Source organism: Homarus americanus, unplaced genomic scaffold, assembly GCF_018991925.1.
Source record: "Homarus americanus isolate GMGI-L3 unplaced genomic scaffold, GMGI_Hamer_2.0 scaffold367, whole genome shotgun sequence".
NCBI classification, from domain to species: Eukaryota; Metazoa; Arthropoda; class Malacostraca; order Decapoda; family Nephropidae; genus Homarus; species Homarus americanus.
The window spans coordinates 2,605,163-2,677,251 of NW_024743709.1; the positions used below are offsets into that span (position 1 = coordinate 2,605,163).

At 43.6% G+C, this 72,089-nt stretch overlaps 1 protein-coding gene and 1 non-coding gene across 2 annotated transcripts; one reads left to right on the forward strand and one right to left on the reverse strand.

Annotated features, from left to right (window-relative positions):
* Positions 1–8,336: 8,336 nt before the first annotated feature.
* LOC121877372 lies at positions 8,337–43,167 on the reverse strand. The gene is made up of 4 exons (XM_042383108.1): positions 42,995–43,167; positions 39,445–39,508; positions 32,946–33,171; positions 8,337–9,211 (listed from the first exon to the last, which is right to left on the reverse strand). The coding sequence occupies exons 1-4, from the start codon at positions 43,009–43,011 to the stop codon at positions 8,973–8,975; spliced, it is 546 nt and encodes a 181-aa protein (XP_042239042.1). The 5' UTR covers positions 43,012–43,167; the 3' UTR covers positions 8,337–8,972.
* On the forward strand, positions 38,271–38,345 carry Trnaa-cgc. Its single transcript has one exon. It is a non-coding gene; the product is annotated as a tRNA-Ala (tRNA).
* Positions 43,168–72,089: the final 28,922 nt, after the last annotated feature.

Sequence of the window (72,089 nt, forward strand, 5' to 3'; positions counted from 1 at the left end):
GGGGACTATATCACTTGACGGGACTGTATCACTTGACGGGGACTATATCACTTGACGGGGACTATATCACTTGACGGGGACTATATCACTTGACGGGGACTATATCACTTGACGGGGACTATATCACTTGACGGGGACTATATCACTTGACGGGGACTGTATCACTTGACGGGGTTATTTTCTAATATGTTTTATCACTTTCTTCGCCACAAAATACTGACCACTTTTCACACACATACACGCACACAAACACACACAAAAGCTCAGACATTAATTGCACTCACCACACTCGCACTCACCACACTCGCACTCACCACACTCGCACTCACCACACTCGCACTCACCACACTCTTCTGCTCAACACTGATCGTTTTCCACACCCAACACAGGAAGCTAGATAACATCTTATTTGTCACGCGGCGATGTGTGTGTGTATGTGTGTGTGTGTGTGTGTGTGTGTGTTATAGGTCTTATCAAGTGTCGTTATGTTTAGTATACAGATAAAGCGTGTTCACTACTGACACACACCACCACCACCAGAGTTGTTTGCTGTGGTTGTTGTAGTTGTAGTTATTTTTGTTGTTGTTGTTGTTGTCCACGTGTTCAAAATGGCGCGCACACGCACACACACACACACACGCACACACACACACACACACACGCACACACACACACACGCACACACACACACACACACACACACACACACAGCATTGTACACATTTGGTTCAGGTTGGTCATGAACAAAATTGAATAAGGCGTAGAGAGGGAAGAGAAGGAGGAGGAGAAGGGCAGGAGGAGGAGAAGGGCAGGAGGAGGAGAAGGGCAGGAGGAGGAGAAGGGCAGGAGGAGGAGAAGGAGGAGTTGGTCCGCCTAGCCTCCAGGAGCCTTCACCCAATATGGCGGTGTACAGCAAGCCTTCAGTGTTTGGTGAAGCCGACTCTCTTGAAGATATTCTACCTTCAATAGTCGAGGCCTCGAGGCTTCCAATCGAAAACCCGAATCCCCGAATCCTGAACCCTCGATCTCTGTTCTCATGAGGAATTACTTAGAAATGCACATACTCACACACACACATACACCTACTGTACAGTATATACACACAAACGTACACCCGTCCACACACACACACACACACACACACACACACACACACACACACACACACTCGATGTATACAACGCCAATTATGTGTTTGATAAAGAGCAGAACGGTGTGTGTTACTTGTCCTGTGTGTATGTGTGTGATCATGCACGCTCTCTCTCTCTCTCTCTCTCTCTCTCTCTCTCTCGCTAACTGTGTATCATCTGAAAGGTGAGAATGTGGATAGGTGAGTGGGTGGGTTGTTGGGTGGGTGGGTGGGTGGGTGGGTAAGTGGGTAGGTGGGTAGGTGGGTGGAGGGGTAGTGTCCCCAGGGGAGAGGGAAGGCGGGGCGGTATGTGGAATTATGTGTTAATGAAGCTGGTGACGGGTGTTAGTGGAGGATACTGCCCACCGAACACTCTGCGCCGGTCACCCCACGGGCTGCCCACCTCACGCCGGCCATCGCTGCTGCCCACGACCCACTTACCCAGCCTGGGACTATTGTTAAGGTACACTCAGAAGCTGACAATTTCCACTGGCCATGGAGGGGGTGAGGGGGGTGAGGGGAGAAGAGGAAGGGTGAGGGGCAAGGAGAAGGGGAAGGTGGGGGGTTAAGGGGAAGGGTGGGGGGAAGAAGGATAAAGAGTGAGGGGTGAAGGGGAAGGGGTGGGGGGTGAAGGGGAAGGGGGAGAAGGAGGAAGAGTGAGGGGTGAAGGGGGAAGGTGGGGGTTACAAGGGGAAGGTGAAGGGGGAAGGGTGAGGGGGTTGAAGGGGGAAGGGTGTCTAATCTTCAGGTGATCTATTGTTTTTGTAGAGTCAGAAAGAGACCGGGTGGTGAACGTCAGTAGTGTGTGTGTGTGTGTGTGTGGGCCCGCATGACGCAAGACACATGAATCCGGGTCCAGAGCTTCGTAAGGTCAGCCAAGGTTTAAGAGTCTCACAACTGTTCGTATGATCAATAATCCTCGTAAGTCAGATGATAAATGAGAATAAACCTTAATTAGTTGACTTAAGACGTAGAGCGAGGGGCGGCCTGATAGAGGTGTATAAGTGGAAGGCAGGGCTAAACAACGGGGACATTACAAAGGTACTCAAACTATCCAACCAGGAGCGAACTCGTAACAATGGTTTTAAATTAGACAAATTTAGATTTAGGCGTGAAATAGGCAAACACTGGTTTGGAAACAGAGTAGTGGATGAATGGAACAAGTTACCAAATATCATCATTAACTCGAATACGCTGAATAGCTTCAAACATACTGTAGGTTGGATGCTTATATGAGCAATAGGGGTTGAGTGTAAATGGGACTGCCCAGTATGGGCCAATAGGCCCGCTGCAGTTTCCTCCATTCTTAAGTTCTTATGTTCTTAAGATGAAAAAAAAATACCGTCTACTATTAACTTCTATATAACACTGACACTCTCTACCTAAAGAAGATAAAGGTTAGGTTAGGTTACGTTAAAAATGGCGAGATAAGTTAGATTAGGTTAGGTTTCAATTACCTTAGTCTGGGTTAAGTTAAGTTAGTTTAGATTTGGTTAGGTTAGCATTTGGGTGTTGAATCATCAGGTGAAAAAAGCTGGGGTTCCTAACCTTCACGAGACAACGACCGTCAACTAATACCACATAAACTTAATACCTAAATATTTCTTCATGATAAGTTACAGGAAATCATTTATCTAACACTGACACACACACACACACACACACACACACACACACACACACACACACACACACACACACACACACACACAGCTGGAGTGGGAAATGGTAACTGATTTCTTGTACAAGCAAGCTTAACTGTACCTAACGTGTGTGGTTTTTTCCAATCACCACACTGATGGGATGGGGGAGGGGTGGAGGGGGGGGGGAGAATGGGGAGGGGGTGGAGGAGGTGAGGGGGATTGTGGGAGAGGCAGAGGGGGGGGAAGAGGGATTGTGGAAGAGAAAATGTGAGGGGTAAAGGGGGGCAGGGGGGGATTTGGGGGTAAATGGGGAGGGGCAGAGGAGGGGGGGACAGGCAAGGCAGAGTAAGGGGAAGGGGAAGAGATATTGGGGAGGGGCAGAGGAGGGAAGGAGGAGAAGGAAAGGCAGAATAGGGGAGAAGGAAAGGTGGGAAGGAGGGAAGAGAATGTGGAGGGGAAAGGAGGGAGGGGGTAGAGGGAGGAGGAAAGGAGGGAGGGAGGAGGGAGGGACGGAGGAGGGGTGAGGAGCATATAGTGATTATAACGTAAGACTCCTTAAGCCTTATAATAGGTGGGGACGGCGGCTACTGTATCATACAACAATAGGGAGTGTTGTAGCTACTGGCGACCCTCAATACAACACCCTCTTCTTTGAGACGTGATTGGAGGGAAGACTATTGGAGGTGGATACTCCAAAGGACTTTCCCCTCAATGGCGACTTCTAGCCAACTCAGGTAGACTGCTGTACAAAGATGGATTATCAAAGGCCTTCCTATCAATTGCAACACACACACACACACACACACACACACACACACACACACACACACACACACACACACACACACACACAGGATAATGTAAAATGAGAATACTAAGTTATTACTGAATATAAATATAATCTATTTTTAATGTGGTGATAATGCCTTGATAAAAGTCTAATGGAAATACTCTCTCTCTCTCTCTCTCTCTCTCTATATATATATATATATATATATATATATATATATATATATATATATATATATATATATATATATATATATATATATATATATATATATATATATATATATATTACTCCAAAGTACACATCATTCATCACAACAGTGCACCTGGGTTGTGCACACACCATCTTAGTACTTGTTACCACGAAAGCACATTGCCACTGTACTTGTTTGCTTTAGGATCATCATACTAGTACATATCCAATCTCTCCCACATTTGTACATTTCCAAGTAACAGAGGAATAAGCGTACAGTACATCAGTGTACATCCCTTGAATTTACCTATTTTGTACTTTTTTCTTTAGTACATATGAGAAGTATAAGTACACCATCTTGAAATATCACTCTGTACATATATGTATATATTGGTATTGTACATATGTCCTTTTTTGTAGCAGGAAGAGCACTTTGTTACATCATCTCAAAACCTTAGTACACTTTGATATATCACTTCTGCAGATTATCTTAGTACAGCACTTATCTCACTATACTACATTATTTAAATATTTCACCTTATTACATTACATAATAACACTGTACATCACTTTAGCACATGAGTACATCACTATAAAACATTTAGTACAACAGTTTAAGTACATCTCCGCCACAATACACAATACGTAAGTACACTTTACATCACTTAAGTACAGCACTATTGTACATCACTAGTACATCAGCTTAAGTACATCACCAGTGTACATATTAGTATAGCGGATTATCCCAGAGCACTACAGTGTATCGCGGATTCGTAGAGCACTGTACGTGGTTTTGCGATGTACTATTGTCGATCGTAGAGCATGGAGGAGTATCGTAGAGTATGGAGGAGTATCGTGGAGTATGGAGGAGTATCGTGGAGTATGGAGGAGTATCGTGGAGTATGGAGGAGTATCGTGGAGTATGACAGACTGTTCTAGAGCTCTGCAGTGTATAGCAAGCTGCTGTATCGCACACAGTAATGAGGGTAAAGAGTGTCTCCTAGGAGTTGAGGCAGAGTGTGTGTGTGTGTGTGTGTGTGTGTGTGGCTCTGTTCTCTGTCTGTGCTTACGTCCATCCGCCCTCCTCCACCCACTGTTCCTACCCTCCTCCACCCACTGTTTCTGACCACCTCCAACCTCCTCTTCTATCCTCCACCCTCCATCCACTGTCCATGCCCACGTCCACTTCCTCCTTTACCCTCCACCCACTGCTCCTGGCCACTTCCACCTCCCACACCCTCCACCCACTTCTCTCACCCATCTTTCCATCCTCCACCCATTACTTCTGTCCACCCAACCTCCTCCTCCACGCACTGCTCCCATTCATCTCTTTCATCTCCTCCTCCTCCACCCAACCGTTCCTTCCCACCTCCACCCACTGTTCCTATCCTCCTCCACCCAACCGTTCCTTCCCACCTCCACCCACTGTTCCTATCCTCCTCCACCCAACTGTTCCTTCCCACCTCCACCCACTGTTCCTACCCTCCTCCACCCACTGTTCCTCCACTCCTCCACCCACTGTTCCTACCCTCCTCCACCCACTGTTCCTACCCTCCTCCACCCACTGTTCCTACCTCCACCCACTGTTCCTCCCTCCTCCACCCACTGTTCCTCCCCACCTCCACCCACTGTTCCTACCCTCCTCCACCCACTGTTCCTACCTCCTCCACCCACTGTTCCTACCTCCTCCACCCACTGTTCCTCCTCCACCTCCACCCACTGTTCCTACCTCCTCCACCCACTGTTCCTACCCTCCTCCACCCACTGTTCCTCCACTCCTCCACCCACTGTTCCTACCCTCCTCCACCCACTGTTCCTACCCTCCTCCACCCACTGTTCCTACCCTCCTCCACCCACTGTTCCTACCCTCCTCCACCAACTGTTCCTACCCTCCTCCACCCACTGTTCCTAATGATAAGTCAGAACTATGGGAACTACTATCACTATTTCGGATCACCTGAAGATTAGCCCCACAGTTAATTACACCTGGTGATTAAACACCCAAGTGCTACCTGGGAGAGGGTTAGGTTAGGTTAGGTTAGGGTAAGAGAGGTTACGTCACACACTTGTTTGATTGAGAGAGAATTTTAATCAAGGTTGTTGTCCAGGTAAGGCAGCCATTACGTCACCCAGGTACTCCATGATAACCTTAGTCAAGTGAAAATAATACAACCTACAAAAAGGTGGTGAAGGACTTACTTTCTCTGATAAAGTGATGTGGTCTCCTTTAGGTTTCAATTTACAGGGAGTTTTTGTGTAGATTTACAGGGAGTTTTTGTGTAGATTTACAGGGAGTTTCTTTTAGTTTTCCACAACTACCACCATCACACCTACCAATCATCACTCATAAAAACACCATTACTACCTTCACCATACTACCCCCACCAACACCACCACCACTGTAACCCCAACCACCAACACAACAACAAAACTCAGCATTAATGCCAACAAAAAGCCAACAACTACAACAACAACAACAATCCGGTCATAGTCATAGCATTATAAGTAGCAAGTGAAAATTGTATTGTCTTCAAAATATATTATAATTACCCCTTGAATCACAGAAAATGGAATGTATGAATAAATGATAGAAAACGGTAACATTTTTGGGAGTAACTCAAATATTATATTCGACCTTATTGTTTACTTTTACGTTTTACTTTTATCCTCTTCTCCATTGATCGGCTCGTTAGCCGCTTGGGTGGTCGGTCACGTCTCTGTTACGTATTGTTGGCAAATACTGGGCATGAATTGGCTCCTGAATGTGTCTATACCTGCCCCAGTGCTTGTCAAGTCTGGTCTTGAAAGAGCTCACACACGGTACCGTCACAAAACTCTCTGGTACATTGCTTCAGGAGTTCACAATTCTCACTCCGTAAAGGTTACCCCTCACAGTTTTCGGGCTTGCGGCTTCTTCAACCTTGAACTGTGACCCCTTGTGGGGCGGGCTCCCGCCAGCTCCAGGTAAGAACACTCGACTCAATAGTGCCCTTAGAGATGTTTATACACTTCGATTAGATCACCCCTTGCCCGTCTGTAGCATAAGCAAGGCAGTTGCAGGCGTTCTAATCTCCTTGGATAACTGAAGTGCCGAGGTGCAAGCTCTGGTGGCCCTCGGAGGGCCATTGTCAATCAACTGACAGTCTCTAGCATATCTCGGGGACCAGCCTGGGTGACGGGGAAAGCACCTCACTCTTGAAGAGCGCTACGAGGGACGGACCGTCGTAACCATCATTATTTCTTGGCATCATCATAATCATTACTACCAAGAGTACAGCCTCCTTCATCATCATCATCATCAGTTGCTACCATCAACGTCAATCACCAACTACACCATAACACTTAATACCATCATCATCATCACACAACATTAATAACGACAATAATACCAACAACAACAATGATAAGAACAATTACAACACCATCCTCAGAACTATATTTATCTGTAGGAAAACAAATTATAATTCTTTCTAATATTTGAAGCGGATAATACAACTACCCGCTGAGGCTGCCTTCACTCCATCCACACCCCTCGTACCCTCCACCCCCCCTCCATGAACCCTCTACCCTCCCTCCACCCACACCCCTCGTACCGTCCACCCCCCCTCCATGTACCCTCTACCCTCCCTCCACCCACACCCCACGTACCGTCCACCCCCCTCCATGAACCCTCTACCTCCCTCCACCACGGCCCCATAACGACTCTCTCCATGTACCCCATTCCCCTCCACCCACACCCCTCGTACCGTCCACCCTCCATGAACCCCACTCCCTCCACCCACACCCTGTCCACTCCCCCTCCATGAACCCTACCCTCCCCCTCCACCCACACCTCCCACGTACCGTCCACCTCCAGTAATTCTAGTCTCCCTTCCACTACGCCCTATGTAGCCCTCACCCCCTCCATGTACCTTCTACCCTCCCTCCACCCACACCCCACGTACCGTCCACCTCCATGTACCCCCACCTCCCTCCACCCACAATTCCCCACGTACCGTCCACCCCCTCCATGTACCCTCTACCTCCCTCCACTCACGCCTCCCACGTACCTCCACCCTCTATGCAATTTGCACCTCCACCCACGCTTCACATGTACCCACCTCCTCCACCCACACCCCATGTACCTCCACCCCCTTCATAAAAATTCTACCTCCTTCCACCTAATAATTCTAAGTGTAATTCCAATTCTCCATGTTCCCTCTATCCTCCACCCACGCCTTATATACCTCCACCCACGCTTCATGTGTACCTTCCTTCCACCGAAGCCTTCCAAATTTAACCCCTAATTTAATCCAGAACTTGGACCTAATTTCTTAGGTCTGAATTGCTCAACTAACTCAACACAAAGCCAGATAGCTTACTTTGTATTAGGATATTTAATTTTAAGGCAATAAAATGGCGGCGAAGGTGTGGCTATTGGGGGAGGCTGGAGGCCACTTTTCCAAAAAAAAAAAAAAAGCAGCAGCAGCTTCATCCTCATCATCATCATCATCCTCATCCTCATCATCATCATCATCATCATCATCATCATCATCATCATCATTACACAACAATCATCATAATATCAAATAATACAAAGGTATAATAAAATAGTATCTTTATTTCAACTTAGAGTAATAATTAAGTCCAACACAACACATAAGATACAACATAAACACATATTACTCACATTATAACGCGTGGGTGTCATATGATGGGTGTCAGATACATAGGTGTCAGTTTAGTTGCGTGTCAGTTATAATCGGTGTCATATTCAACAATACATCAGGTATGGCGGCAGATTACAAGGGTTTCAGATCAGATAGGTGTCACATCACATGGGTGTCAGCTAACAGGGGTATGTCAGATCAGACGGGTGTCATATTGCAAGGGTGTCAGGTTAAGCCAACAGTGTACACCCTGGCATGATCTGAGCATTGCACCGCCTCTTTGGGGTGAACACAGACACAGACAGACACAGATAAACGATAGAAAGATACATAGACACACAAACAATTAGACACACAGACATATAGACGGACAGACAGACACACGAATACAGACAGACAGACTAGTAAACAAAACAGTGTTGTACGTCGGGCGGCGAGACACAATAACCCCGACTGACAGACACCGAAATCCAATAATTAATCTCTTTCATTTCTCCATTTTAACGGCTAATTCTTGAGTACTTTCTACCCTTTCTCTTGCTACTTTCTACCCTTTCTCTTGCTACTTTCTACTTCTCTTCTTCCTTTCTAATACAGATTATTCCCTTCCTTTGATGCGTCTTCTCAGGGAAAGGCAGGAGAGTAATGTTGTCTGTTTGTCTGTCGTAATGAGCGCTCATCCAATCATATTCTACGTTGCCATATGACGCCACGGTGGAGTTAGCCAATGGACGGTTGATTTTCTTGTAGTGAGCGCTGCGACGGGCTGGTACCCACACGCTGCTGATTTTACCTGTCTTGATGCAGTCTGAAGAAAAATGAGTTAATTAATAATAATAATAATAATAATAATAATAATAATAATAATAATGTTCCCTCTGTTAATTTATTTACTTATCCAGCAAATGCTGCTGAAAACATAAATATCCTCAACCCATTTCATCTGACGGCGTCGAGCAGGAAGGTAATTTGTCTCCTACACTGTCTAAATAAGTACCTGAACAAGCTGACACATATCTCCATGATTGTAACATTTAACACAACATTTTCGAGTTAAAATATTGATTAACATTAACTCTGAATCGCCTAATGAATATATTTTATATTAAAAGAATTTGAAATTTCCAGAGGTTAATGTTACCATACCGGAACATTAACCCTTTTGGTGTTATTGTTAGAACCTTTTGATACGTTAACCACTTCATATGGTAAAGGATAATGTTGCAATACTTGAAAATTATTCTCTTGAAGAATACCTAACGTAACGTAAAGTGACCAAGGAGTCGAAAATTCTCGTGTCGTAACAATAATCACTACATAGCTTTGATAACTGACCCAAGAAACAGTTTATTTAACCAGAAAAATATAGATACAAAGTGAACTACAACAACAACAACAAAAACACTGACAACAACATTACTGACATGACCGAGACAAGTGAGAGCTTGAGCCTTCTTAGTGGCACCTGTTATATACTGTACACTTATCTCGGGGAATTATCATAAGCACTTAGTGCCCTGTGGATTACGACATATTACATGGTGCAGATAAATACATGTTAGCGCGTTTATCTCAATTGTCTTATTATTTTATATTTTGTTTTTTTCAGTATAGAGCTATTGATATACAGTAATGTGGGAAGCAATATAACTTGGGGTTGTGTTAAAGTGAAACAGCAACAATCAGGGTCACGTTGTGGTGATAATCGGACTATAACCATTCATTTTACCTGATTAACCTAACTTAACCAATCATAAACCAACAGTAGGATAACTTTCTGTGTCGTAACATTGACCACTACAGTTAAAACAGACAGGTGTGGTCATTTTGCCTGACTCATGCACTGTACCTACGTCAGGTAAGTCCAGGTAAGTCCCAGTTAGGTTCACCTTCGGGAGAGACAACAACACGAGTTGATTATACTGCTGGCTCCTGGTCTATCATTATACACGTAGCAAAATGCCAGTTGCAGCTACTGCATGTTGCACGTCAAGAGTGTAGTGTAGTGTAGTGTAGTGTAGTGTAGTGTAGTGTTGTGTTGTGTAGTGTAGTGTTGTGTAGTGTAGTGTAGTGTACTGTAGTGTTGTGTGGTGTGTGTAGTGTAGTATAGTGTTGTGTAGTGTAGTGTAGTGTAGTGTAGTGTAGTGTAGTGTTGTGTAGTGTAGTGTTGTGTTGTGTAGTGTTGTGTAGTGTAGTATAGCGTAGTGTAGTGTACTGTAGTGTTGTAGTGTGTAGTAGTGTAGTGTGTTGTAGTGTAGTGTTGTGTGTGTAGTGTTGTAGTGTAGTGTTGTGTGTGTAGTGTTGTTGTGTGTTGTGTAGTGTAGTATAGCGTGTGAGTGTATGTGTACTGTAGTGTAGTGTAGTAGTGTGTGTAGTGTAGTGTAGTGTAGTGTAGTGTAGTGTAGTGTAGTGTAGTGTAGTGTAGTGTAGTGTTGTGTAGTGTAATAATGTTGATTACTGTTCAAAGGTTGACTGGTTGAGTGCAGGTGTTCTGGAGGAGAGAGATGAGGGGTATGGAGGGACAGAGGGGCTGGATAATCAGAGAGAGAGAGAGAGAGAGAGAGAGACGGTTAAAATAGTAAACTCGTGACTATATGAGACGAAAAATAAAGTAAAAAGTAACAAACATATATCATAGTAATAAAAGACATAAAACAGGATTTAATTAACTATCCTTTCTTTCTTTCTCTTCTTCTCTCGTAATATTTAATTTAATATTGTGTATTTAAAATTTGTCTCATAATCAAGTCCACATTTCAGTTCACAGTTAATTAATCTTCATGTATGTTTGTGTGTGTGTGTGTGTGTGTGTGTGTGTGTGTGTAATGTTGTCTCTCCTAACTGGTGTCAAGCGAAGGTATCTAGTTAAGGTAGAGTCTCAGTGTAATGTTGACTCCTAACTGGTGTCAAGCGAAGGTATCTAGTTAAGGTAGAGTCTCAGTGTAATTATGATGTCATATTTAGATATTAACGTGGTGCTTTAAGACAACCAGTCAGCCAAGCTCTTACATCATCAGCGATAAAGAATACTTAATCGAGCGAATCTTTCTGAACATTGACAGTGTATCATTAACAACCAGCTTCTGTTATATTATTAACAATGAAGGAACACTCACCACCACTACCACCACCATCCCTCCACCACTACCCCACCACCATCCCTCCACCACTACCCCACCCACCATCCCTCCACCACTCCCCACCAACCCTCCCACCACTACCCCACCACCATCCCTCCACCACTACCCCACCACCAACCCTCCACCACTACCCACCACCATCCCCTCACCACTACCACCACCACCATCCCTCCACCACTACCACCACCATCCCTCCACCACTACCCCACCACCAACCCTCCACCACTACCACCACCACCATCCCCTCCACCACTACCCCACCACCAACCCTCCACCACACTCCCCACCACCATCCCTCCACCACTACCACCACCACCATCCCTCCACCACTACCCCACCACCATCCTCCACCACTACCCCACCACCATCCCTCCACCACTACCACCACCACCCCTCCCACCACTACCACCACCACCATCCCTCCACCACTACCCCACCACCATCCCTCCACCACTCCACCACCACCCCACCTCCAACCCTCCACCACTACCCCACCACCACCATCCCTCCACCACTACCCCACCACCATCCCTCCACCACTACCCCACCACCATCCCGCCACCACTACCCCACCAACCACCACCCCCTCCACCCCCCACCACCACCACCTCCACCCTACCACCACCACCACCACCCCTCCACCACTACCCCACCACCATCCCTCCACCACTACCCCACCACCATCCCACCACCACTCACCACCACCCTCCACCACTACCACCACCACCATCCCTCCACCACTACCACCACCACCATCCCTCCACCATCCCTCACCACCATCCCTACTACCACCACCACCATCCCCTCCACCACTACCACCACCACCATCCCTCCACCACTACCCCACCACCATCCTCCACCACTACCACCACCATCCTCCACCACTACCACCACCAACCCTCCACCACTACCCCACCACCAACCCTCCACCACTACCACCACCACCATCCCTCCACCACTACCACCACCACCATCCCTCCACCACTACCCCACCACCAACCCTCCACCACTACCCCACCACCAACCCTCCACCACTACCCCACCACCATCCCTCCACCACTAACCCTCCACCATTAAGAGGAACATTCATACTCCGACTAACGAAGCGACGACCATTAATATCTGACCAAAAACAGAAGCCAGTCACTAGATCAACACACAAACTGGTTCACACATACACGGATAACTAGTCAACATTCCTGACTTCAATTTCATTTTTTTTTTTTTTTGACTGGGAACAAAAAAAAATCGCATTTACTTGTGATAAAGTAGAGAGTCTTAATGTGTTTTCGACGCCATCTTAGTCCTTTGTGTTGTGTTGTAGTTTAATTGAGGATGGTAGTTAAAATACGTTCTTATATCACCAGTTAGGGGGGATAATTAACTTATGAACCAGGTTGATTGAGTCAGATAATACATTCACCCACCCCAACTTTGTGAGGTAACTTAAATGAGTCAGTTAAGACAGGTTCTCCCCCACTATCTGATCGCTGGAGGTGGGGGAATTATTTTTTTTAAACGTAAGAATCCTCGAGCTCCGAACGTGTTGTGTATCACCTGGTCCTGAAAAAGCCTCGTCAGGGAGATAATGGTGTTGTATAATGACGCCTTTAATTAAATGTTTAGGCAGCCTGTGAAGCCCTCATCACTGGACCACAGAAAAGGGAAAAAATGGGTGTTGTTGGTGAATTTCGTGTTGATGTTCAGTAAGACGTGTCGTAGTTAGTTATGGCGTGACGTAAATAACTCCGACGTCGTGGTGTTGTGTACAATGTTACTGTGTTATAATGGAGACATACTTCAGGTGTATCTATAATCGACGTAATTATCCTAAGTTACTACCCAACTGGATCTAAATGACTAACCAAATGATCTAAACTCTACAAATAGCCAAAACTAGTCTCCAAGCGGCATTATTAAACATCCAAATAGCCAAAATTACTCATCATATAGCCAAACCTTTTTATCCAAAGAGCCAATCCTACTACCCATAGAGCCAAAGAACGATTATCCAAATGGCTAGCCAGGACTTACCCTTCAGAGCGCCCACTAGATTATAATCTATATTATCCAACTCATCTGTCAGTCACAAGTTAATTACCCATGATAAAAAAAAATCCCCGTCATAAAAAATGACACACAGGTGTTTAATTAATACAGGTATGTGTGTATAGAGAAATCACTTGTATAAAAAAATTGATGACAAACAAGAGATTTTAATTTGGGATTCCGTTCACAGTTAGATTCTACTTCTTGTTGCCCGGGCTGAAGTTTAATGTTTTCTTTACTGTAAGATACTGTGGTGGAGAGAGAGAGAGAGAGAGAGAGAGAGAGAGAGAGAGAGAGAGAGAGAGAGAGAGAGAGAGAGAGAGAGAGGTAACGTCAATGGGTCATTTAGAGAAAGTTCATGGATGCGAGTTAACAAATACATAACAAGCAGGGAGGTACTACCGCCTGGGAAGATATTGGAAGCATAATGTGTTGCCTAATGGTAGACCCTGCTGCCATGTGACCAAGTCCCAGGTTGGTGATCTGACAGACTTTCTGCCTTATTTACACACAGTTGCAGGGTCTCAATTGTTGCTCTTACTTTGACAGCACAACATACATAATGTATAGCGTTTCTCACTCTGATGTGGGTCAGTGACTTGTGCCCGGGTGGGCTAATCCTCGTAAAAAAAAAATAATAATCATAAAAATAAATAATAATAATAAAATACATACATACACAGAAGTACTTAGTAGTCAACAAAGCGGCGCGCCTGAGAGTTGAGGCGTGAAATAACCAAAGAGGGAGAGACGAGACTTTCATTCTTTTGGCCTATCCTGACCCACCCTAGCCCACCCTGACCCACCCATCCAACCCTGCCCCACCCTCGCCCACCGTAGGTATATCTAATTATAACCCAAAGGTGCCGTAGGCTGCCATTATTACAGGGCGTCTCTTCCGGGGCAGTTCCGCCTATGCCTACCTACCACCTCCACCTTGCTGCCACCTACCACCTCCACCTTGCTGCCACCTACCGCCTCCACCTTGCCGCCACCTACCACCTCCACCTTGCCGCCACCTACCACCTCCACCTTGCCGCCACCTGTATAACCTAGAACCTGATACTGTATTCTGAGAGCAGTGGTACAGCAAGGTCTCCTAGGAAAACACTTTTAATTCTGTCAGCATCTGTCCCTCTCAAGGCGGTAGCCATGGTAACGAGGGTGACGCTGAGGAAGAGATCTATCTCTCATCCTCGGTGAGAGAGTGAGACAGTGAAAGGGAGAAAGAGACACGCATAGATAGATAAAGAGACAGACAGACAGACAGACAGATAGGTAGATAGTCAACCAAGGGACACACACACACAGGACCTGAGATAGTAACCTTAGCCTCGTGGTCTAGCCTGAAGCACCTGGTCTTCCTCCATCTCACTCAGGTAAACCTTGAACCTGGCACCTTGGCTCAGGGTCATCACCAGCAAGGTCTCGGTCACGTGAGAGGGTGGGGGTGGGGGAGAGGAGGTAGGAGGGAGGGGAAAGCTAACACCTGAGGGCACCTGGTCTCGGGAGGGTTAAGGTGGTGGTGGCGGTCATCAGGTGAAAGTTGCGGCCCTGGAATTAAGGTGACGTGTTTAAACGGTTCATTACCAACTTCAACCAACATCTACCAGCATCAACCAGCATCTACCAACATCAACCAACATCTACCAGCATCAACCAACATCTACCAGCATCAACCAACATCTACCAGCATCAACCAGCATCTACCAGCATCAACCAACATCTACCAGCATCAACCAACATCTACCAGCATCAACCAACATCTACCAGCATCAACCAACATCTACCAGCATCAACCAACATCTACCAGCATCAACCAGACTTGAGCCACACCTGAGTTATTCTGAGTAAACCTGTTTTTGTTTATGTGTTTCGAGTCAGTGAAGCTTACATGCTTCCCTTACCACAAGGCTTCTCCTGTTCATCCTCCCTTCCTTTTCCTCTTCCTCTTCCGCTTTCTCCTCCTCCTCCACACGGAAGAGTTTTTTGTAAATTTTTCAACTCAGGTACTACTGATGAGCCAAACAGGTGTGTGTGTGTGTGTGTGTGTGTGTGTCCAGTTCAGGTGTGCGAATGTCCTGTGACGTCACAACATGGCGTCTCTTTGTTTGCATAATAATGGTACATGATTGGCTGAGTTTAATATCTACATTTGACTATTAAAGCACAAGTTATGTTCTCGAATGCTCGTAAGCTAAGTTTTTCCCGTAACTGCCGATACAATCACACTTTAATGGTCTACTCTTAAGATCAACTACTGCAATAACGTCCAAAAATGGCATCAAAACAGCTACCCTCACACCTGTACACCAGCTACACCCAACAAAACCAACATTTACACCCACACCACCTACACCCAGCCATCTACACCCACACCACCTACACCCAGCCATCTAGTGTACCTCCTGACCTGCCCAGCAAGCATGACCCACCATAAGGAAGAAGAACTGAAGGCGTCAAGTTCCTGCAATAACTTGTCGGCCTTCACGCTCTCCTCTCTCTTTCTCTCTCTCTCTCTCTCTCTTCTCCTCCTCTTTCATTTCCTCCTTCCCATTCTCTTCCTTCGCCCCTCTTCTTCCCTCCTCTCTCTTTTCCTCCTTCCCTTTTCTTCCTTCGACACCTCTTCCCTCTCTCCTCTCTTATTTCCTCCTTCTCTTTCTCTCCCTTTCCCTTCTTCACTCCTCTCTCTTCCCTCTCCTCTCTATTTCCTCCTTACCTTTCTCTACCTTCGCCCCTCTTCTCTTATCTTCTCCCCTACCCTCCTCTCACTCCCCTCCTCTCATCCCTCTCCCTTCCTCATTCGTCTTCCTTCTTTTCCTCCCCTTTCCCTCCCATTCATTCGTCCCTCCCCCTTATCCTTATCTCCCCATACAACTCACATCCTCCCTCCAACACCCCAACTCCTCCAGCACCCCACCCCTCCTAAACCCCCACCTTCCCCACTCCTCCTACCCCCGCTCTAATAAGATACTACACATCCGACTCAAACAGGAACCACAAAATGATTAACTGACAAACTCAACTGATAACTATATTTAGACGAACGTGAGTGTGGGAGACGAAAAGTGCCATATTTATTATTATTATTATGAACTTCTTGCACATGTAGGTATATAAATAAGTTTGTTTGTCTCTGCTTCAAAGAAAACTGATAATAAAACACAAAAACACCAAGTCTGAGATGCCATTCAAGCAACACCTATTTTTGTCAGCCGCTGACAGTTGCAGCTTCTTAGGTCAGGGCCGTCAGGACATATTTATCCTGGTTGACGTGTGCTGACGATAACTACTAGGATATACTAAGAAAATGTTAAGATAAACAGTGAAATAATAATTTTGTGCTCTCTTAGCAAACATTTCCATCACAACAACAGTCAAAGGAGAATTATTTATTCAGATTATTTATAGAAAAGTTCCAGTGTATACCGTTGAATGTTTCTTTTGAACGACATAAAGAAAAGAAAATGTCTTGTTGTTGTCTTTCTGAGACCAATAAACCCCCACTATTTTATGGAGTTGAGCTATTTAAAGAACTCACCTAACCATTGATAAAAAAAATCGAATCACAGTTATATAAATAACTCAGCTAACTATATTAAATATCTCCTTCCAAAACAATTAACAAAAAAACCACAACTATTGATCAAGAGTTAAAATGCCAAGACGATAACCGGTGCCCATTCTAAATACCTCCACAGTAACTACACATTATAGAAAATATCAAAACACTTCCTTGAGGGCCTTCTTTAAATGTCCACCTTGAGTGCATCTGAGTAAAGTGTCAAGAAGGTTAATTGTGTGAGGGCGGGAGAAGTCACTTGAGATATGCCGCTGCTGGTGACGGACTGAGGAACAACTTATGATACAGACCACTTGAAGAGTTTAAACACGGAGCTATTAACAGTCTGGTGTGTTTGTCTCTTTCTTTAGTTACCTGTGTATTCTTTCATAGGGTGAGGGAGGCAGTGTGAGGATAGACCAGTGTAAGGGTGGACCAGTATGAGGTGGAACTATTGTAGGAATGGACCAATGTGTGGAGGTGAACCAGTGGGAGGTGGACCAATGTAGGAATGGACCAATGTGTGGAGGTGAACCAGTGGGAGGTGGACCAATGTGTGGAGGTGAACCAGTGTGGGTGGTGGACCAAGTACCCGGGGAGACCGTGGCAGAAGCGGTAAAAACACGACCCAACAACACTCCAACGAGAGATTCCACCGCCATAGTTTTCCAGCTGACTGACTTGGAATAGATCTCTCTGGTAAATGAACATCGTCAGCCAATACGACACAGAGACAAGACACAACGACCTCCAACAATGACCTCCTCTCCCTAACAATTACCCTCTCTCCAACAATTACACCCCCCTCTCTCCAACAATGACCCGCCTCACCAATAATGATCTCCTTTCTCCAACAATGACCCCTCTCTCTAACAATGACCCCCCTCTCCAATAATGATCGCCTCTCTCCAACAATGACACCCTCTCCAACAATGACCCCCCTCTCTCCAACAATGACCTCCCTCTCCAATAATGATCTCCTCTCTCCAACAATGACACCCTTTCTCCAAAAACAACGCCCAAACTACCCCTCCTAAGGAAACAGTCCATCTCAAACAACGACCTTCCAGTAACTACCTCTCAAGGCGCCAACGACCTCCTCCCACTTAATGGTCGTTGGGTGCAAATCACTGTTGATGTGGAAGTTGTGTCATGTTCATTACCTTACACTCGTCCCTCTCATTCCAGTCATGTCTTATAGCCTCTGGACGACTGATGAGCTGGACCTGATAGATAGTCTGGAACACTGGAAGCTACTGACCATCTAGACAATCTGGAAGGGTGGGTCTTCTTGCAACACAGACGATATGTATAAACCCCTGCAACATCAACAACAACCCCTGCAACATCAACAAACAACCCCTGCAACATCAACAAACAACCCCTGCAACATCAACAAACAACCCCTGCAACATCAACAAACAACCCCTGCAACATCAACAAACAACCCCTGCAACATCAACAAACAACCCCTGCAACATCAACAAACAACCCCTGCAACATCAACAAACAACCCCTGCAACATCAACAAACAACCCCTGCAACATCAACAAACAACCCCTGCAACATCAACAAACCCCTGCAAAATAATCCGGTAAGGGAGGAGACACGCCACTACCCTTGGATGTTGCATAAGTTTGCATAAGTTGCAAGGAGGAACGTGCATAGCATATCAGTCTCACCAGGAAGTAAAGTGAAGTTAAACGTTGTGTAAAACTCGACTTAAACCTTGAATTAAACCTCTGTATATAGCTCTCCAGTACTTCTTAAATAACTTCTTTTTGTCGCCTTCAAGACCATACCGTTGGATAGTACTGTACCTGTCCTTGGGGAGGGAGAAGGGGAGGGGAATGATGGGGGATGGAGGAGGGAGGATGGAGGGGATGGGGGAGGGAGGATGGGGGATATGGAGGTAATGGGTGGGAAGGGTGGAGGGGGATGAGGAGGAAGGAAGGATGGAGGGAAGGGAAGGATGGAGGGAATGGGGGGGAAGGATGGAGGGAATGTGGAGGGAATGTGGGGGGAAGGAGGGAACAATGGAGGGGCCATAATTTTGAGAACAACAACAACAACACCAAGAAAAAATTAAGAAACAGCAGTAAAAAAGAAGAATAAAGATGGAAGAAGGGAGAAACAAAGAAAAGAATAATAGTAACAGCAAGAGACACGAGAGGATAATACGCCATCAGGGTGTCGGGTCCGTGTGAGGGGACTTAACACTTGATCGGATTCACACCTGAGGAACACTTGTGTAGTGACGTCATAATACCTGGTAAGCTAACGTCATGGTCCAGCTCCCTTGTGTGACCTTTAGTGTGACCCGTAGTGTGACCCCTTGTGTGACCTTTAGTGTGACCTGTTGTGTGACCTTTACTGTGACCCCTTGTGTGGCCCCTTGTGTGACCTTGAGTGACCCGTAGTGTGATCTTTAGTGTGACCCTTAGTGTTACCCTTGTGACCCTTGTGTGACCCCATCTTAGGTCATAAAAGGTCAAAAATGGATTACGATGTTAACAAGTCATTAATTAACTTCAACCTCTCTCTCTCTCTCTCTCGTACTACTGAACCTTGCTAGAGTGGTGACAGGTACAGGTGAACATTCCTGACCAGTGTTTGGTAAGGCTGAAAGGAGATGAACACACACACACACACACACACACACACACACACACACACACACACACACACACACACACACACACACACACTTCACTGGTCACTGACACTTGTGGTCACCTTGAAAGATTAAATTCTGATGAAATAAGTGATCTCTCTAACTAAAAAACATTGTCATCGACAGACAGACAGCGACATACACCATCAAGATCACCATCATCACTATCACCTCTAGCAACAGACACCACCACATCACCATCACCACCACCACATCACCATCACCACCACATCAACACCTTCACCACCACCACCACATCAACACCATCACCACCTGCGCCAAACATCTCCCCCAAGGTGTGTCGCAAGAGTGAAGATGAAAGCAGCCCCAGCGGCCCCTGGTGTGTTTACAAACTAACTTGAGGACGGTGAGTGGAGCCATCACACGGCCGTAGAGACCTAACCTAACCTAACCTAACCTAACCTAACAACAACAACAACAGTCCATCACGGCCGTAGAGACCTAACCTAACCTAACCTAACCTAACCTAACCTAACCTAACAACAACAGCAACAGTCCATCACGGCCTTAGACCTTAAGGTTCACCGTACCCACAACAACAACAACAAGTAAACAAGCTTAAAACCAGCTTGTACGCTTTTGACGTCTTTTAAGGCCCCAGGCTTCTTTTCTAAGTGTATTTACGGGTTACGTTATCTTTTTAAGTGTTTTATGGGTCTAAAGTTATTTTTAAGTGTATTTAAAGGGTTGAGTTGCCTCTAAAGTATATTTCAGGTATAATATTAACTTTTAGATGTTTTAATACTCTAAGTTACGATTCTAGTTCCTGGAAGGTTTAATATTACTTTCTTAAAGCTTCTAATCTACATTCCCAGTGTGCCAAGGACCCAGGTGATGTGTGAGAGAGCGTCAGTATTGTCATCAGGCAGTCCAGGGGTTTTTGAGTGCCATTTCCATTAGTGAGATGACCCCGTTAAATGATTGGCTTCTTGGAACGAACAACGGAGTCTTGATCAATCGGCGGCAACAGAATCTCCATCAACAACGACAACAATCAACAACAGAATATCAAACGACAACAATAATTAACAACAGAATCACCAACAACGACAATATTCCATTCGTTAACTCAGAGGTAAAACGAGAAACACGGAATATAATTTAAACATTTTAAGGCCTGCTAGTTTTTCGGTTCCCCAGTGGCTCCTTCAGTGTAACGTGTCTACCAATGTCTTGATATCACCTGAAGATTAACCCACCCTAGTTTAGTACACCTGAAGATTAACCCAGACTAGTTTAGTGAATCTGATGATGATGATGATGATGATGATGATGTATGTGTACGTGTGTGTCTGTGTGTGCGTGTGTGTGTGTCTGTGTGTACGGCCAACAGCAGGTAATACTTCTTAACATTCCAAGGACGTCGACAATTTACATAGCGGCGAGTAGTTTTTACACTCAGCTGGGCACCCCGAGGAACGTGATCTGGTGGTTCTACGTTGATACTGACAGGTTAGGTTAGGTCTGGTGAGGTCTGGTGAGATTAGGTTCGGTGAAGCCTGGTGAGCTTAGGTTAGGTTAGGTTAGGTTAGGTCTGTTATGGTCTATCTACCAACCTGATTTGGTCCGTCATATAATTGTATTCTTGGGTTGGTCAGTGTTGGGGAGAGGTGTCTGGTCTTTCTAAGGTACTAGATTTCGTCAATGTTTGTCTGGTTTTAGTAAGTCTTGAAACTCTTACTTTATCTCTCCTTGGAGCTCAATTTGGTCTTTCTGAGAGTACGAATTGTTCTAGGTTTTTTTTTTATGTGTTCTTAGTTTGGTCATTCTAAAACGCTCTCTGCGTGTCTAATTCGGGTAATTTTTTAGAGAAACTTATTTTGGTAAATACTGGAAAGCGGTTTGGTCTTAGTTGGAACTCAATTTGGCATTTCTTAGAACCCGAATCGGTCATTTTGGAGCGCAGTATCGTTAGTGAAGAATGCATCCTAATATGACATCTAAAATTAATTTACTTCAGTCTGAAACAAAAACAAATCTTCCCGTTAGAGCTCCCGAGATTACTTGTGAACGCCACGGTTGATTCAGGAGTACCGTAAGGTGACGTCATTTCTCCTGAGGTTTTTACAAGACCTCTGACCTCCTTTTGATAGCTCCTGAAGGTGCCCAGTTACGTAATGACTGACTGTTTTACTCAACACCTCTTACCAAATCTGTACACGTCAGTCATCACACAACACCACAACCCACGTTAGTCATCACACAACACCACAACCCACGTTAGTCATCACACAACCCACGTCAGTCATCACACAACCCACGTCAGTCATCACACAACCCACGTCAGTCATCACACAACACCACAACCCACGTCAGTCATCACACAACACCACGTCAGTCATCACACAACACCACAACCCACGTCAGTCATCACACAACACCACAACCCACGTCAGTCATCACACAACCCACGTCAGTCATCACACCCACGTCAGTCATCACACAACCCACGTCAGTCATCACACAACGCACGTCAGTCATCACACAACCCACGTCAGTCATCACACAACCCACGTCAGTCATCACACAACCCACGTCAGTCATCACACAACCAACGTCAGTCATCACACAACCCACGTCAGTCATCACACAACCCACGTCAGTCATCACACAACGCACGTCAGTCATCACACAACCCACGCCATTCATCACACAACCCACGTCAGTCATCACACAACCCACGTCAGTCATCACACAACCCACGTCAGTCATCACACAACCAACGTCAGTCATCACACAACCCACGACAAAAACTTGCTTGAGGTAGGTATGCGCTTGGAGGTTTTGTCTGAGAGATGTTCCTCCGTCGGCACTTCTCAGCCTCTTATGGTGTGTCTGTTACGCAGCCACCCGTCACCTCTTCTTACTTCACCTCACTTCATCTCATCTCACCTCTCCTCATCTCACCACCTCTCACCCCAAAAGAACCCTTCACCCCCCACCTCACCACTCCTCACCTCAACTCATCACCTCTCACCACACCTCACCTCACCTCCCATCACCACACCACACCTCCCATCACCACACCTCACCTTACCTCACTGAAGAAGAAAACACAAACGCTGTTCCCTCACTGATCCTCATCAACAACTGCCTCAGTATGGAAAGTTTACTGACCTAGTAAGATTTCATCACCAAACACAAGATCCTCGATTACAAACAACTCTCTAATATAACTCTATCTCTTACACACAACTCTCTACTATAACTCTATCTCTTACACACAACTCTCTAATATAACTCTATCTCTTACACACAACTCTCTAATATAACTCTATATCTTACACACAACTCTCTAATATAACTCTATCTCTTACACACAACTCTCTACTATAACTCTATCTCTTACACACAACTCTCTAATATAACTCTATCTCTTACACACAACTCTCTAATATAACTCTATCTCTTACACACAACTCTCTAATATAATCCCTATTCCTTACACAACTCTCTAATATAACTCTATTCTACACACACAACTCTAATATAATCCTCATTCCTTACACACAACTCTCTAATTGCACCCTATCTCTTACACAACCTCTAATATAACTCTATTCTTACACACAACTCTCTAATATATAATCCCCTATCTCTTACACACAACTCTCTAATATAACTCTAGCTCTTACACACAACTCTTTAATATAACTTCTATCTCTTACACACAACCTTCTACTATAACTCTATTCTTACACACAACTCTAATATAACTCTATTCTACACACAACTTCTAATATAACTCTATCTCTGCTATCAATAACTCTAATATAACTCTATTCTTACACACAACTTCTAATATAATTCATTCTTACACACAACTTCTAATATAACCTTATCTCTACACACAACTTTCTAATATAACTCTATCTCTTACACACAACTCTAATATAATCCTGCCCTTACACACAACTCTCTAATATAACTCTATCTCTTACACACAACTCTCTAATATAACTCTATATCTTACACACAACTCTCTAATATAACTCTATCTCTTACACACAACTCTCTACTATAACTCTATCTCTTACACACAACTCTCTAATATAACTCTATCTCTTACACACAACTCTCTAATATAACTCTATCTCTTACACACAACTCTCTAATATAACTCTATCTCTTACACACAACTCTCTAATATAACTCTATCTCTTACACACAACTCTCTAATATAACTCTATATCTTACACACAACTCTCTAATATAACTCTATCTCTTACACACAACTCTCTACTATAACTCTATCTCTTACACACAACTCTCTAATATAACTCTATCTCTTACACACAACTCTCTAATATAACTCTATCTCTTACACACAACTCTCTAATATAACTCTATCTCTTACACACAACTCTCTAATATAACTCTATCTTCTACACACAACTCTAATATAATCCTCTATTCTTACACACAACTCTAATATCCCTATTCTACACACAACTCTAATATAACTCTATCTCTTACACACAACTCTCTACTATAACTCTATTCTTACACACACAACTCTCTAATATAACTCTCTATATCTTCAATAATACAACTCTAATATAACTCTATTCCTACACACAACTTTCTAATATAACTCTATTCTACACACAACTTCTACTATAACTCTATTCCTTACACACAACTTCCCTCTAATATAACTTCATATCTACACACAACTCTCTAATATAACTCTATCTCTTACACACAACTCTCTAATATAACTCTATCTCTTACACACAACTCTCTAATATAACTCTATCTCTTACACACAACTCTCTAATATAACTCTATCTCTTACACACAACTCTCTAATATAACTCTATCTCGTCAATGATGTTCAATTAAACATATATCTTTAAGGTAGTCTCAGTGTACTTTTGACGTCATCTTAGATATTTACTTTAATCATACAGTTAAATACAGTCTTTTATCTTCAGTATTTTTCGGAACAACAAAAGTGAGTCAGGAAACATTTAGGCGGGACGCAATATTACTTTTTTGTTTACCTGATCTGGCAACACCATAATAATGAGAGTTGCCAAGTGGTGTTTAAACGTTTATTGCGTCTTTAGTGTTATAGGTGAGAGAGACTAGCTAGTTCTCTCACTCTTGTTGACGTGTTCATCTATTTGTTCATTCGTTTCGTTATTCGCTCTTACCTCTGTTTTTTATGTATACACTTAATCAGGATTTTAGTGACCTGTTTATTCATCTTTGTGTGTGTGTGTGTGTGTGTGTGTGTGTGTGTGTGTGTGTGTGTGTGTGTGTGTGTGTGTGTGTGTGTGTGTGTGTAAAAAGATATTTCCATATTCATGTCTTTAGCATAAAACAACACAGAGTGGCTTCAAAGTTTGGGAGTTCTTCATAACATGTTTATTATTACTGTATATGCAAATACCGTGGCAGATGGTCTCCACGGTCCTGTATCTAACTGGTGATGTGAGGACGTATCTAACTGGTGATGTGAGAACGATTATAACTGGTGATGTAAGAACGTATTTAACTGGTGATGTAAGAACGTATTTAACTGGTGATGTGAGAACGTATTTAACTGACACATTATTGTACTTACACTTCACCCTTAACTAGATTATGTCGTTTTAGCTTGACTGTTCCTTGCAATGTTAATTACTCTCCCTTCCTGTACCTCTCAGGTCCCCTCCTCTCATTTTCTTTCTCTCCCTCTCTTCCTTCTCCTCTGTTCATATCCCTTCTAGGTCTCCTCCTTTTTCACTCTCTCCTCCCCTCCTTTTCATACTCTCCCTTTCCCCTCCTCCTTTCCCTCCCTCTTCCTCCCCTCCCCCCTCCTCTCCTGGGTCTAGTGTTCACCAATTGAATGTAAATAAACTATGCAAAGGGTTTGGTCCATCTGATTTGTTGACGTCTGACCTCTTGACCTTTGACCTCTTGTTCTCGTGACCTTTGACCTCTTGTCCTTGTGACCTCTGTGCTCTTGACCTCGGATATGTAATCCATGTATTCTATATCTCTGGTAATCCGTCTTTCTGTAAATCAATCTCGTGAACCTCATTGCTGTGGTCTCCCAGTGATCGTTCTCAATGTCTCTCAAAAAATACCTCCAAGTCAAGAGATGTTATTCCCTAGACTGTCTGTAAATGGCTTCAAACATAGGTTGGATGGATATATGAGCGGTAGGGGTTGGGTGTAAATGGGACTGCCCAGTATGGGCCAATAGGCCAGCCGCAGTTCCTCCATTCTTATGTTCCATTTTAGTCTCTTTCATCCTTAAGAAAAAAGCTCAAATCACATAAAACAAAATCTCAAAACACTCAACAAATCATAAAGTTACTGTACACTCTCTTAGGGCATTCAGTCATCCCGTCAGACAATAATATATCAACAACCTCGAGAAGAGACGATGGACGAATATGGATTTTGGATCACCTGAACATTCGCCTCCCCTGCTGTTTTCACCGGAAGATTAGCCACCCTAATGCTAACCTAACCCACCCTACCCTAGCAGCTGCTTCAGACCGTCCAGGTAGCATTAGGGTGGTTAATTTTCAGGTGAAATGAACTGAAGAAGGAGAAACTGTATATAACCCGGCAAGTTTTTTCTTTTTTTCCCGGGTGAGCCTCGGGCGACAACAATCACTCACTTGACTCGGACAAAATACTGTATCACTGAACTATCAGACTCACCAACCCCAGGTGTCTTATGTTCAATGTAATTCTTTCACCGTTTACAACAGTGACGGGATATATTAACACTGGGACTGGAGAAAAGTATATTTTCAATATTATTTTATTCCCAGGTGCGCTTCAGGCATCAAGCCTCAATTACTCTGCACAGTACAAAATACATTACTATATATCATACACCCGTCAGTCCCAAGTGATATATATCCAAAGATATTCGTTTATATTTCCAGATAATAATGATAATATGTATCAACCCTAAAGCGACATAAGGAATTTATTTTTTCTTAGGTACGCCTCGAGCATGACTGTACCTTGAGTTCGCCAAGAGACTTCACACACACATGGGTCAGACAAGATGCATCAGCAACAACCCAGGAAGTGACTAAGAACAAAGCGTTAATAAAGCTTTTATTACGTTACGCCTTAGACATCACTTAGCAGTTACGTCACGGATGACAGAGGCAGAATCCCATATTTGGCCGTAAATTGAACGAAACGCTGCCTGGTCCAAGGCGATGGGCAAGGACTGAGGCCCTTGGAGGTGAAATACGAGCGTTAGTTGGTAGAGGTTCTCGGTCACTCCAGACGACAACAAAAACTATTAGTATATGGGAGTATTGGGACGATCATGAGGCTAGGGCGCTGCCACAGCCTTAAGTGACGGTGATACAATCTGTCCTTATACTGGGGACGAGGTGAACACAACTGGCTACTCCGTCTGATGTAACTATTATGAGGACAACATTATTATAGCGAGTCTTCTCTTCTTCTTTCCTCTTCCACTCCCCTCTCCTCCCACTCTTTCCCTCCCACCTCCTCCTCCTCTTTCCCTTCTTCCACTTCTCTTCTCATCCTCCCTTCTCCTATCTCTCCATCCCTTCTCCCATCTCTCCCTCCCACACTCCTTCCCTCCATTCCACAATCCTTCCCTCCTCCACACTCCTTCCCTCCCTCTCCCATCCCTCCCTCCCACACTCCTTCCCTCCCTCTCCCATCCCTCCCTCCCACACTCCTTCCCTCCCTCTCCCATCCCTCCCTCCCACACTCCTTCCCTCCCTCTCTTCCACTCCCACAGTCACCAATAACACCTCCATCACACCTCACAGTCGCCACAGCTCCTCGCATAATTGGTCTCCTATTTCAGTCTTGGTGAGTATCATTGTTCTCGGGGAAAAGCGGTACCGGGGACTCACAGGGTGGGTCATAGCGGTACCGGGGACTCACAGGGTGCTTCTGGCCAAGTAGCGGGTACCGGGACTCACAGGGTCGGTCATAGCGGGTACCGGGGATTCACAGGGTCGGTCATAGCGGTACCGGGGACTCACAGGGTCGGTCATAGCGGTACCGGGGATTCACAGGGTCGGTCATAGCGGTACGGGGACTCACAGGGTCGGTCATAGCGGTACCGGGGACTCACAGGGTCGGTCATAGCGGTACCGGGGACTCACAGGGTCATATGCACCGGGACTCCACAGGGTCGGTCATATGGTGCCTGACCTCACAGGGTCGGTCATACAGTACCGGGGACACACGAGGTATTCTCGCCAAGGACAAGCACGTACATACACAGCTCAGCCTCCACCATAATTACGAGACTTAACTTACAAGCCGTCCAGATCTCTACAAGCCGTCCAGGGCACCTCTCTCTCTCTCTCTCTACAAGCCGTCCAGGGCACCTCTCTCTCTCTCTCTCTACAAGCCGTCCAGGGCACATAGCGAGGGGTAGCGCGTGTCGCCGAGCTAAATATGTCATTTTTTATTCATTATTATCGCACCTTGACGCTTAAAATGCAAAGTTTATTTCTGAAGTCATAATTAACAGTTTGTACAAGGTTACTGATAAAGAGGATGATAGTGAAATTGAAAGTTGTAGTAATAATAATAATACCAATAACAATGATAACAGCAATAATAATAATAATAATAATAATGATAATAATAATAATAATAATAATAATAATAATAATAATAAACGACAATCATAAATAATTAAAAAACAAAACACTACAAAAAATGCGTCTCATCGACAGTCACTTGTTCTGGACCGAGGTTATCAGGTAAAGTATCTCTCTCTCGCCTCCAGATGGCACTCCTCGACTGTCACTTGTTTTACCCACCTTGACCCTCAACACTGGTAGAGCTGAATACATTCTGAAGCCAAATGTAAACACGTAAACGCTATTATTCCACTGATAATATCCCACTTAAGAGCTCTTGATAAGTTTATCCTGTTGTTTCTGATGAATGAGTTGAAAGTTGACTGATTTTTAAAAATGATCGCTTGTGTTATTTCTCTGCCTCTAATTGGGTGAGTTGAGGATAGACAGGAGAGTGGCAATCAGTGAGGTGCATTCTTACATGTTCAGTTAAGAGGAAAATTAATCGTAGGAGTCTTTTTAAGTCTCTGGGTGGTGGAGGTAAAGGTTATGAGTAGCCTACCTAGCCTTACCTGTTCTCTCACACCCACACACACACACCTAGAGGCTCAGTGTTACCTAAGGCTGGGGCGTCTGATCACAACATTGTACATTGAGGAAGACGAGGATGATGATAGTGACGATGATGATGAGGATAGTGACGAGGACGATGATGACGAGTGACAGTGACAAACAACAACGACAATGATAACGATAATGACAGTGACAATAACGATAATGACACAACGATAAAAATATCGACAATAACAACAACAAAACGAAGAAAATAGGAAAAAGAAATCAAAGAAGAAAAATAGAAGCCAATAAACAGTAGAAGCACAAAGAAAAACCAAAGATGGGCAGAGTTTTTTTTTTTTTAATCTGAGTCATGAGTGTATGGTGGAGCGTTACCTTATACCACCACACCACGAGCCGTCTTGAAGTAATGACCAAGTGTGTAGGGTCCATGTGCTCAGGGCTCGGGTTAGGTTAAATTGGGTTGGATTGGGTTGGGTTGGGTTGGGTTGGGTTGGGTTAAGTTATGCTAGTCTGGCTCTCTCTCTCCTCTCTCTCTCTCAATGACAAGGAAATCTAAGACTTGCAGAGACAAAAAATAAGACCTAAAATACCGTTGTTCGTCCTGGGTGGAAGAAAATAAGACCCCGAGATGCTGTTGTTCGTCCTGGGATAACCAGTAGGTCCCAGGAGTGCGGAACACGGTAGCCGCGACATAAATACTGGTAATACCCACCAACATGACGTCGTGCTAAGAGAGAACTGCCCCCCACACACGCACAAACTGGTCCCTAACGACTGTAATTACGATAATAACTATGATTGTTTATGATCCATGACGCAACCTTCTTCTTCTCCTTCCCCTCTCTCTACCTCCCTGACCCCCCCTCCTCTCTCTACCTCCCTGACCCCCTTCCCCTCTCTCTACCTCCCTGACCCCCCTCATGGACGGCTCTCCCTCCTATACCCGGTCTCTACCTTCTCCTCCTACCACAGGTCCAAGCAAAACTGGTTATGCCATGTTAAGACCCCCCCCTCTCTCTCTCTCTCTCTCTCTCTCTCTCTCTCTCTCTCTGTGTCATCATCTCTTATTGGATCAACATTTCCATAAATAGAAAATCATTTTTCATTTCAAATTCGTTTTCAGATAAGCAGAAAGAGGAAGTTTCCATGTGTGTGTGCATGATGGTACGTGAGTATGTGTGTGTGTGTGTGTGCGCGCATGTGAGTATGTGCGTGTGTCCATGTGTGTTTGCTTGTATTAATATTATTATCACCATCACAAACACTACTTGCACCACCCTCTTAGACCAACAAGATTTACCAAAGAACATTAATCATTAGTGAACTTTTAATCTGGCATCAAAAGCCACACATAATGATAACCTCTCAAGGTACACCTGCTTTTTACCCCCATAAATCATGAGGTTTTTTCTTCCACCTGTAATAATATCTTTGGCAGAATTAAAACTGATTTTTAAATTGTGTCTTTCAGTAGAGGGAAGGTTTTTAATGGTTACATTCCTCTTACCTTCAAGTAAAGGCGGTTTGATTACCGATGGTCACTATAGTTATGGTATTGATAACAACAACAACAACAACAACAATAATAATAATAATAAACGGTCCCAAAAATACCAGCAAAATTACATCAAGACTCTACCTTAACTAGACACATTCACTTAACACCAGTTATGGGACAAAACCTAACTGAGACTACCTTAATGGAGACTCTACCTTAACTAGACACATTCACTTAACACCAGTTATGAGACAAAACCTAACTGAGACTACCTTAATGGAGACTCTACCTTAACTAGACACATTCACTTAACACCAGTTATGAGACAAAACCTAACTGAGACTACCTTAATGGAGACTCTACCTTAACTAGACACATTCACGTAACACCAGTTATGAGACAAAAACCTAACTGAGACTACCTTAATGGAGACTCTACCTTAACTAGACACATTCACTTAACACCAGTTATGAGACAAAACCTAACTGAGACTACCTTAATGGAGACTCTACTTAACTAGACACATTCATAACACCAGTTATGAGACAAAACTAACTGAGACTACCTTAATGGAGACTCTACCTTAACTAGACACATTCACGTAACACCAGTTAGGGGCAAAACCTAACTGAGACTACCTTAATGGAGACTCTTTAACTAGACACATTCACGTAACACCAGTTATGAGACAAAACCTAACTGAGACTACCTTATGGAGACTCTACCTTAACTGACTCTACCTTATATGGAGACTCTACCTTAACTAGACACATTCACGTAACACAGTTATGAGACAAAACCTAACTGAGACTACCTTAATGGAGACTCTACCTTAACTAGACACATTCACGTAACACCAGTTATGAGACAAAACCTAACTGAGACTACCTTAATGGAGACTCTACTTAACTGACTCTACCTTAATGGAGACTCTACCTTAACTAGACACATTCACGTAACACCAGTTATGAGACAAAACCTAACTGAGACTACCTATGGAGACTCTACCTTAACTAGACACATTCACGTAACACCAGTTATGAGACAAAACCTAACTGAGACTACCTTAATGGAGACTCTCCTTAACTAGACACATTCACGTAACACCAGTTATGAGACAAAACCTAACTGAGACTACCTTAATGGAGACTCTACCTTAACTGACTCTACCTTAATGGAGACTCTACCTTAACTAGACACATTCACGTAACACCAGTTATGAGACAAAACCTAACTGAGACTACCTTAATGGAGACTCTACCTTAACTAGACACATTCACGTAACACCAGTTATGAGACAAAACCTAACTGAGACTACCTTATGGAGACTCTACCTTAACTGACTCTACATCAATGGAGACTCTACCTTAACTAGACACATTCACTTAACACCAGTTATGAGACAAAAACCTAACTGAGACTACCTTAATGGAGACTCTACCTTAACTAGACACATTCACGTAACACCAGTTATGAGACAAAACCTAACTGAGACTACCTTAGACTCTACCTAACTGACTCTACCAATGGAGACTCTACCTTAACTAGACACATTCACTTAACACCAGTTATGAGACAAAACCTAACTGAGACTACCTTAATGGAGACTCTACCTTAACTAGACACATTCACTTAACACCAGTTATGGGACAAAACCTAACTGAGACTACCTTAGACTCTACCTTAACTGACTCTACCTTAATGGAGACTCTACCTTAACTAGACACATTCACTTAACACCAGTTATGAGACAAAACCTAACTGAGACTACCTTAATGGAGACTCTACCTTAACTGACTCTACCTTATCTAGCGACTGTATCTGCCTCCACTGCGACCAGGTCATTGAAGAGTGCGAGGGAGGACACAATGTGCTACTTATGCATTATGAAATGAAGCTGAATTACAGAGAAAATCCCGAAAGTAATTAGGAAATAAATTTTAACACAAAAGTCTACAGTGGTTCCCACATGAGAGAGGGATCGACCTGGCCTGGCCTGGCCTGGCGTGGGGGGGGGGGGTATATATCGTCGACTTCATGTTTGAGAAGTCGATGAAGGACAGATGATGATGACGTATTTTTAATTGTGTAAAATGTCATGAAATCCTCGACTTTCCTTAGGGAGTCCACGAAGGATAGGTATTAATTTGGTCGTCTTAGCTATGTAGGATATCAAATGAAATCCTCAACTCTCCTTTAAGGATTCGATGAAGGATATATTACTATTATCTCCGAAGGATGTTAACTACGACTCTCAACCTATCTCTAGGAATTCTATGAAGGATACTATATTAACTACGATGACTGTCAGTCAAAAAAAACTTCCTCCTGTAAGGATTCTATAAAGGATAAAAAAAATTACCTGTGTAGGATGTCAGACAAAACGTTCGACTTTTATCTGAGTAATTTATAAAGGAAGTCAATTGAAATGTGACCCACGTACTGTGTAGGAGGTGAACCCAAGCGCCGTAGACTCTACCTTTAAGGAGTTTGTATAGGATGTCGGCGTCCTGCTGGGTGTTGAGGAAGAGGGGCTTGGCTTGGTGAGTGTGGCAGGAGGTCCTAGCAGCTGCCGCCCCTAAACCGCCCACCACCGGCGCCACCACCACCCGCCGCCCACTGCCGCCCTCCAGCATCTCCACCTCCTCTCCCAGTGGGCACTGTTCCTGCCTCAGCCCACCACTGCTGCTTCCGTCACCTTCCTCCTGAAGAAGAAAATAAGATAATGTGTTTAATGAGAGGTCTCGGTGTGTGATGGTCCAGACGCTTAGTGGAAGAGCAATAACAGAGATGGATGAGAACAACAGGAAACGGAAGAGAAGAACAATAGGAAATGGAGAGGAAGAAGAAACGAAATACAACAGAAAAAAGAAGATAACAATTTACACACACACACACACACCCACACACACACCACACCCACACACACACACACACACACACACACACACACACACACACACACACACACACACACACACACACACACACACACACACACACACACACACACACACACACACACACACACACACACACACACACACACACACACACACACACACACACACACACACACACGAACAAATCATCACACCTAACAATGATTTCCACGTGTGAAAATTATACGATAGGTGCCACTGGGTGTGTGAGAGAGACCCTAAATGACCCTGAATGACCTCGACCCCTAGATGACCTTGACCCAGGGGCAGCCAATAAACTTTTATGGAGTTTATAAATGAATTAGGGCTGGTTGAGTGACCCGCCGTCGTTTTCATCATCATCGTGGTGGTTGTGTTCCCCCGCTGCCGCTATACACACGCAAGCCTTTTCATTTCACTTCAACTGAGGGACACGTGTGGAGAGGTGCGTCGTCGGTATCCCGCTGTGAACACAATTACGTGGGTGTCAGTCTATTCCGGTATATTGTATAGACCGAGAGTGGGAGTTGGCTAGTGGAGTGCTTTAAACTCCCTTGATATAAAAGATTTTAATCCCTTAACCCCTTTGAATATTTTGATTTAACCCTTTAAGTGCGATGATTTAACCCTTTAAGTGCGATGATTTAACCCTTTAAGTGCGATGATTTAACCCTTTAAGTGCGATGATTTAACCCTTAAACACGACGACTTGAGAGTGCGATGATTTTAACCACTTGAGGACGATGATTTAATCCCTTTATTACGATAATCCACTGACGACGATGACTCAAACCAGTGAGTATAATGACTTAATTCCTCGAGCATGATCATCCATTAAGGACAATTGCTTAATTTATTTGAGTATTATAACTTAACCCCTTGAGTACGATAACCCAGTGAATATGAAAAATTAACCCCTTGAGAATAATGACTTAACCCCTTGGGTATAATGCCTTAACCCCTTGAGTATAATGACTTAACCCCTTGGGTATAATGCCTAAGCCCCTTGAGTATAATGCCTTAACCCCTTGAGTATAATGTCTTAACCCCTTGAGTATAATGACTTAACCCCTTGAGTATAATGCCTTAACCCCTTTAGCATAATGACTTATCCCCTTGAGTATAATAACCCACTGAGGATGATGACTTAACTTTTTTCTTGTTTTATTTACTTCAATCAATTCAGAGAAAGTTGGGGAAAGATAGACATTGAAAGTTAGGGGAAGAGAAAGAGAGAAAGTTAAGGGGAAAGAGAGAGACAGAAAGTTAAGGGAAAGAGAAAGACAGAAAATTAGGTGGAAGAGAGAGACAGAAAGTTAAGGGAAAAGAGAGAGACAGAAAGTTAAGAGAAAGCGAGACAGATTTATAAGAACAATATTGACCAAACATGACAGAAAATTAAACGGACGAGCAGACACGAACGACAGACATGGAAACATACGAATAGACGGACACTTGAATGATCAATCAGACAGACGAATAGACAGACGAATAGACAGACAAGTGGACGAGCGAGACATGTGGACGAAGAGACAGACAGACAACGATCAAACAGACATGCAGACGAACAGATAGACAGACGAATAGACAGTCATGCGGACGAATAAACAGACATATGAACGAACAGAAAGACACGGGGACGATCGAACAGACGATCAATACCAACAAAAGTTAATTGATCAAGGTGCACCGTAGAGTGATCCTGATCAAAGGCCATTTTGAACTTATCAACAGAGGTCACATCAGGTCACACACCTCCCCAGCCAGCCAGCCAGCCAACAGAGGTCAGAGGTAAAGGAACTAATGACTGACTTGAAGACTGGATTCCCTTCATGACTGGAGAGTGAAGCCTGTCCACTACTCACTAAATCCAACCTTATTTACATATTAAAATTCGTGTTATTAATCGGGTTTTTTCCTCTATATGGCTCTGGGGTTCAATTTCAAACTCTATCTATCTCTCGCCTCTGTTCAAAAGTAATCAAGGTAATCGTATGCAGATTATGATCCTTCGAGGAGAAAGTCATTTGTAATCAAAGCAGAAAACGGGTTGCCAGGTCTTGTATTTTGGCCAATAAAGAATCCTGCATATTTAATTAGGCATCATTCAATATTCAGCTAGTTGAGTGGTGTGGGTGTGGTCGACTGGCTCTCTCTCTCTCTCTCTCTCTCTCTCTCTCTCTCTCTTTTATATGTCTATGTACACTGTTACCTCTCTCTCTCTCTCTCTCTCTCTCTCTCTCTCTCTCTCTCTCTCTCTCTCTCTCTCTCTCTCTCTCTCTCTCTCTCTCTACACACCACACCAATAATGACTCCCTTTCAGCTATTCAAAATCTATCCTATTCGACATATCCTTCTATCCTGCAGCGAGTATAATGGATTCCTATTCTCAGTCCCTATCCTTACCACTATCCTGGCGGGCAAGGAAAGTTTAAGCCTCGGAGAACGATGACTTAATCTCCTTGAGTACAGTAGATTAACCCCTTGAGTACGATGACCTAACCTCTTTGAGTAACAAATTAACCTCTTGAGTAAGATTTTAACCTCTTAACCCCTTGAGTACGATGACCTAACCTCTTTGAGTAACAAATTAACCTCTTGAGTAAGATTTTAACCTCTTAACCCTTGAGTACGATGACCTAACCTCTTTGAGTAACAAATTAACCTCTTGAGTAAGATTTTAACCTCTTAACCCCTTGAGATGACGAGTAACTTAACCTCTTAACCCCTTGAGTACGATGACCTAACCTCTTTGAGTAACAAATTAACCTCTTGAGTAAGATTTTAACCTCTTAACCCCTTGAGTACGATGACCTAACCTCTTTGAGTAACAAATTAACCTCTTGAGTAAGATTTTAACCTCTTAACCCCTTGAGTACGATGACCTAACCTCTTTGAGTAACAAATTAACCTCTTGAGTAAGATTTTAACCTCTTAACCCCTTGAGTACGATGACCTAACCTCTTTGAGTAACAAATTAACCTCTTGAGTAAGATTTTAACCTCTTAACCCCTTGAGTACGATGACCTAACCTCTTTGAGTAACAAATTAACCTCTTGAGTAAGATTTTAACCTCTTAACCCCTTGAGTACGATGACCTAACCTCTTTGAGTAACAAATTAACCTCTTGAGTAAGATTTTAACCTCTTAACCCCTTGAGTACGATGACCTAACCTCTTTGAGTAACAAATTAACCTCTTGAGTAAGATTTTAACCTCTTAAACCCTTGAGTACGATGACCTAACCTCTTTGAGTAACAAATTAACCTCTTGAGTAAGATTTTAACCTCTTAACCCCTTGAGTACGTTGACTTAAACATACGCAAATATTCATATATGTATACACACGCTGAGACGCTGAGGACCGTTTATATACCTGAGCTTAACCTTATTAGCCTTCATAACACCTGTCTCTCTCATCCAGGTGACCGTCCCTACTACGGCCACTATAGACAGGTGACCGTCCTACTACGGCCACTATAGACAGGTGACCGTCCCTACTACGGCCACTATAGACAGGTGACCGTCTCTCCTACGGCCACTATAGACAGGTGACCGTCTCTCCTACGGCCACTATAGACAGGTGACCGTCCCTACTACGGCCACTATAGACAGGTGACCGTCCCTACTACGGCCACTATAGACAGGTGACCTATCTGACCGTCCCACTACGGCAGGTGACCGTCCCTACTACGGCCACTATAGACAGGCGTCCCTACACGGCCACTCGTCCTACTACTACGGGACCGTCTCTCCTACGGCCACTATAGACAGGTGACCGTCTCTCCTACGGCCACTATAGACAGGTGACCGTCTCTCCTACGGCCACTATAGACAGGTGACCGTCCCTACTACGGCCACTATAGACAGGTGACCGTCTCTCCTACGGCCACTATAGACAGGTGACCGTCTCTCCTACGGCCACTATAGACAGGTGACCGTCTCTCCTACGGCTGCTAAACCAATAAAGGAGATAACTGATGTTTAATGACCTCCAGGCGACAGGTGTGAGTCAACCAGGGGTCAAAGGTCACATTTAATTAACAAGATAGTCTGAGGCTCTACCTGGCTTATACATACGCATACATACATACACGTGCGCACTTACACACACACACCCACGAAAATACATACATACATACATACACAGGGGGAGGTCAAAGGTAGTTAACGACCGTAACAAGTCTCTCATTATCCAATTAGAGGACAACGATGGTTCACAATAACCCTCACTAACAACAAGCTAATGGCCTCCTCCTCATCCCAGCTACACCAAGACCTTTTAATTACCAACACACGGCCACCATTTTAATTAAGTGTCATTCACAGGTAGAGTACAGGTAAGAGCCCCTTTAATTAGCTATCCATTAAAGACAAATTACAGGGGATAGCTTTGAAATTACTGATAGACAAAGATTCAAGCCATTTTAATTGACTTTTAATTACCAATAGCTAAATTACTAAGTCTTTTTAATTATCTATCAGTTGTCGATAGACTATGCGACGTCATGCTAATTATAGGTGTTTTTAATTGGGTTTTGTTATAGATCCACCGCCAATAACACCAATTACCTGAGTCATGCTAACGACCACATACCTGAGATTATACTTGTCTGTCTGTCTGTCTGTCTGTCTGTCTGTCTCTTTACTCTCCTGAATGACATCTTAAGGAGGTAGGCAATCATACTTTAAGTGTGTGTGTGTGTGTGTGTGTGTGTGTGTGTGTGTGTGTGTAGGTGTGTCTATGTGTGCGTCTGTGCGTTTTTGTGCATCTGTGTAAGTGTGTCTGTGTGTATGTGAATGTATGTATGTGCGTCTCTGTGTGTATGTGTATGTATGTGCGTCTCTGTGTGTATGTGCGTCTGTGTATATGTGTGTACATGGTGACCTGTGGTGTAATGGTCAGCATGCTCGCCTCGCAAGCGAGTGGACCTGGGTTCGATCCCCGGGCAGGGTGAAACTATGGGCAAGTTTCTTTACGCTATTTGCCTCTGTCTACCCAACAGTAGTTGGGGACCTGGATGTTAATCGATTTGCGGACCGTGTTCCAGGGTGATGGTTAGCCAGTGCAGTTGGCGAGTTGTCCGGTCTTCTCGGACTATTCCTTGACTCGTTAACTCAGGGTGTGGTTGTGTTGGTGACAGCTTCTATACCTTAAACAAATTCACGCCTAGGTGGCCCTAGGGCCGACCATCCTCGTTACACGAGGGGCAACCATTATGTGTAATAATAATAATAATAATAAACGGTTTATTAATAGAGTTGCAGCCGGTGGCTGAAAATATACAGACTTACATTTGATCTAGACACAATGATATAATATGTGTTGAATACATTTACAGGGCTGTACAGTACATAAATCAGGAGTGAGTCTGTACCTATGTAGGTGTCTGAGTGAATATATTAATTAAAAGGGCTCACTCCATCGCCATGTAAAATAAATTGGCCCACAGATCACCTCAATAACTAAGAGAACGAAACAATAAGGCAAAGAACGATACATAAATAAACACAAATTCCCTGGGGAGGTGGTTAGTGATCACTCGACTAACTGTTCGCTAGCCGGGATATTTTACTTAGTTGTTTCTGCATTAATCTCTAACAACGTTGTAAATGATGATGATTGTTAATAAGTCTAGAGGTAATAATGGTAAACCCAACACTATGTGGTAAACCCAACACTATGTGGTAAACCCAACACTATGTGGTAAACCCAACACTATGTGGTAAACCCAACACTATGTGGTAAACTCATAACACTACACAGCATCACTTTAGTCAGTTTGTGTGGTAAATGTACAACACTATACGGTAAACTCACCACAGTATGCGGAAAGCTCACCACACTATGCGGTATAAGCTCACCACACTGTGCGGTATAAGCTCACCACACCATGCGGTATAAGCTCACCACACTATGCGGTATAAGCTCACCACACTATGCGGTATAAGCTGACCACACTATGCGATATAAGCTCACCACACTATGCGGTATAAGCTCACCACACTATGCGGTATAAGCTCACCACACTATGACAAAACCGTAAGTAGGACTCACCTGAGGGACAGGAGTACAGATAACTAGGACTGCCAGAGTGAACACCCACACCGCCACGCACACTCTGTAACACACCGCGGGATAAACATTTAATAACAGAAGATAATTATGATAAACGATCATTATAAAATATTAATAAAAGTGTAAAAATAAGTAACTCAGATAAAAAAGGGATATTTAATTTACCTAACGATGTGTGGATGTCAGAATATTGACCAAGAAGAAAGATTATTATCAGTGATTGGATGATAAATAATGATAAGTTAATCGTTCAGTGGAGCCAAGTGTAAGTGTGTTGGTGGTGATTAGTGATGATGATTCTCAAATAGTTCACAAGATTGGCGCCGTAACTATGTGGTGTGATTAGTGGAAATTGTAAACTGTTGTGTTGTCTAATAGAAGCACCTGTTACTATTATTACTACTAGCAACATCACTATTACGACTACTTTTATAATATTCAGTTTTAATAATAATTCCAAACTTAAAAACAACACAACATAATTTAACGCAAATACATCAACAACAATAAGGGGAGGTCGTGAGGTCGTGAGGGAGGAGGTCGTGAGGGGAGGGGTCGTGAGGGGAGGAGGGGGTCGTGAGGAGGAGGGGGTCGTGAGGTCGTGAGGAGGAGGGGGTCGTGAGGGAGAGGGTCGTGAGGGAGGGAGGAGAGGGGTCGTGAGGGAGGAGGTCGTGAGGGAGGGGGGTCGTGGGGAGGAGAGAGAGGAGGGAGGTCGTGAGGGAGGGGTGTGAGGGAGGAGGGGGTCGTGAGGGAGGAGAGGTCGTGAGGAGGAGAGGGGTCGTGAGGAGGAGAGAGGGGTCGTGAGGGAGGAGAGGGGTCGTGAGGAGGAGAGGAGGGAGGTCGTGAGGGAGGAGAGGGGTCGTGAGGGAGGAGGGAGGGGGTCGTGAGGAGAGAGGGAGGTCGTGAGGGGAGGTCGTGAGGGAGAGGAGGAGGGGGTCGTGAGGGAGGAGGAGGGGGTCGTGAGGGGAGAGAGGGGGTCGTGAGGGAGGAGAGTCGTGAGGGAGGTCGTGAGGAGAGGAGAGGAGGGTCGTGAGGGAGGAGAGGAGGGGGTCGTGAGGAGGAGGAGGAGGGGGTCGTGAGGGAGGAGGAGGGAGGGGTCGTGAGGGAGGAGAGGGGGGGTCGTGAGGGGGGTGCAGAGTGGGGATCGTGAGATGAACTAACACGCATATCACGCCAGTTTAAACACAGATATCACGCCAGTTTAAACACAGATATCACGCCAGTTTAAACACAGACTATCACAGATATCACGTCACTTTAAACACAGATATCAAACGCACGCCACTTTAAACACAGATATCACGCCAGTTTAAACACAGATATCACGTCACTTTAAACACAGATATCACGCCACTTTAAACACAGATATCACGCCACTTTAAACACAAATATCACGCCACTTTAAACACAGATATCACGCCAGTTTAAACACAGATATCACGTCACTTTAAACACAAATATCACGCCACTTTAAACACAGATATCACGCCAGTTTAAACACACATATCACGCCACTTTAAACACAGATATCACGCCAGTTTAAACACAGATATCACGCCACTTAAAACACAAATATCACGCCACTTTAAACACAGATATCACGCCAGTTTACGATGATGGGTTTGATCACAACATGTCATCTGGTCTTACAGGTTGGTATCACCAGAGTCAGCTCCCGGCAGCCTGGTGGACGTGAGTTAGTCATTATCTAGGAATCCTTGGCGTGTTTTGGGAGGGTAGGGGGAGGGGGAGGAGAGGAATGGGGTGGGTAATATGTTGTTGGTGAGATGGGGGGTGGAGGGGGAGGTTAGGTTTGGCTATGTTAGGTTAGGTTAGGCTTGGCTATGTTAGGTTAGGTTAGGCTTGGCTATGTTAGGTTAGGTTAGGTTAGGCTTGGCTATGTTAGGTTAGGTTAGGTTAGGCTTGGCTATGTTAGGTTAGGTTAGGTTAGGCTTGGCTATGTTAGGTTAGGTTAGGTTAGGCTATGTTAGGTTAGGTTCGTAAGGTTAGCCATTCTCAAGAATCCAAGATGGCGTGGGTTCCATAATTTTTTTTTTGTCCATCGACTATAACACAGGAGCCTCGTCAGCAGTTGTCAGCTCCAGACTATCTGTGAGTTAGGCTCTCCAGATTCTTACGGTGCCAAGGACATGGTTCAGTATTTGGATACGATTTACACTGAGACTTAACACCAGTTAGGAGACAACTTTACTCAACATAACCTAACCTAACCTAACCTAACCTAACCTAACCTAACCTCATCCCCCACTTCGCATTAGAATGCTTAATCTTCAGGTGAAGTAAGCCGGGGTTCCTAAGGCCTCTGTATAGGGATGGATTATAGGGCTGTGTAGGGATGTGTTAAAGGCCTGTATAGGGATGGATTATAGGGCTGTGTAGGATGGGTTAAAGGCCTGTATAGGGATGGGTTATAGGGCTGTGTAGGGATGGGTTATAGGGCTGTGTGGGGGTGGGTTATAGGGCTGTGTAGGGATGTGTTAAAGGCCTGTATAGGGATGGGTTATAGGGCTGTGTGGGGATGGGTTATAGGGCTGTGTAGGGGTGGGTTATAGGGCTGTGTGAGGATGGGTTAAAGGCCTGTATAGGGATGGGTTATAGGGCTGTTTAGGGATGGGTTATAGGGCTGTATGGGGTGGGTTATAGGGGCTGTGTAGTTAAAGGCCTGTATAGGGATGGGTTATAGGGTGTGTGTAGGGATGGGTTATAGGGCTGTGTGGGGGTGGGTTATAGGGCTGCGTGGGATGTGTTAAAGGCCTGTATAGGGATGGGGTATAGGGCTATGTAGGGATGGTTTATAGGGCTGTGTAGGGATGTGTTAAAGGCCTGTATAGGGATGGGTTATAGGGCTGTGTAGGGATGGGTCATAGGGCTGTGTAGGGATGGGTTATAGGGCTGTGTAGGGATGTGTTAAAGGCCTGAAGAGGGATGGGTTATAGGGCTGTGTAGGGATGTGTTATAGGGCTGTGTAGGGATGGGTTATAGGGCTGTGTAGGGCTGTGTTAAAGGCCTGTATAGGAATGGGTTAAAGTCTTATCACCTTCATCACTGAGGCCTCGGAAGAGAACAGCTTAACTCTTAACACAACTCGGGCACGTCAAGTGATGAGACCCTTATGGTGTCGAGTAACTAAACCACGTCTGTCATAAACCAAACCTTACTAACTCACGTACAGTATATACCACTAGTGCTATAAGGCCTTGTTATATACCGGCACTAAGACTAGATTAGGCAAGATTAGGATATATAGTCATGGTATAGTATAATACATAGGTGATAGAGTTTGCAAGTATAGATATATGCATTTAGTATAGTATAAAGACCACTTAAACGATACCAACTGACACACACACACACACACACACACACACACACACACACACACACACACACACATAAAACTAAATTACGCTATACAATTCTTAGGTGATACGGTTCATGAGTATATGTACGTCTAGGAATATGTGTTCAGTATGTACATAAACTAATAACAACTAAGAGACAAACATACCTTCGCTGTAGCTCCATGGTTCAGGTATACCACTCAGTAGGCACGATTCACGGTGGTATATACAGTATTATTTTATACGCTGCTGGAGAAGACTCAAGAGAAGCGTTTCAGTAGCGTCCGACTCCGTCTACAACCACACGTGGACTGATGCCCCACACCTCACGACGCAACGTTTGTGGACTAGTACGGCAGGCAGAGAGGCCCAAGTCATCACCCAGGCCTGCCAACCCTCATCCCAACACAACAAAAACAAGTACTAGTGTCTTTTAAATCACGGGTAAAACGATTTAACCTTTTAGACACGTACTTGATGGATAGGTTTCACAACAGCGGTATTTTTAGAGAGAGTAAGATGGGTAGTGGCAGGAAAAATAAGTAAGAAAAGGTCAATGGGTGTCAGAGTGTGGGTATGTGTAGGTTGGGCAAGTATACCCATGTGTGCCTGAAGGGGGAGGGGAGGCTAAAGAAATACAACCTTTTAGACATTAAGTAAGCAAAATATGTCACTATATCATTCCAAGGATATATTATTTAGGCCATTTAGGTAGATATCAAAGGAAAGTATGACAGGGCTTTAATAGTTTCTGAAGGCATGACTCAGCACATAAACCTTTAACTTTAGGTAATAGCAAAATCTTTCTTAAATATATCAAAATATATCATTATACCAATATATCCCACCCAAAGGTATATTAATTTAAGAGTTAATAAGGTCAATATTAGAGGTAAGGTTGGGTGGAAGTGGCGGCCCCGTCTACCTGTAAGGGCTGGACAGGTACAGTATCCCAGGGTAGGTAGGTTGGCACACCTGCCCATTCACTGATCAACCTTGAGTGGGCAGCGGAGGTGAGAGACCCACCTGGCAGCCCCCCTTCACCCCCCTCACCCCCTCCTCCCCAGGCCTGAATGACCAACAGTGAACGAGCGAGTAGGGACGTGTTGGGCGATGGGTGGAAGAGAGAGAACAAGTGAGAGGGAGGAGGGGGACATGGGAAGAGGAGAGGGGACCTTGTGAATTGGAGGGGGGAGAGGGGAAGGGTGGGAGACGTGTATATATAAGGGGAAGGGGTGAACGAATCCAGGGTGCATGTGAACGAACTTTAGAACAGAACGGTGTCAGTAAGCATATAAAGGAACGGCGTAGTGGGTCAGGTTCAGCTACGCATTAATAATAATAATTAACGGTTTATTAAGATAACATGGCAGCCCGAAGGATGAAAATATACAATGAACAGAGGTGATAGGCTACATTTGGTGGAAGCGGGGAGTGGGTCACTTGATGGATAAAAGCTTTCAATACAGAAATATAAGAAACAAAGATTACCTGTGATTACCTGTGTGTAAATTGGGTAAGGCCGGGCGGTGGGAGGGGAATGTTTATCTAATCTTAGTTTTCGTTTTCTACTTATCAATTCCTCTTCTCGCTTTCAGCTTTCTGATTTTCGTATGTGTGTGTGTGTTGCACCACACACACACACACACAGACAGAGCCAGCAGTGTTTTCCCGGCGGCCACATCAGCATAACAAGTCGTCCCAGGGGTAACATCAGCATAATAATGTCTTGCAGAGACTCTGTGTGCACGACGCGCGCTCCATACGCTTTCCTTCCCGTTTTAGTAAATTTGCACTTGCATGACCCGGCCAGGAGGAAGGACTTGTGTTTCAGGTGAATTTTACACAGAGATGCGGTGCTTTCTGGGTTTTTTGGAAATACCTGGAAATACTTTATAAATACTTATAGAAACGTCTGAAATTACTTTAGAAATACATATAGAATTGCCGTTGGAAATTGTCGTTCGCGTTTACAAGATTTACACCTTATTTGTAAATTTGCAATTGCATGCCCGGGCCAGGAAGTAAAACGGTCCTCCTCCTGAATACTGTGTAGAGTTGAGGTGCTTTTCGAGTCCCTGGAAATGTGTGGCATTATATGTGGAAGTTGTCGCTGGCGAAATTTGCAATCGTGTGACCGGGGCCGGGAAGGTGAAACGCATCAACTGACTTTAACAGAGATGCGGTGTTCATTTGACTATTACGGAGAAATTTTTGGAAATACAGAAAGGGAAAAATACATGGAAATGGATGGGAATTAATGGAGATATGCCCGTCAAGTAACATCAAGTAACACACATCATACAACACAAGCCAAGTAACAATAACACACATAACAGTCGTCAATTAACATCAAATGAAAGTTATCGAGTAACATCAAGTAGCACATAAGTAACACACAAAACTATTAGTCACAATAAATAACAAAGTAACACAAATTCATTAATATTAAAGTAATACACATCAAGTAACATAAACCAGCATCAACTATCAAGTAACAGACATCTAATACCATCAAGTAACAAAAATAACAAAGTAACACAAATCAATTAACATAAAGTAACATAGCAAGTAACATCAAGTAACACACCAAGTATAAGACACATCAGCTAACATAAGGTAACGTAAAGGAACACACATCAAGTAACATCATCAACTTTAAGTATATAGACTTTCCTTAACCTCAATGATCTGTTGTAGCTGTGTCATATATATATACTTTTTACAACATATTTTTATATTGTCATTCACTTAAGGTATATACACTTTTATTTAGTCAAGGTACATATACTTTTATTTGCTCAAAGTATATATTTGTTTTTTATTTGGACAAGGCATAAATATTTTTATATTCAGCCAAGGTATATATACTTTGATTTGGCCATGAGCCCGTTGGGTGTGTGTACTCAATAAATCTTTGTGTTATATGATTCTTTGTGTGTGTGTGTGTGTGTTTGTGTGTGTGTGTGTGTGTGTGTGTGTGTACACCAGGAGTCGTGACACTATTCCTTCTGGACAAGCTTTTGCATTTCATATATACTGTGCAGAGAGGTGTGTGTGTGTGTGTGTGTGTGTGTTTGTGTGTGTGACGGTGAAAAAAGAACTCATTATCAGGAGAATTGCAGCTGTGAAGACTTGCAGAAACTCTCTATATATATATATATATATATATATATATATATATATATATATATATATATATATATATATATATATATATAAATTAATATAAATTTAGCTAAAAACATCACTAATACTATTAACATTTGACCTCACTTACACGACCCTAATACAACGGAATACTTATTTACTTACAAACTTCTCCCTAACTCTTGTAAATGAACAAAATGACATACTTAAGATGTTGACGATGAGATGAAAGGAGTAAATGGCCCCTTGATGGTGGATGGGGCAGGTGGATGGTGGATCGTGGGTGGTGGTGGTGGATAGGGGAGGTGGATAGTGGAGGTTATGGTGGATAGTGAATGATGGATGACACACACACACACACACACACACTGCAGAATCATTTTACACAAAATTCCCCAGACTGAGAGTGAGAGTTATTGTGTTGAGAGTGCGTTGTGAGTGTGTTTATGAGGCAATACCTGGGATTAGTTGGTGTCCACTTAAATAATAATAAAAAGTCTTCGTCACTGCATGCAACACACCTTTCTTGCATGTTTCAGAGTGATGTTGCACCTTTGCCTGAGCACCATGCACTAGTCTACCATGTTGACAGACCTGCTCTCTCTCTCTCTCTCTCTCTCTCTCTCTCTCTCTCTCTCTCTCTCTCTCCTCATACACACACAATAATATTTCTCACTCTCAACTTGGGGAATTTAAAGCCATTTAGAATATGAAGAAAGGTAATCCCCCCGGAGGTCTGGCCTGGCCGAGAGAGACAGCCTTGTTGACATATGGTGGCCACCCTCCACAGCACAACCCGGCTATAGTGACTACTGCAATATAGAGGAAATCCCTTACTTGTGTGTACTGTACACCTCTAAATACATCAACATTCATCATTAAAGGGATGATTAGTGTATATCAAGTACAGCACACAGTAGTCACATTTCTGTAGTCTACAAGATATGGTCGTAGAGGGAACTATATACTGTACCTCTGAATTTCCCCCACAAACTATCGCAGGTGAAGCCACTCCTGGGTTGTGATGCCGACCTCTAACACAGAAATGTTACAGTTTTCAGAGTTGTAACGGCACAAAGACGTTTATTTACACCTAAAAAAACAACAAAAACAAAAAAGCAGGACCATTGGGGTAACTATATCATAGTTATTTACCCGTACAAAGTGTCGCAGGAAAGGAAAGGTTGTGGTACCAGTCCCAGCATGCATATGGCTCCGTTATGAAGTTTAAGGTATACAAAGATGTTCATTTACATCTCAAAGGAATCTCTCCAGCCGAGGTTTTGTTAGAGTAAAGAAAAAACCAAACGGCTGTAACAAAAGATTCTTTAGAAGGGCAGAGAATAATTTAAGATCTTCACGCACAATACTGTACAGTGAAAGGTGGTGGTGGTGTTGGTGATAACAGTGGTAGTGGTAATAACGGTAGCAGTGCTGGTAATGGTAGTAGGTTTGGTAGTACTGATGGTGGTGGTGGTGGTGGTGGTGGTCGTGGAAATGGTGATGATAGTGGTGGTAGCGATGGAAGTGGAGGTGGTGGCGAGATGGATTGTTATTCTGCAGGCTTTAGAAAACAGACAGCTTGAAATGGGCCTCTCTCTCTCTCTCTCTCTCTCTCTCTCTCTCTCTCTCTCTCTCTCTCTCTCTCTCTCTCTCTCCTCCTCTCTCTCTCTCTCTCTCTCTCTCTCTCCCTCTCTCTCTCTCTCTCTCTCTCTCTCTCTCTCTCTCTCTCTCTCTCTCTCTCTGAGGAAGATATCTTCACTGAGTTATGTCACGGCAGGATGCTTGTGTCGACGATAAGTAAACTGTGTCATAATTTGTCAGCGAGACAGAGGGTGAAAGTGATATTCTCTGGCGACCCTCCCAGGCTGGTCCACATTCTTAAAAGTTCTTGTCTTCATTTTTCCCCCTTACGTAGAATTTAGAACAGCCCTAACTTCCCAACCGAACCTAACCTAACTTATTAAGGTAACCTAACTTATTAAAGTAAACCAACTTGGTAACGTAACGTAACGTAACGTAACGTAACCTATTTCCTCACACGTACGAGTACATTAAGGTGTCAGCCACCACCAAGGACATAATTATTATCAATAATACATAAAAAAAGAAAAATCAACATAACTTCTCCCTCCTGTAACGTGCTGTACCCGCCGGCTACAGTTGAGTGCTGTACTTGGTCACGTCTCGACTCCCTGTAACGTGTCAGGTAGTTTGTCGTAAGTAAAGGGAAGAATAATGAGGGCGATTTGTTATGATTCACAAAGGATCGAACGATAATTTGTTTTAGATGTCTGCCTGAGGACGGGAAGATGTATTAACACAAAACTTATGATTATCGCCATTTGGCTTACAACTCTCATGTTAACCCTAACCGAACCTAACTTAACCTAACACTAACCTACCCTAACCTAAGTTGAGTGAACGCATTCATAGCCAAGGTAAAAACTCAGTGAAGTACGTTTGATGTTAAGTTATTTTTACGTGTTATTTTTTTGGGTGTTTCATCTTAAGTCAACCAGTTAGAGATACATCTTATATATCTACACTAACGAGAAATATTCATCCTACGACCCTTTGATGAACTGGACCAACACGACGCGAAGGAGAGACGGAAGGAATAGTCTCTCTCTCTCTCTCTCTCTCTCTCTCTCTCTCTCTCTCTCTCTCTCTCCATAACTTCTTCCCCGTCAGCTCTCATAACGTACATCGTCTTTTGAGGAAACTGTGATTGGCCAGGGAGATAGACACACACACACACACACACACACACACACACACACACACACACACACACACACACACACACACACACACACACCACAGGAAACCTTAAGGTGCTTGTGCCTGCTTGAGTCTCTCTCTCTCTCTCAGTGAGTTGATGGTAGTGGTGGAGGAGGAGACGATTACTTGAGCCCGTCGTAAAAGTGCTTTCAGACACTAGAAGGGCGTCTAGAGGTGCCTGAGATAATTAATGGAGGCTTTGGATGTAGGGCCTTGCTTACAGCTGTTCTGAAGATGCTTAAGAGATCCCTGGATGAGATCGAGACTGCCTGTTAGCTATTTTATGAATGCTTGAAGCTTCTTGGAGGAGATTGGAACTGCTTGTTGCTGTTCTGAGTGCTTCAACCTTCTCTAAAAATATGATTGGAACTGCTTCAGAATTCCCCGCGGCGCTTCAGAATACGATTGGTTGTACCTGGAGACGTCGGGACCAGCCCAGATACACCGTCTTACAGATCCTTACTTGGAACTGTGTTTTTTGTCTTATTTTTTAGTTATAGTTGTTGTCATGGTGGGTGTGTGTGTGTTAATATAGACGACTTGAACCACACGCAAGCAGACGACGCCCATTTCCACAAGAAGTAGCAGAAGAAGAAGAAGAAGAAGAAGAAGAAGAAGAAGAAGAAGAAGAAGAAGAAGAAGAAGAAGAAGAAGAAGCAGGGGGAGAATAATAAGGAGGATTGGTTGAAGACGTCCTTGGCTGCCTGGAGTCAACGACAAAAAACACCATCCCCTCCGTCAGTGGATCTTCAGGAGGGAGGGGCGACACCTCTTGGTTTAAGCAGTGCTGGACCACAAGAACAAGGGCCTGAAGTAGGAGCATCTCTCTCTCTCTCTCTCTCTCTCTCTCTCTCTCTCTCTCTCTCTCTCTCTCTCTCTCTCTGGCCATTTGAAGACAAACAAGACAAACAAAACAAAACAAAACTGGAAGTTTCTTGAGGAGGTGGTTTCGTCTGCGTCAAGGTCGAGCTGACAAGTGTTAAATCCTACCTCAAGGTCCTTCCAGCGGGTTGAGGAGGACAGGTGAGAGGGCTGAGGAGGACCGGTGAGAGGGTTGAGGCTGAGGAGGACAGGTGAAAGGGTTGAGGAGGACAGGTGAGAGGGTTGAGGAGGACAGGTGAGAGGGTTGAGGCTGAAGAGGACAGGTGGAGAGTTGAGGAGGACAGGTGAGAGGGTTCAGGAGGACAGGTGAGAGGGTTCAGGAGGACAGGTGAGAGGGTTGAGGAGGACAGGTGAGAGGGCTGAGGAGGACCGGTGAGAGGGTTGAGGCTGAGGAGGACAGGTGAAAGGGTTGAGGAGGACAGGTGAGAGGGTTGAGGAGGACAGGTGAGAGGGTTGAGGCTGAAGAGGACAGGTGGAGAGTTGAGGAGGACAGGTGAGAGGGTTCAGGAGGACAGGTGAGAGGGTTCAGGAGGACAGGTGAGAGGGTTCAGGAGGACAGGTGAGAGGGTTCAGGAGGACAGGTGAGAGGGTTCAGGAGGACAGGTGAGAGGGTTCAGGAGGACAGCAACGAAGACAGTGATGGAGGCAGCTGAAACACCAACAGCTGTTCATTAATTCAAAGCTGTAGTGATAATGGTGGCAATAGTGGTGGTAGTAATGGTGGTAATGGTGATGATGGTGATAGTGGTGTTATTGGTGGTGGTGGTAGTAGTAGTGGTAGTGGTGGTAGTGGTAGTAGTGGTAGTGGTGGTAGTAGTGATGGTGGTAGTGAGGTGTGTACTTTAGAGAGATTACATCTAGAACTTTTTTGCTATCTTCCCCTCCAATGTTACCTTGGACCTGCACCTGTCACCTTAACACACACACATCACCATCTACACCTCCCGCTACCACAACCATTACCACTACTACCACCACAACTACCACCACCACTACCACCACCAATACCACCACTACCACTATCACCACCACTTCCACAACCACCACCAGCACAGGCCTCCACCTCCTAATACCGCGGTAATGAAGGATAAATCCCAAACTTCCACATGAATCCACAACCTCGGTGAAAACCTTGATGAGAAATGGAGCAAATATGTAACCGTGAGGGCTGGCGGAAGCCTAATATGGCCCTCCCCCCAGCCCAAATATTCCCTCACACTGCCCTTCTGGCCTTCACATTGCCCCCTGGCCCTCACATTACCCCCTGCCCCTTACCCTCTCTGGCTACCCCTTACACTGCCCTCACACTCCCTGTTTGGTACTCACACTTCCTCCCTGACCCCCACTCTCATCCCCTGACCCTCAATCCTACCCCCTGACTTTCGCTGGTACGATGAGTCTTCAGAAACTAAAACTGTCCGTTGCTTTATTCATCCAAACAATCGGGAAAGAATGACCGAGGTGAACTAGAGTAAATATTTGATGGTGTTGCTTGTGGTGCATAATGCTGGAACACACATGACCTTGGTGCTCTCAGGCCACATGACACCTGTTAAGTCTTTATAAAAAAGAGTAAAGCGTTTATGGAATGAAAAATATTAATAACAAGAAAAGAACAATGTGAAATGATGTATATACGCAATATTCTCACACTTTTTAATACTGTAACATACAGTACATGACCTTGGTGGCTCAGAAGAGACGCGTGTTAAGTCTTTTTAAAGCAGGTGATGTTTATTTTATGGAAGGAAAATAGAAATAAGAAAAACAATTGTGAAATGAAGCAAGTTCGTAATAGTCTAACTGTGCATAATCCTGGAACACCACATGACCTTGGTACAGGCAGACGGCGCCGGGGGTGATGAGTCTTTTAAAAGCTAGAGAACTTCAGTAATAGACTGTTTTATGGAGAGAAAAACCGTGAAAGGTAAGAATTAGAGCAAAATATGACACGAGGCTGCATGGCGGGCGCTGCGTAATACTGGAACACGATGGACCTTGGTGCTGGGAGACGTCGCCAGGGATGATGAGTCTTGTAAAAAATATGGTGGGTGGCGGCGGTTGTTGTTAAGTGAGGTGCACCAACAACAAGAACTACACCAATGAAGGTCACCAACCATCCACCCTGACACCCTCCTGGACCTACTGGTGCTTCAAAGGTTCCTGGTGATGTGGGAACGTAACTAACTGGTGCCTCAAAGGTTCCTAGTGATGTGGGAACGTAACTAACTGGTGCTTCAAAGGTTCTTAGTGATGTGGGAACGTAACTAACTGGTGCTTCAAAAGTCCTTAATAATTTGGGGTATTAGAACGTATTTAACGAACTTATATAACCTACTACTTTAAATTGATTCTCAAAGGTTCTTAGGTAATATTTGTGGTCATAACTGCGGGAAGGGGAGTGGGGTGTTGAAACGCATTTAACTGACATGACTTAAACTGCGACTTAAAAATGTACTTATATTTAAAAATTTCCCCTAAACTGATTATAATAGGACACCCACATGCCCCATTACGCCCACGACACTAACACACCCATAGCCCACACGCTCATAGCCATCAACGCCCATAGCCGCCCACGTTCCCACGAGATCCATTGATGACGTGTGAGCCAGTGTTTACAGTACGCCATTAAGGAATATATTGTACCCAACCAATACGGCTCCAGTGTTAAGGGAATGTAGGCGTTACCGAAACAGACCCGCTACTGTGTGTTTGCCACGTAGACAAGCCACTCCCTCTATGGTACGGTGACCAATCAAAACACAATAATTTTACCAAGGACTTTAAAAAACATTCGTGATTGGGTATTGGGTTGGCCCTCTGAATTACTAGTGGGCTTCTTCTGAAAACATAACTCAGTTTAATCCGGGTGTGGGTGTGTGGTGTGGGTGTGTGGTGTGGGTGAGGAAATCAACTATAATCGTGGGTTGTGTGGCCAGGTAGTACTGGGGATAAGGCGATGGGTGTTAATCTCCGTCTTGTCAAGTTAGTGTACAGTATATAAGGGTCGGCCTCCAAGGTGTTAACTCGAGCAGGAACAATCAATGTTTATGTCCTGCGTCTTAATAAATAATAACAAGTTAAATTACCCTTATAACTTCCTTTTAACTACTGTATATGATATTTACTGAGCCCCCCCCCCCCTCACATCACCAGTTGATACAAAAAAAGACAACTTGAGAACTTCTGAGAATTTTCCTCCCGTCCTTCAGGTGAGAGACACACCGTCACCTTACCTGGCCAGAATATTTGACCAGTTTCCAGTGACGCGGGAAGAGGGAAAGAGGCGGGGAGAGGAAGGGGAGAGACGGCGGCGGAGAGGGGGAGAGACGGCAGGGTGAAGGGAAGAGACAGCGGGCGGGGGAGGTGATATACTGTCTCGTTATCTCGAGGTGCGATGGCGAGACACTGGGGAGATACCAGGTGAAGAGGGAAACTATGACGTTATGTATGGGTGAGGGAAAGAGAGGAGGGACAGAGAGGAGAGAAAGACAGAGGCAGAGAGAAAGAGTGAGAGATAAACTATAGATAGATAGATCGATTTGTTTTATTTGTATCTTCCTGTTGTTAGTGTTGTTGTTGTTGTTAGTGTTGTTGTTGTTGTGGTGGTGGTGGTGGTTTGCTATGGTTGTTGTTTGAATGGTTATTTTTTATGTTATTGTTGTGGTTATTTTCTTCTTGTAGTTATTGTTATTGTTGTTGTTTGTTCTTTGATTTGTTTCTTACTTTAATGGTTGCCACCCCTCAGTGCCAACCCTCAGTGCCACCCTCAGTGCCACCCCTCAGTGCCACCCCTCAGTGCCAACCCTCAGTGCCACCCCTCAGTGCCAACCCTCAGTGCCACCCCTCAGTGCCAACCCTCAGTGCCACCCCTCAGTGCCACCCATCAGTGCCACCCCTCAGTGCCAACCCTCAGTGCCACCCCTCAGTGCCACCCTTCAGTGCCACCCTTCAGTGCCATCCCCCACATAACCATGACCACGTGATGCTCGCACACTCACCCAGATTGACTTCATTAACCAAAAAACTCAAGGTTAGTCAGTTTTTTGAGTCATTATACACTTTTTGTGCTGGGCGTGGTAGTGAAGGGCGTGGTGATGATGGGTGTGAGGCGTGCAGGGCGTGTGGGCGTGGCAGTGATGGTGAGGAAGCAGTGGCCCAGGAAGGAGAGATACCTTTATCCTCTTCCTCTTCCTCCTGTTTCCAGTCCTACTCTTCTTCATCTTCCTCCTGTTTCCAGTCCTACTCTTCTTCATCTTCCTCCTGTGTCCAGTCCTCCTCCTCTTCCTCTTCCTCCTGTTTCCAGTTCTCCCTTCCTCCTGTTTCCAGTCCTACTCTTCTTCCTCTTCCTCCTGTTTCCAGTCCTCCTCCTCTTCCTCTTCCTCCTGTTTCCAGTCCTACTCTTCTTCATCTTCCTCCTGTTTCCAGTCCTACTCTTCTTCATCTTCCTCCTGTGTCCAGTCCTCCTCCTCTTCCTCTTCCTCCTGTTTCCAGTCCTCCTCCTCTTCCTCTTCCTCCTGTTTCCAGTCCTCCTCCTCTTCCTCTTCCTCCTGTTTCCAGTTCTCCCTTCCTCTGTTTCCAGTCCTCCTCCTCTTCCTCTTCCTCCTGTTTCCAGTTCTCCCTTCCTCCTGTTTCCAGTCCTCCTCCTCCTACAGACAGATGGTGTCAGCTTGGTCTTGCTTGAAACAGAGCCGTCAAGACCTTCACACCTGCGTCAAGACCTTCGCACCTGCGTCAAAACCTTCACACTTCGTCAAGACCTTCACACCTGCGTCAAGACCTTCACACCTGCGTCAAGACCTTCACACCTGCGTCAAGACCTTCACACCTGCGTCAAAACCTTCACACCTGCGTCAAGACCTTCACACCTGCGTCAGGAGACTCACATCTTCGCCAGAGTCTTCCTCTTCAGTTTAACTTCATGCCGTCTGCTTTGTGATGAGGCGTGAGAAATGTGTGAAAGAAGAGATGAATGAGTGAATACTATTGATGACTAGACGACTTGATAATGAATAAACAGATGGGTGAATGAATAAATGAGTAAGAAGAAGAATAAATAAACAACGATAAAAAAGAAATAATGAATAGAGACAATGAATAAGTAGATGGATAGATGAAAGAGTAAATAGAAGAATAATTGAAAAAGAAATATTTATAAAGAAATGAATGAATGACTACAAATACCTATACCAATGATGACGAAACATGAATAACAAACACAACAAAGAAACAAAACGTACAAACACAGCAAAAACACAAATATACAAAAACAAACAAAATTGCCGACATAAAAACAGACACATTAAAGGAAAAACACACAGAAAAACAAATAAAAACACCGACATACAGACACAGAAACAAAAACAAACAACTCTGAGATAAAATTATATTTATGACAGAAGTTCAATTTCACTTTAAAAGGTCATGATAATTATAACATCTCTCAATCAGATACACACACACACACACACACGCTTATAACAACAAATACAGACTCACAGACACATCCACACACAAGCACAAACATTAATTCACTAAAAGACACACACACACACACACACACACACACACACACACACACACACCTAACCATCAAAACAATTAAATAAAATAAAAACACCTTCAATCATTTTCACGAATTAGAAAGTTAACATTGTCAAAGTTCCTTCGAGTCAGGTGTGTGAGGAGGCTTTGACCTCCCCACCTCACCTCACCTCACCTCTTACCCACCCCCTCTCACCTCACCTCACCTCCCCACCTGATGCGATGGATGAAAGTTGTAGAGAGATGCCTTGTGCCGCCCCACCAACACGCACATCCACTCATCCACTCACAGCTCAACCACCTTCACCATTGTTCCTTAACCTGGAGTGGGGGGTGAAGGGGTGGGGCGGGGGGTTTCTAGAGTCTTGTTCTGGTGGTGTCGTTAGGGAAGGTTAGGTTAGGTTAGGGATGGGAGGAGGTAGGTTATGATAGGTTAGGTTAAGGATGGTGTAGGGAAAATTGGGTTAGGTTAGGGTAGGGTAGGTTAGGTTGGAGGTAACAATAAGTAGAGAAAAATCTCCTCTCACATGTACACAAACACACCACACCCTCTCTCACACACACACACACACACACACACACACACACACACACACACACACACACACACACACATATCAGTTTACAAGACTAACAAATTCTCTAGATGAGACAAGGAGAGACATCTCGCGTTACAGGTTTCTTGTTGAGTCGTTTGAGACACAATACCTCCTCTGAAGAGACATATTAGGTAAGTCTGTCACGTGGTGTGTGTGTGTGTGTGATCGCTCCACCCCGTCAACCTCCCACCGTCAATATCCTCGGCAACCACACACACACACACACACACACACACACACCCACAGACACACACACACACACACACACACACACACACCACACACACACACACACACACACACACACACACACACACACACACACACACACACACACACACACACCCACACACACACACACACACACACACACACACACACAACAGCTCTCTCACCTAACACAACCACCACCACTTAACGTTTGTCGTCCATCAACATCAACCAGACATCTCCTCAATGCCTCCCACTCTTCACCCCGGGGCCTCAACACCTGCTTCTGAGCGCTTCCTGCTTATCTACACACCTGCTTCTGGGACACACACACACCTACTTCTCAACACTCACACACACCCACACCTGATTCTCAACACATATACCTGCTTCTTAACAAACACACCTGCTTCTTAACAAACACACCTGCTTCTCAACACACACACCTGCTTCTCAACACACACACCTGCTTCTTAACAAACACACCTGCTTCTTAACAAACACACCTGCTTCTCAACACACACACCTGCTTCTCAACACACACACCTGCTTCTCAACACACACACCTGCTTCTCAACACACTTGTTTTAGCTAACTTCTCAACACACCTACAAAACCATCCTGTCAGATTATGTGCACAGATTTGTCAGGATAAAGTCAATATTCCCTGGACACTTTTTAGTCGTGTCCTGTATTTAAGGGTGACCGTAGCATCTATTGACCAACATTTATATTTTTATTTTTAGTTTGGTTCATATTTGTCTTTTATTTTCGTTCGTGTTGCTATTCCTGATAGCCTGTACGTTAACCGGATGTATAAGACTCGCTCCAAAAAGTATCTTTACCACTCTGTTGTGTGAGACAATGACACAACGGACGAAGGATTTTGACAACCCTGCCGAGACAACAGGGGTCACAGTGTTCATTCTGACAGTCATCGGTTCCCTTTTGGAGAGAGTGGAAAGTAAGTTCTGTGCCATCCTCATAGTGTCAGTCTCAGCATTTGTCGGTCTGTATCAGCAGAGAGAGAGCGAGAGAGAGAGAGAGAGAGAGAGAGAGAGAGAGATTCTATCTTCTTCATGGCAACGTTAGCACACCTCAGACTGTCAGGAAAATATCCTAACAGCAGTAAACACTTCAGCACCAATTCAATCACCTCGTTAAGAAAGTTTAATCGCGGACACAAGACGTAAATATCTCCACTTAAGCACCTATACTCCCAGCACAACCAATGACAAGCACCTATACTCCCAGCACAACCAATAACAAGCACCTATACTCCCAGCACAACCAATAACAAGCACCTATACTCCCAGCACAACCAATAACAAGCACCTATACTCCCAACACAACCAATAACAAGCACCTAGGCCCCAGCACAACCAATAACAAGCACCTATACTCCCAGCACAACCAATAACAAGCACCTATACTCCCAGCACAACCAATAACAAGCACCTATACTCCCGGCACAACCAATAACAAGCACCTATACTCCCAACAACACAACCAATAACAAGCACCTATACTCAGCACAACCACATAACAAGCACCTATACTCTAGCACAACCAATAACAAGCACCTATACTCCCCAGCACAACCAATAACAAAGCACCCATACCCCGGCACAACCACAACAGCACCCATTCCCAGCACAACCAATAACAAGCACCTATACTCCCAGCACAACCAATAACAAGCACCTATACTCCCAGCACAACCAATAACAAGCACCTATACTCCCAACACAACCAATAACAGCGCTTTCCTCTACGTCTTAATCATGTTGTAGTGACGGTCATGGGAAAAGTTGTAGTAATGACGTCATGCGAGGGTTTGGTTGCGGTAAATCTTAAACATTCATAGAAAATTTACTTTTTTCATCGTAAACTAAAGGATATTCAGTCTCTCACGTACATTTTCATTTAATGTTTTAGTTTCCGTTGTTCTTTGTTTGCTTCTTGGACGACGAAGACTTACGTTCCCCTCGCCATCACCATTATCACCTTCGTCGCCATCATTATCATCATCGTCATCATCACCATCAACACCACCACCATCTTCATCACCATTATCATCATCGTCGTCGTCTCCTGGCGGCACCGTTATCTCTACTAGGCTCGGGAGAGGTACACAAACAACACTCCGGGAGAGATGCGTGCCAGAGATAGTGAGAGACCTGGACGACACTTGGTGATAGAGAGAGAGAGAGAGAGATAACTGTGTAAGAGAGAGAAAAGGGGTGATAACTGTGTAAGAGAGAGAAAAGGGGTGATAACTGTGTAAGAGAGAGAAAAGGGGTGATAACTGTGTAAGAGAGAGAGAGAGAGAGAGATAACTGTGTAAGGGAGAGAAAAGGGGTGATAACTGTGTAAGAGAGAGAGAGAGAGAGAGATAACTGTGTAAGAGAGAGAAAAGGGGTGATAATGAGAGAGAAAGAGAGAAATAGGGCTGAAAACGTGAGATTAAAAAGAAAACAAGAGACAGATAGATAAAGATACTGAGAAGAAGAGAGGAAAAATAGTGAAAACAAACGAGAGAGAGAGAGAGAGAGAGAGAGAGAGAGAGAGAGAGAGAGAGAGGACCTGCCGACCTCACTAAATATTCAAGAGGAACCAGACGTGAGAGGTCAAGGTCATGCTACCACCTTATTTGGCGCCTTGTTGATGCATTGACCTGGGATGACCTTGACCCTCATCGACAGACACACAGACAGACAGACAGGAAGATAGATTGAGACAGACAGATTTGGATAGATATATAGATAGATGTTAGATAGATAGATAGATCTATAGATGGATGGATGGATGAATATAGATAAATAGATAGATAGTTAGATAGATAGATAGACAAAATTATAAACAGACACACGGATACAGGTAGTGAATGAACACACACACACACACACACACACACACACACACACACACAGGGAACACAATCTCAGTGTGTCACAAACAAGTATATGTACTGTATATATTATATCTCACTACATATACCTTAATTAATTACGAAATTAATTTGGTCCCTCAGGTGAGATATGTTTATTAATTAAAGTTTGTAAGAGAGGAAAAACAGCCTCGATATCATTATGAGATACAAGACTGATATGATTTATCAGTGAGAGATCAAAGATAACGAAACTGAAGGTGTTTAATTAATGTGTATGTATGTATGTATGTATGTATGTATGTATGTATGTATGTATGTATGTATGTGTGTATGTATGTATGTGATAAAATGAATACCACGGATGAGAGAGAGAGAGAGAGAGGGGTACTCCATCTTTTTTTAAACCGTTTCAGGCGGTGTGGATATAGTACACTGATTCTTTAGGTAGTCGATGTGTCCTTCAGTTCCCCTAACTTTAAAGCCAGGTATACCCATTCACAGCCGGGTGGACTTGGGTCGTGTTTCCCGGGGTTGCGAACTAGTGACCCTGAGGACTGGTAATGAGAGGCTGTACCCACTCAACCACCACCTTATTTTGTTATTGTTACTCGATGTGTGAAAAGATGTTTGTGTGTTTAAATCAAGAAGCGAAGTCATCTTATTACTTGTGAACTTTTAATTGTGACGGTTATTAATATAATTGGTGCCGTGTTGACTGTGGTGAGGTAGGAATTGTGAGCTAACCTAACTTAACTTAACCTAACCTAACTTAACTTAACCTATCCAACATTACTTATTTTAACCTAACCGACTTGGATAATTATTTGGTTAGGAAGGCACTGGTTATACCCCCACACAAAATTAACCTTGTCTCGTATCTTTGAACCAGTGACCTGTGCTTGCCAAATACTGTATACATCAACTCATCCTCAACCCAACACCAACAAAAACAAACTGCCAAATTTCACCCCCTAAAAATCTATTAACTTTGTTTTTATTTGTTTTTGCAGAAGAAAAAGCAAACACAAAAGATGAAGCGATTTTAACTTTCCCCTAAGGCTTGAGGGTGGGGCTAATAAAATATCATCACATGTTACTTGAGAAAAACGTAAACAGAGGGTAAGGTGGGGTGAAGCAGTCTGAAGCCGCTGCCATGAGAGAAAACGCTGTGAACACGTCATAAAAACGGTACATCAAAGAGGGGAACCACGTGAAAAAAATAAAACAAAGGGAAAGTGTCGCATACTAGGGGGGAAAAACTAGTGGTGAGGAACAGACAGAATTCAAAAGTGAGGGGTGACAGGAAGACTGACATGTGGGCGGCGTGAGGACAGTGAATGATGGTAGGGGAGAGGGATGGAGGAAGAGGAGGAGGAGAGAGATGGAAGAGTATAAGGAAGAGGAGACGGAAAGGAGGGCGGAATGAATGGTTAATGAGACTAATGAGGGAAGAAGAGAAAGAAATCTGGGGATGTGAAAGGGAATGAGGGATAAAAATTTAGATGAGAAACAGAAAGAGGTAGAGAAAATACAGAGAGTTGGATAGATAGACGGAATAAGAGTAGAGAAACAGACAGACAAAGCGAGTCAGATAACCGGAGAGAACAACAACATACAATTGAAAAATAGACAGAAAGGAAAAGAAGGAAAAAAAGAGACAAAGAAAGACACCGAAGATAAAGAGAAGGAAAAGAGACAAGGAAGACAGTAAGACAGTAAAGAAGGAGAAGAGAAGATAAAGAGAGACAAAGAGAGAAATAGTAGGATATAAAAAGAGAAGAAATAAATTATTTTTTTTTAGTTTAACAAATTTATTGAGAAAGCTTGGAATACAGTTTGCTTATTCTGAGTAATTCAGTCAGGTCTTGACACTGAGGGTGGTATCACTTATCACTGCCACGCAGGACAGAGGTTCATACACAAAGAAATACATCATATTCATTAACTATATTTATATATATATATATATATATATATATATATATATATATATATATATATATATATATATATATATATACTATCAGTATATATATATATATATATATATATATATATATATATATATATATATATATATATATATATATATATATATATATATATATATATATATATATATATATATATATATTTCATGTAAATCCACAATGAAAACGTGGATAAGATAAATCTTGATAAAATCACACGGGAAAATGGAAACAACGGAGTACCTTAGCTTTCGTCTTTATTCAAGACATCTTCAGAGGCAACTGGATTACATGGACAGAGAGAGGCTTAAATTTACAGGGTGACCTAAAAACATGAGGTCAGGTAATAATGATGACATCCACTAATCACCACACCAACACACACGTAGAGGAGCTTAAGAGAAGGGTGGTGACGTGACTAGACAGGTCAGAAAAAAGGGACCCACAAAATAACTATCATACATCAAGATCAAGGGTTTTCAAAGCATATTTAACCTTGGGCCACTGACAAATAAATTTATGTAACATATTATCAGTTTTGAACTGACCATCACTAAGGTTTATTGATTTTAATTCCTTAATCAAACTAGCTTCAACCAGAAGTCTTTCTGTGACACAAGATGATTTGAATACTTCTAAGCTTTTTTCCCAAGCAATGGGGTGATTATTATTCCTAACATGAACGAACAAGGCACTGCTTTCAGATGCAGTTCTGATATTATACTTATGTTGCTTGATTCTGAGCTGCAGTGTTTTTCCTGTCTGACCTACATAATTACAATTATACATAGGTCAGATTCATGTGGGTGATGTCACTGTTCACTGCCATGCAAGACAGTGGTTCATATACATTGGACGTCATAATCTAATTGAAGACTAATCAGTGTAGGCTAGCAAATTTGGGATAAACAGCAAGAATGTCCTCAAGCACCTCGAGTCAATATAATGATTACAAAGTTCATGATACAATAAGCAAGGTGGCCATAAATAGAGGGAGGGAGATAAGGAAAGGCGAAACAAGTAAGAGAGAGAGAGACAAGGGGAAAGAAGGAGAAAATAGAAAAAAGGGAAGGAAAAAGGAAAAAGAGGGAGAGAGGAGACAATCAGAAAAAAGAGAGAGAGAGAGATAATATTTAGTATATAGAGAGACAATAACAGACTGCGAGAGAGAAATGAGAAGTCAGATGACACTGAAGGAGACATTGAATATAAAACAGATATCGAAAATGCAATCACGTAAGGAAAATATGAGACAGCAATAAGAAGCCAAGAAATATAGGGAGTAAAAATCAAACAGGAGAGGAGGAGGAGGAGGAGGTAAAGGGTAAATGGTGGAGGATGTGTGGTAGGTGAAATAATGATAACAACAACAACAACAACAACAACAAGAATTAGGTGGTGGAGGAAAAGTGGTGTAAATGGCGGAGGACGAGTGGTAGATGGAGGAGGAAGAGGAGAATAAATGGTTAGGAGAAGGAGGAAGGAAAGGGGGGAGTTAAGCTGTAAGGGGAAGTGGAGGAGGAAGCGGAAGAAATAAAACAGAAAAGGGGAGGGAAAAAAGAAGGGATAGGGAAGAGGGAGAGAACGAGGATTAGGTGTAAGATGACAAGTGGTAGGTAAGGGGAAGAAGACGGAGGAGGAGAGAAGGAGGAAGAAGATGAACAAGGCGACACGGAAGGAGGAAAAAGGAAAATGAAGAAGTAGAGGAGAACAAGGATAAGAAGAGAGAGAGAGAGAGAAAGAGAGAGAGAGAGAGAGAGACGAAGAAAGAAAATTCTAGTATAGCAAGAAATGGAGAATCACGAGAAAGAGGAAGAGGAGGAGAACGAGAAAGAGATAGAAGGAGATAGACAACGAGAAAGAGATGGGATGGAACCTCTTTATATATTGGACCAAGTTGGGTCCTGTACGACACTTTGGGTTGGGTATGACAGCAATAACCCCGTCAACAACTATCATATCTACAGTACAGTGTATGGCCTTGTCGTAGTAGTAATAGTAGTATTTGTTATTATTATCAGATCCTTAATCAGCATGTTCAGGAGTACCTATACTGAGATTTTGAACAAAGTCGATGCTATTACTGTTAAACCATTGTACAGTACAGTACTATACTCGAGAGACAAGGCTGAGAAACTGCAGATGTTGTTAATGATTCACTGTGAAATTTTGTTTGCATTTTCCCAGGATAATCTATTCACCCCGTTAGTTGTTTGAATATGTTATCAGCAACACACTACTACTGGCATTTGTCAGAATCCACAAAGTCGTGTAGGAAGTGAAGCTAAAAAGATATATCGGATTGATTGATTTAAGTTAAACACAATAATTACCAGTAAAGTATACACTTTACATCCAAATACTGTAACATGATAATGTACTGAGCATTACCCATACGTTCCAATACTTAAAAAGAAAGGTGACCATATATTTAAATTGGGAAAAAAATCTTACCTATACTCGAGGTAAAGGCGGTCCCTAAGTCCTAGAGACAGACAGACAAACTAACGGGCAACACCATCAATTAATATACACCACAAAAATCTTCTGTAGTGAGGAGGGAAATACAACATTAGAGAACAGCTGAGGAATTTTTATTTGTTTTACCCCATAAATTATTCCCTACTCGTCCCCATAACAAATACAAAAATTTGACCCCAGAATGAGAGAGAGAATTCTGATGGTGTTGTTCTTACCATTTACTTAACAAGTGTATAAGTGTAATGTCATGTACGCTAACTTTACTTAATTACTGGTGGTCGTTTTTACTACGTGTGTAAGTGTTGTGTCATGTACGCTAACTTTACTTACATGCTGGTGGTCGTTTATGTAAATGCTGAGTTTGTTTATTTATCTTATTTACTTACTTAAAGGTATATATAGAGAGAGTGGTGAGTGGGAAGGTGAGATAAAGGGTAAAGTGTAAAGAAAAAGAGAATTAAAAGTTGAAAGGGGCAGGAGGGAGGGAGGAGGGAGGAGAGGAGGCCAGAGAGAGGGAGGGAAGGGAGGGAGGAGAGGGAGGGAGAGGGAGGAGGAGGAGAGAGGGAGGAGGGAAGGAGGAGGAAGGAGGAAAGGGAGGAGGGAGGGAGGAGAGGGGAGGGAGGGAGGGAGGAGGGAGGGAGGAGGAGGGAGGAGGAGGAGGGGGAGGAGGGAGGGAGGAGGGAGGGAGGAGTGTGGGAGAGGGAGGAGGGGAGGAGAGAGAGAGAGGGAGGGAGGGAGGGGGAGGGGAGGGGGAGGAGAGGGAGGAGGAGGAGGTGTGAGTTAGAGGAGTGCAGTGAGATGAGGAAGGCTGAGGTGAGGGTGTGAGGAGGGATGAAGACTGAGAATGCCTCACCCGAGAGAGAGAGGGGGGGGTTGAAAATACTTCAGTTAAGAAAAAACAGAAGACAGAAGGTGAGAGGTTGTGAGAGAGTAAGAGTGAGGGGGGAGAGAGACAGGTTTAAGACCAGTGTACTGAGCCGCTGTGTGTCAGCCAGGTAGGTTCGACCCAACTGGTGTGGGTCCCATCCACACCGATTACCTGGAGTCAACTGTGTGTGAACCATAAGATAAGTCTCTCTCTCTCTCTCTCTCTCTCTTTCTCTCTCTAATTATTAGATATATTTTGGATGGTTTGTGAATTTTTTCAAATCTTTTTGTCTTTATTTTTTATTGTTTTTAACTTTTACTTTTTATTATTTTTTGTTTTGTTATTTTTGTTCTCCAATATTGAGGGGTTGTCGTGTGGGTTAGTGAAGACCCTTGTACCGATGGTGAATATTTCAGGGGCACCGAGGCGCTTGGTGAGGTCCCCTTCCTGGTGAATTATTCATCACCAGCTATATCTGGAACACACACACACACACACACACACACACCTGAGACTCCACCATAGAGGCCTGGGACCACACCTCACCCACTTGAGTGCGTGAAGTCCTGTGACAATAGACCTAGTGGTGTCCCCATGATGCTACGACACCACTTAGTGAATGAGTTGCTACACCACGTGATGCCCCTCATAACACCATCTGTGAGGGAATTACTACGCCATGTGATGCCCCTCATAACACCATCTGTGAGGGAATTACTACACCACATCAGGCCCCTAATACACCATCTGTGAGGGAATTACTACACCACATCAGGCCCCTCATAACACCATCTGTGAGGAAATTACTACATCAGGCCCCTCATAACACCATCTGTGAGGGAACTACTACACCACGTGAGGTCCCTCCTAACACCATCTGGGAGGTGCACTACGCCATGTGATGCCTCACCAACACCATCTGAGGAATTACTACACCACATCAGGCCCCTCATAGCACCATCTGTGAGGGGAATTACTACACCATCAGGCCCTCATACACCATCTGTGAGGGAATTACTACGCCATGTGATGCCCCTCATACACCATCTGTGAGGGAATTACTACACCACATCAGGCCCCTCATAACACCATCTGTGAGGGAATTACTACAACATCAGGCCCCTCATACACCATCTGTGAGGTAACTTCTCCATCATCAGGCCCCTCGTAACACCATCTGTGAGGGAATTACTACACCACGTCAAGCCCCTCATAACACCACCTGTGAGGGAACTAGTACTCCACGTGATGTCCCTCATAACACCATCTGTGAGGGAGTTACTACACTACGTGTCTGCTGTTCAACACCTCAGCTCACATGATCTATGTGAGTAAACATTAATCTGTATGTTCACTGTATGTTCCTTCACCTTTCTCTAATGAAGGCTTTTGTTAAACCACCAATGTATGTAATAAGTCATTTTTGTCCAATGTATATTCTCAGCCTTCGGGCTGCAAACTTTTTCAAAAAACCGTTTATTATTATTATTATTATTATTATTACACACACACACACACACGCACGCACACAAAACTCAATACTAAGTCTCGTCATCTAGAAAATTGGCTGAAAAGATTACACCTTCATGCGACCCTGTGTGTGTATGTGTGTAATAATAATAATAATAATAATTAACGGTTTATTGAAAGAGCTTGGCAGCCAGAAGGCTGAAAATATACAGTTACATATTTGGGGAATGGGTCTCTTGATTAACAAATAATATACAAGTAACATAAGTGATACAAATAAGATATATAATAAGTAGATGGGGAAAAGCTCAAACTACAGTGCATTTCAACATAGTGACAGTGCAAGAAGTAGTATTTACTGGGAGTGAATACACTGGTCTATTACAAGTTATTGATAATTTTTACAATGGTTGGGACTGGGCTGTTCTGTGTGTGTGTGTGTGGTTCACCTTCTCATGTATACAATACAACAGGTATACACACCCAACACCAGGAAGTACCAATCAGTTACGTACAGTTAAGTGAGTCATGTCACAGTTAAGGGGGACAGTTAATAAAGTTAAGGGAAACAGTTATATCACCACTCCCTCCCCAGCAGGTGAAGCAGCACCTATGGAAACACAAATTGAAATAAAGATTGACTGAACCAACTGTTTGAAGTCGTGGGTTGAGGGTGACCAGCTGACACGAGGGGTTCTGGAGGTCACGAGGCCACATAGTCTACCTTCCTGACATCATTAGGGGAAAGGGGATGGGTCTTGAGAGGTCAGGTTAATGGGTATGGAGTGTGTGTGTGTGTGTGTGTGTTTGTGTGTGTGTGGTAATTATTGGTATTATTATTATTATTATTATTATTATTATTAGTGTGTGTGTGTGTGTGTGTGTGTGTGTGTGTTTTCAGAGACAACATTCATTGTACTGTAAATCGTTCTTAATGTTGCCTTAGAATAATTACGAATAAAATAACTCAAGTCAAAGAAGTAATTTTAAGTTGAAGGTTAAAACCCACTATTAGGATAACCTTCATGGTTGGTTTAGGTTTAATAATAACGTTTTACCGAACCTAAACCAGGTGAGGTGGTAGTTTTAACCTTCACCGTTCAGTTAAGATTTCCTCATGGAAGTGTGGCTGACGTAATGGTAAAATGTGGACAAGAAACAGTAACTTGATCACATTTAAGGCCAACGAGGCTAAATTCTCATCCGGTATCAATAAGATCATAAGAAAATATAATTGAAAAACGGCTAACCTAATATTATATCGCATCCAATGACTGTACTGAAGAAACCATTTTAATAATTGAACAAGCGGAGTTATCAGAGGCAAGATCGACAACGCCACATCTGCATCACCAAATTCTTCAGAAAATAATAATTCTTGGAGTTTAACAATGGTGTACATCTCCCGTCTGACCAAATATAAATAATGTGACATTTGTCGGGATGTATAACGAGATAAACAATCCCTTGATTGAGGAAATGAGGAAGGTCACCGTGTCCACCGTACCCAGAATGTTCCACCACTCCGCCAGGGGGACAGGTGTACCTATTAATATATTAAGTGGTCACATCTGTCTCTGTCAACAGTGTGAGTGAAGGACGGGAGCTGGTCACAGTTCATCAGTTTCCTATACAGTTTTAATGAAGTTGAATACAGATACTCGGAATGATTTAATTGTACCTTGTGTTTATTAAACTAAAATGTTTGGTGAAAGACTTAGGCTGATGAGGCACAATAATACATTATACTGTAGCGCCAAGAGACTCGGGTCAACAGGTGAAAATTATTAATATTGCTTGAAAAAAAAGGAACATATGAAGATTAGACACCCCAGATCACTTCACCTTACGGTTAAACAACCTAATTCCACCTTGGTTGATTAGGTTAGGTTAAGTTAGGTTAGGTTAGGTTAGGTTAGGTTAGGTTAGGTTAGGTTAGGTTAGGTTCTTCTTGTTGAAGAGTAAACAATGAATAGTCTTTGTGAAACATTAAAAAAGAGTCATACACTACACCCACCTCATACACTACACCCACCCCCTCCACCCACCTCATACACTACACCCACCACCTCCACCCACCTCTTACTACACCCACCACCTCCACCCACCTCCTTTTCACCCACCACCTCCACCCCTCATACCCCTACACCCACCACCTCCACCCACCTCCATACCCCACTACACCTATATCATCAGTATCGTCAGCCAGCCATATCTATCAGTTTCGGAAGACAAACGCATTATCTTTTCGTGTCATGTGTGTGTGTGTGTGTGTGTGTGTGTGTGTGTGTGTGTGTGTGTGTGTGTGTGTGTATGTGTATGTGTGTGTGTGTGTGTGTGTGTGTGTGTGTGTGTGTGTGTGTGTGTGTGTGTGTGTGTGTGTGTGTGTGTAATATGTATGTAATAAACGGTTTTATTAATAATAATAATAATAAACGGTTTATTAATAGAATTGCAGCCGGTGGCTGAAAATATACAGACTTACATTTGATTTAGACATAATGATATAATATGCATTGAATACATTTACAGGGCTGTACAGTACATAAATCAGGAGTTGTTTATTATTTTAACAATAGATGGGATGGTGCTGTTCTTATATCTATCAGTGCGGGCTCTTATGGGCTGTATTTTGTTGTAGTGGCGGACTGCGCGAGGTGGGTGGGGGGCTGCCGGTGGCAGGTGGCAGGTGGCAGGAGGTGTGTGTGTGTGTGTGTGTGTGTGTGTGTGTGTGTGTGTGTGTGTGTGTGTGTGTGTGTGTGTGTGTGCGTGCGTGCGTGTCCAAAATGTCAAGAAAATAAAACAACATCAAACTTAATAAAAAACCCACAAGTGAGAATGCCTCAAATGACGCATATTCAGGGTCACCCCATGCAATACGTGTTCAGGTTGGCACAATGCACAAACTGTCTCCTCGTCGAAAAGTTGGAATGTAATTAAGCAACTTATCAAATTTCTTACCTCACCAAGAAGAAGACTGAAGCATTATTTACATGTTAATTACTCTTAACTAAGGCGAGAAGGTATAAAACTTTCGACACACTTGGCTAAGTGGTTTTGTATGTTGCGTGATTGATGGTGAGGTAGTGTATTCGAATCCCGGGTCAGTGGGTGTTACCTGCATCATTTAGAATAGTAAATTACAGGTTTTGAGTCTTCATTAACCTACAGAGACACGTAAACAGGTGAGAGTCCTGGCTGAGTGGTTTGATAAGATGTGTCTCTAGATCTTGAAGTCCTGGGTTCGACTCCTGTGTCAGTTTGTCTTAATTACTGTGGACAGGTGCGTAACAGGTGACACTCTTGGCTGAGTGGTGACACATGATCACCTTATGAAATCCGATATCACGCGTTCGAGACCCACCGAGACTGCCACACACCTGATTTCACTCGTCACAGGTGTTAACGGGTGTTACCTGCTCACTCGTCTTAGATGGTAGATCGTAGATGGCGTGTGTGAAACAGTGTGTTTGTATGTGTGTGTGAGGGGGGGGGCTGTTTGTGTGTATGTGTATGTGTATCTGTGGCTGTGCGTGTGCTTGTGTGTGTTTGTGTGTGTGTGAGGGGGGGCTGTTTGTGTGTATGTGTATGTGTATCTGTGGCTGTGCGTGTGCTTGTGTGTGCTTGTGTGTGTGTGAGGGGGGGCTGTTTGTGTGTATGTGTATGTGTATCTGTGGCTGTGCGTGTGCTTGTGTGTGTTTGTATATCAAGTAACAGTAACGAAGGACTAACAGTTAACTTTTTCCTTCCCACACACACAAAAAAAGTTTCAGATAATAAATTCTCAACCATTTACCTCATAAATCGATAAAACAATTTAACTATTTAAATATTATATTCTTGTGATGGCTGCTAATACCACAGGTGAGTGTTGCATATCATTATCTTCCGCCACCACAACCCGTTACAATACTTTACATTCTCAAAGGTTCCTCCTGTGATTATTCCTCGTAAGTGAAGATGTAAGTCGTAAGATAAAACACAGATTTTATTACATGTACTGAGTCTTTTACATAGATTTTTTTTTGCCTTAATTTTCTCTCCTAACTGGTGCTAAGTGACCGTACCCAGTTAAGGTAGAGTGTAACTTTGACTTCTGCATCATCTCTCAAGTCAGGCAGTTAGACACATTCTTACACGTTCGATTACGAGAGAAAAAAATCATTGTAGGACTGTTGGTGACGCAGGACCCCGACTGGCTGGAGAATTTACGAGTGCAGCACCAGCAGTGCAGCACACCAGCACATCAAACCAGCTCACCAGCACCAGCGGCCGTCGGTAATGATAGACTTATTTAATGGAACTGTGCTGAGTAGTGGAGGAGGGGAGGGGTGGAAGTGGGGAAGCAGGGGGGGGGAGTTATTCTTTTATCAAAATTTTTGTTCTCTTTTCTTAGGAGTTAGTTAATTATGTATAAACTCTCTCTCTCTCTCTCTCTCTCTCTCTCTCTCTCTCTCTCTCTCTCTCTCTTCTAATCACCAAGTATGTCCATGAACATAGAAGTGATCACAACCACAAAAAATCCCACAGATTGACGCTTTAACTAAATATAATCGCGGTCTTGCATTACCTGATTTTATACAGGAAGAGACACAAAATATTTTAATGAATAAATGTATAATTAATGATAAGGTATTTGTCCTCGCCTCCCTCTCTCAGGATGGGGGGGAGACGTTCACTGTACCTGGTGAAGGCTGTAAGGGCAGTTTGTTAATGATTACCTTTGTCCTATGACTTGTGGTAACGTACACAGATGTTGACGTATGAGCGTGTATGTGTATGTGTGTGTGTGTGTGTGTGTGTGTGTGTGTGTGTGTGTGTGTGTGTGTGTGTGTGTGTGTGTGTGTGTGCTGTTGTTGGTGGTGTCGTCTAATATCGTAAGGACTGGACTGAGCAGGGGAGGGAGAGGGGACGGGTTGTAGAAGAGTACACACACACTAGACAGATAGTGACAGGAGTGACCTATATTTTTCCCAGACATTTAACCTCAGTCACTTAAGATCCTCCTCCTTCCGATCTCTCTCTCTCTCTCTCTCTCTCTCTCTCTCTCTCTCTCTCTCTCTTGACAAGGATGGTGGGGGGATGACACCTTGGATTAAGATCTCTGACATCAAAACACTTGACTGATGAGGTCTTCTTGTTCTGGCTGCGATTTTCATTTGTTTTGAAAGAATTTGATCCCGTGACGATTAGGAACAACCCCCTGTTTATTTCAACTGATGATGAAATACCCTTTTCCTATTTGGGGGTTATGGTATGGTATGGTATGGTATGGTATGGTATGGTATGGTATGGTTTGGTTTGGTTTGGTTTGGTTTGGTTTGGTTTGGTCAAGTCAGGCTAGATTAGTTTAGGTTAGGTTAGGATATGGTTTGGTTTGGTTAATTTTTTATGTTAGGTTAAGTAAGGTCAGGTTAGGTTAGGTAAGGTAAGGTTAGGTTGGGTTAGGTAAGGTTAGGTTAGGTTAGGTTAGGTTACGTTAGGTTACGTTAGGTTAGGTTAGGTTAGGTTAGGTTAACTTAGATAAGCTTAGTATAGTTTAGGTAAGCGTTTTAGTCATTAATCTTCAGATGAAATAAGCTGGGGGCAGAGGGAGAGGCTACTCAAATAACCCTCTTTGTAAGCCCTGACCTTAACCCTGATCCTGACATTAACCCTAATCCTAAACCTGACCCTGACCCTGACCTTAACCCTGATCCTGACATTAACCCTAATCCTAACCTTAACCCTGACCCTGACATTAACCCTAATCCTAGACCTTAACCCCTCCCCCTCCCCCCGGAAAAAACATCACAGCTAGAGGAAACAGGGAGAATAATGACCCATCCAACAAGACAGGAAACACGAGAGACCTTCTGGACGCCGACGAGGAGGAAACAGAAGCATATCCGTGTGGTGTAAAAGGTAACAAGTACGTCATGGTCTACAAGTCGGAAGGAAGTGAGATTTATCTCTTTTAAGTCAGAGGCGGAAGAGACCGATAATAATCATAATAGCGACCCGACACCTGATATGTTAGAGGCTAGCGTGGTGTGTGTGTGTGTGTGTGTGTGTGTGTGTGTGTGTGTGTGTGTGTGTGTGTGTGTGTGTGTGTGTGTGTGTGTGTGTGTGTGTGTGTGTGTGTGTGTGTGCGTGTGTGTGTGTGTGTGTGTGTGTGTGTGTGTGTGTAATAATAATAATAATAATAATAATAATAATAATAATAATAATAATAATAATAATAATAATAATAATAATAATAATAATAATAATAATAATAATAATAATAATAATAATAATAATAATAATAATAATAATAATAATAATAATTAACGGTTTATTGAAAGAGCATAGCAGCCAGAAGGCTGAAAATATACAGTTACATAATTGGGGAATGGGTCTCTTGATTAACAAATAATATACAAGTAA

What these genes read in the sequence shown, in the direction of transcription:
- LOC121877372 (XM_042383108.1), bottom strand. An exon ending in TCTGTACTCCTGTCCCTCAG is followed by an intron (nt 33,172 to 39,444) that starts GTGAGTCCTACT and finishes TTTCTTCTTCAG; the next exon opens with GAGGAAGGTGACGGAAGCAG. An exon ending in CCTATACAAACTCCTTAAAG is followed by an intron (nt 9,212 to 32,945) that starts GTAGAGTCTACG and finishes ATTTTTCTTCAG; the next exon opens with ACTGCATCAAGACAGGTAAA.